Here is a 71,560-nt window from a genome sequence, read left to right as displayed (position 1 = left end):
AAAAAAAAAAAAAAAAAAGAATAAATCTATGGGGTCAGGAGAGAGGCTCCCTGCAGCAGTTTATTCTGTCATCTTGAGTTTAAATCCCAAGAACAATGTTTTTACTTAGAGCTCATGTTTATCTAGGTTGCTTTTCAGAGGACATAAGGGGAACTTAAGAATCTCCTCAAATTACTTTTTAGGGCTGCCGCTGTTGGTAGCTTAGGAGTGAGAACAGATCAGAGAAGGACACAATCAATATGTTATATTAGGCTATTTTTCCTGTTCTCTTTATTATTTTTATAAAAATTGATTTTAGGGGCAAATATACGCTGAAGATATTGTGAAGAAACCCCTCAGAAACTCTGTATTTTATGCTTCTTAAAATGTATCTTAAAGTTTACGTGCTTAATGAACTTTAATTTTATGCTTTCATAACTCCAAGCTTTTAAAAGGAGAACATAGAATAATTTGGTGTTTACAAAGGAAATGACTGGGTGTATATTTTACTAATACAACACAAAGCTAAACTTCCAAACAGAAGAAGAGACAACATGGCTCAGTTATAACAACAATAATTTTTTTTTTTTTTTTTAATGAAGTCTTGCTCAGTTGCCCAGGCTGGAGTGCAGTGGTGCGACCTTGGCTCACTGCAACCTCCCCCACCCGGGTTCAAGCGATTCTCCTGTCTCAGCCTCCCGAGTTGCTGGGACCACAGGTGCGTGCCACCACACCCAGCCAATTTTTTGTATTTTTAGTATAGACAGGGTTTCACCGTGTTAGCCAGGATGGTTTTGATTTCCTGACCTCGTGATCCGCCTACCTCGGCCTCTCAAAGTGCTGGGATTACAGGCATGAGCCTCCGTGCTCAGCCCACAATAATAACTTTTAAAAGATTACAAGAAAAGAAAGGGAAAAGGCTAGAATAAACCCTATGGTGTTGGATTTATGAAGGTATCAGTATGAACTCACACTTTTTAAATATAAATATAAATAGAGGGATGAATATCAATGTGAATATGTATGGATTAGTATACATGCATTTACTTCTAGCTGTGTTTGCTTAAATGGCCTGAAAGCATTGACACCTCTGTAGCAACGAACACATCTAGTGCCCAGATCTTGGTTTCAAAATACCACTCTTCAATAAAAGAACCAAGAATCCATGGAGAAGTGGCTGATTCCAGAGCTGGGGCAGGGAATATACAATAAAAAGTGCCTGGAGTGTCTTGAAATGTCAAAAAATAAGGAAATGCTCAAAAAAGGATGACACTTCTCAAAAGGACACTGGAACTCCTTCAGGGAGCAACCAATGACCAAAGAGGAAACAATTTGAGCAACAAAATTATAACCCACAGAATAAAGTCAATATCCAGGAACCTATACTGATAAATACATAATTAAAGGAATAAATATTAGAGAAAGAAGAGACAGCTCTTCCTTACAGAATTCCAATTAGTCAATTAGAAAGAATAAAGGAAACAGAAAAACACTCTTTGTGTGTTTTCTTTTTTCTTAATTGGTACATTCATTAAAAACCTAGACTAAGCCAGGAGTGGTGGCTCACGCCTGTAATCCCAGCACTTTGGGAGGCCAAGGGGTGTGGATCACAAGTTCTGGAGATTGAGACCATCCTGGCCAACATGATGAAACCCTGTCTCTACTAAAAATACAAAAATTAGCCGGGCGTGGTGGTGCACGCCTGTAGTCCCAGCTACTCAGGAGGCTGAGGTGGAAGAATTGCTTGAACCCAGGAGGCGGAGGTTCCAGTGAGCTGAGATCTGAGAGCACGCCACTGCACTCCAGCCTGGGCAACAGAGTGAGACTCTGTAAAACAAAAACAAAAACAAAAACAAAAACAAAACATAGACTAATAATCCTGTGTTTAAATAGCATTGTGGTTGTGTGCTGACTTCCATAAAACATGACTAATTGTAAGGGACTCCATAAATACACTTTGTACAGAAGTAAAAAGGTAAACAGAAATGACTGACAAAACAGTGCCATTTCAGACATAGTTCCCTTAATTATTAATACATGCTAGAAAATGGAGTTTGACATTATTTACAATTATACCAACATTTACAGAGGCCAAATGTCACAAGCATAATGGCACACCCTGACCACAAGATGTCTTTTCATACCTCTCAAATAGTTTTATATTTTAGCTGTAGTTTTATATTTTGGCTAAGAACAAGCTTAGCTGAGCCAAACTTGTTCTTAACAAGCAGAATTTTTATACCCAACCATTAAAGAGTCTCTTACAGTTTTCTGGGCCTATTTGCTTGCAAAGAGTTGTGGAAACTGTAACCAGGTTCTGCATATTATACATTCACACGTGATACTCAATCTTCATATGCTATGCAATTTCTTTAAGATAAAAGGAATGATTTGCAGTAGGGCCACGTAGATGAGGAAGTTCCGTATGGAGGAGATCACATCCTCACACACCTTCCATTTCATCCCCTCTATATACAGCTTCTGCACAAGGCCCTGGATCTGGAACATTGTGACTCTGACTCACCAGCCTTCAGCTGCCGCTGAAAATCACTCTTAGAACACCACAGTAATTGTTGCAGACATGATCTGCTGATGGATATCAACAAAATTGAGCCAAAGTTTCAGGGTAAATGGGATATTTGCATAGTCTCAAAGTATCTACCCCCGTCCTCGATTATTATTAATTACAAAGAGAAAGATACAAACTTTAGAATGGAGAAGCCCAGCAGACCTGACCTTAACCACGTTGGCAAAGTTAATACCAGTAATGAGGCATATTGATGTCACGTGCCCTTGGATATGATGGACTGAGGAGAGTGCGTTGCTTCTATGATGTTCTTTTCAGAAATGCATAACCTCAAAATAATGAAACCAAAAGATGAACTCAAATTGAGGGGAAAACCTACAATTCTTCAAAATCGCCAAGGTTATAAGAAACAAGGAAAGACTGAAGAGCCATCTGAGGCTGGAGGAGACCAAGGAGGCAAGGCCAAGTGCAAGGTGAAATCTTGGATTGGATCCTGGACCAGAAAAAAAAAGGCATTAGCTGGAAAACTGGGAGAATATGAAAAATAACTATAGTTTAGTATTGTATCAGTGCTAATTTCATAGTTTTGGTCCCTGAACTCTGGGTACAGAGACATTAATGTTAGGGGAGTCTGGGTGAAGGTTGTACAGGAATTCTAAGAAATATTTTTAAAACTTTTATGTAAGTCTAAAATTATTTCAAACTGAAAAGTTTTTTTTTTATGTTGGGAACATTCTAAATCTTGTCTTCTAGCTATTTTGAAATATAGAGTTGGCCCTTGAACAAGTGTTGAGCTGTGAAGGTCCACTTGTAAGTAGATCTTATTCCACCTCAGCCACCCCTGAGACAGCAAGACCCACTCCTCCTTGTCCACCTCCTCCTTATTGTACTCAATGTGAAGACAACAAAGGTCAAGACCTTTCTGATAGTCCATTTCCTCTTAATAAATAGTCAATATATTTTTTCTTCCATACGATTTTCTTTGTTTTAGAAGCAGGGTCTTACTCTGTTGCCCAGGCTCAAGTGCAGTGGTGTGATCATAGCTCACTGCAGCTTCAAACTCCCAGCCTCAAGTGATCCTCTCACCTCAGCCTCTCAGGTAGCTAGAACTACAGGTGCATGCCACCACACCCAGCTAATTTATTTTAATTTTTGTAGAGTTTGGGTCTTGCTATGCTGCCCAGGCTGGCCTTAAACTCTTAGTCTCAAGTGATCCTCCCACCCCAGCTTCCTAAGGTGCTGGGATTAAAGTCATGAGTCACTGTGCCCCACCCTTATCATTTTCTTAATAACATTTTCTTTTTTCTAGCTCACTTTATTGTAAGAATACAGTACATAATACATAGATGAAATATGTGTTAATTGACTATTTACATTATCAGTAGAACTTCTTGTGAATAGTAGGCTATTGGTAGTTAATTTTCAGGGAAGTCAAAAGTTATTCACAGATTTTCAACTGCACGAGGGGGTTGGCCCTCCCACTAGTCCCACGTTGTCCAAAGGTCAACTGTACCATAAATTCTTGTTAACTATAGTCACCCTACTGTGCTATCAAACCCTAGAATCTATTCCTTTTGTCTAACTGTATTTTGTACCCAATGTTCCCAGCACAAACGTGATAAATGTTTGAGGTGATGAATATTCCAATTACCCTGATTTGATCATTACACACTGTATACATGTATCAAAAAAACCTCATGTATCCCATGAATACATGCAACAATTATGCATCAATTTCAAAGTCATTTTTTTAAGGGAGGCAGAGTTTGTGGTTGTGAGGAAACTTCTGGTAGTGTGAAGCTAACCATGGGGGTTTAGGCTGCTGGTGGGAGGATGCACTGTGGCTGTGGGCTCCTCCTGCAGCTAGCTGCCCAGGCAGAGGGACGGCTCCTTCCTCCAGCTGGGGAACAACGGTGAGGAGTTATAAAGGGAAGAGCACTCATTAATACAGGATGAGTGAAAGAGCTATGGGATTGAAAAGACTCATTTGAGGTGTTAAAACTGAACGTGAAAATGGAGATGCATGATGAAGTTTCCGCAAATCCTACAATCTCCAAAAGGCCAGGTGGGGAGTGGGAGAGCAAGGAACCAGGGGAGAAAGAAAAGTGGAGGAGCGCATTTAGGAACACTGAAGGCTAAGTGATTAGAAAGAGCTCTTCCAGCCTGGGGAAAGGAAAAGGGGCCAAAGGATACTTTGAGAAAATGTGATTCAACTCATCAGTCATTACTCAATTATAGATGATCAGATAGAGATTGTAAGGTAACTGTTTCCATTTTAGTGTTCAAATATTTTAAATCTTGCTCTAAATTGAATATTACATTAAAAATTTTTTTTAGTTTTGTATATTTATAGACATTTTAAAAATGCCTATAGATAGTTGGTGCTCCTTCTAACCTCAGCAAAATAGGGACCCTCCCCGCATGATGGAGAGAGGGACCAAAAAGAAAACTCAAACGAAGACCCTCGCTTCACAGAAATGGCGTGTCTTTTTTCTCTGGAATAAAATAAGTAATTTCATGGGCCCATGAAATGCAAACAGGCTTCTGATGATTGTGGAATGGAATCTTATGCAAAAAAGAAAGAAAAAAAAGAGTCTTTCCCTGCAGCCAGCCAGTGTTTAGGCAGCACCTGCCACACACCCAGGACGGGGACAGCTGCCTTGGAGAATACGCAGATGGTGAGTTTTGCTCACCAGAAATAATGAATAAGAATTTCTTGGAGAAGAGCTTTCAGTGCTACTGAAGGCCTGCACATCCCAGGGAGCTTCCGCCACAAAGCCAGCAGCAAAAGCCCTGATGGTCCCCTCCAGTAGGGGAGAGATAGGCGGTGAGATGGAAGGGAAGCAAGAAGGGAATGAGGAGAGCAGGGAGGCAGTGGGAAATCATGGGATGGGGAAGAGGGAGAGATGCAGGGGCTGCCCAAGCCCCGGTATGGAACTTCGGAGGAGAGTAACATCCAGAGGAGGTTCTGAGATGCTTATTTGGTGGCACACTATGCAAACCCCTTGGATGAGGACCTCACTTTTAAAAAAGCCTGCAGCACAGTTCTTCACTATTCCTCTGGGCTTATGTTCCTTTGAATTCCACTTCCTGCAGAGATTGGACCTGAGCGGCACTAGCAATTCAGTGGGATTACAAATAACGGCCTTGAAGTTTCTTCCAAATGGAATATTCTATGATCTTTGATTATTTCTAGACAACAAAGCCAGGGCCACAGAAGCAGATAAAATAAAGAATCAAGACCTGTACTGAACACTTAGAACCCCTACGTTCTGCTCTAGAAAGAGAGGGGAAGTATTGAGTGCTCTGAATTTGTTCCGTCTCCCATTGCCACACAGGATGCAATCATCCTCCCACCTCATGCTTTGCTGTTTTCATGACTAGACATCAGTTTTTTCTTTGACTTGACCATGAGCAGGGGATGATGGAAACATGAACTGAGCCTTTCAGGTGTTAATCAATTTCTTTTAGAGAGCCTGGATTCCTCCCTTCAGAGCCCCTCCTCTTTCCCTTCTCAGGTCTAGTGATGCTCAGTAGGGACTAGGGCTTATATTCCTACTCCCCTATCTACTGGGCACCAGCACTCTAACAAAAAAAATTTTTAAGCACTTCTCAGACTGCTAAACATGAGAGAGACAAATCTTACCACATTTTGTATTTTTGGCCCTTTTCCCTCAACTTAGCACTGAGTTCACACCCCCCCCTCCCCGCCCGACTGCAGTTGAATGTTGAGTCATCCATTCCACTCATGCCCTTTTCCCAGACTTCATAAGACTCATGTTTCAGAGAAGCTTCCATGGAGCCAGAGCAGGCCTGATTCTACAAATCTTCCCAGTGGTGCCTTCCCAGCAGTTACTGAGATGATGTGAGAGACATGCTGGAAACATTTAAGACCATAGAGCATTTAAGGCCTTCTACAATCTGTCCCAATATACCTTTCCAGTCTTTAATTTTCCCCACTGACAGAGCAGGAGCCTCGCCATCTTGGGCAAGCACCACCATTTTAAAGTTGCCCTTGATCAAAAACCACCTAAATCCAAAAGGCATCAGCCTAATGGCTAAGGTCAGCATGACCATAAACCACAAATGACATCTCTGACCAGAAACATTCCAACCCTAAGATAAATCCCTCCCTGACCAGGGACATGCCAGCCCTGAGATAATCTCCCCTCCTGCCGGAGAGATGTCAGCCCCAAGATAACCTCTCCTCCAACCAGAGACATTCCAACCTCACAATAAACTTCTCCACACAGAAACATTCCAAGCCTGTGATAAGCTCTTTCACCCTAAATCCAGCGAATACTCCTAGTCTGTAAGAGAGAGCGCTCCTGACCAAAATCAGCCAGATGCCCCTCTCAGGTTTATTCTCCAAAATAAACCTGTGTTTGACTGTTGAGCTGCTTTTCGTGTTTATTTTCTCTTTCTTTAACTCTTACACCCATTATTCATATATATAACTCTTACACCCATTATTCATATATAGAATATATACAAATCACATCTATCAATCAAAGCAAATACTACTTGCCAAGAATTGAGCTACATGCTAAGGTTACAGTGGAGCAAAAACAACAAAGTCCCTTTCTTCTTGAAGCTTATAGTCTATTGGATAAATACATATTAAATATTTAACTGTAAAAGCAATATATTTCAGATGTGAAAAGTGCTGTAAGAACTGTAATATAATTTAAAAATACATATATAGCCTTTCTCCTCAGTTGGTACACAGCTTCAAAAACCCTTGGAGTTTTCTGAATGGTAGGAATGTCTTTGTGATGCTAATGAGGTGATGCCCAGTGGGCCTCTACATAGCCTCAGTATGGGGGCTGGCCACCAGAAAGACTAACCATGTGATTATAGGGTTGCACTTTCAGCTACCCAACTTCCAGGGAATGGAGGCCTCAAGATCGAGTTCAACTATGTGGCCAATTGTTCAATCTATCATGCTTATATAATGAAACACCAATAAAAACTCTAGACACCAAAGCTCATTGGAACTTTCTGGTTGGTGAAGATGGTATTGAATAAATGGGCTTGCTGCTTGACACACATAGAAGCCAATACTATGGCACTAGCTTTTGAGAGAAGAAAAGCTTTATTGCAAGACCAGCCAGCAAGGAGACAGGAGATGCAGTTCACATCTATCTCACTGATTTGGGATCTGGGGCAAGTTTGAAGGGTTGAGAGGGCAAGAGAAAGGATTTAGGAATGTTGACTTGGCAGAGTCTGATGGGAGAGCTTCAAACAAACCATTTACAGTAAGGATTTTAGCCCCAGATCTTCTGGGCCAACAGATCCCTTTTGAAAGAGTTCCAGCATTCAGGTTCCAGTCATTTCCCAGTCTTTTGATTCCCCAGAGAGGAATCCTTGTACCAGGTGTTGTTAAAGGTCAAACCTTTTTCTATTGCACATCCCTGGCCTACATGACTTGAAGTTTTCATTCCGTTATGCCTACAAGGTGACTTGACGTCCTGTTATCAACAGAATAGGCCTAGTTTGGGCTGGTCCTGTGGTCACAAACACAGTAATGTGCTGGGAGGAAGAAGTACCTGGATTCCATGGGGAGAGGGCTTGGGTGCTCTGTGTCCTCTCCACCCCATCCTATGTATCTTTATTTGGCTGTTCCTCATCAGTATCATTTGTAATAAAACTATAATTATAAGCACAGTGCTTTCCTGATTTCTGTGAGTCACTCTAGTGAATTTTTGAGACTGAGTTGGGGATTGTGGGAACCCCTGAATTTGTAGCCAAGTCAAATAGAAGTGCAATTGGCCTGGGATCTCCAAAGTGCACCTGTCATCTGAAAGAGGTACAGTCTTATTGGGGTTGAGCCCTTTAATTTGGGGGCTCTGCACTAACTTTAGCTGGTATCAGAATTGAACTGAATTGCGGACCACCCAGCTGGTGTCAGAGCATTAGTGCCAGAATGTAAGTGCATATAACAAGGGGGCTGTCTGGACGGAGGCATCAGGAAAGGCTTGAGGAGTGGCATTTAGGCTGAGACCCACTGATGAGCTTGAGAGGTTGGAGAATACATTTCTCTTCCATCCCCTTCATACTTCTTCATTCCTGGTCTTGCACTTGGAATTCCCCTTGCCTCAGTCTACCTAATTTCTACCCATCCCTCCAGATCCAGCTTAAACCCACATCCCTATGCCTTCCCAGCTGAGGTTGAGCCCCAGTGTTCCCATCCTCACTTCTACTACCACGACTTTTTTGTCTGCTTCACCCACTTTGAAACGCATGGATTGTTGTTCTTTTGCTGCATCCATTTCGTCCAAAAAGTAAGCAACTTGGATTCAAAGTCCATGACTTCCACACCGTAATAATAATGAAGTTACAGTCACACACAGAGCTAGCAGCTACTGTGCGGCTTAACTTGCAGCAGGTCCTATCCTACACCCTTCCCATGGGTTGCCTCCTCTAACCCCTGTGATAAATTTATGAGGTGGACATTATTATCCCCATTTCAGAGGTAAGGAAACTGAGACCAGGAGAGGCTAAATAACAGATTTCCATAGCTAGGGGAGAGAAAAGCTTTAATACTAGGGGCCTATTCATATTTTTTATGAGATGAGGGGCTCTACAGTTGTAAGCAGAGCTAACTCCTGTTTTTATCATTTTCGCAGCACTTTTCTGCATGATCAAAGTTGCGTAAAGGCAGTCCATGAAAATCTAAAATTTTGTTTCCAGGTAACAGGTAACAAGAAAAGGAGCTGTGAAATGTCAGCCCTTCTTCTGAGGGGTGAAGCCCCTGGCCCCACACCAGAAACTCTCTGGGCCTTTGCGCAGGTGTGAGTCAGCATGCACTGCACCCAGGGGCAGGGGTGAGGCACCTACACCCAGGTGCTAATGTCTTTCTTCATTGGCCACTCCTCATTCAACAACTAGGCATGAAGTGCCTTCTGGATGCTAGGGACAGGAGGCCCAACCTGAATACAACACGGCCTCTGCTGTTAAGGAGCTAGCAGTCCTTAGAGAGAATGAGGAGTAATGAGAGATTACAAATCCAGTGACAATCCCTTCAAGACAGCATGATGCCCATGCAGTGCCTCTGTGCAAATCAGGAAAAGGCACCCCCTCTGAGTGGACCCAGAGCTTGACAAGTAGGATTCTCGGAGTGAAGAGGTGTCCCCCAACCCCTGCCCCCAGGGGAGCACAGGGCTGACTGTCAGCCTCCTCAGCCCCCTTGGTCCCCACCTGCAGAGCACTGGTTTGGCAGAAGTGAGGGAGGTACCCGCACCCCTAACCCGGATTGGCCAAAATGGTCTGGGAGGGATGAGAGAGTGAGGAAGTTAAGAATGGAGCCCTGGAATCGGAGTCAGACTCAGGCTCAAATCCTCCCACCAACATGATCTCAAGCAAGCAAATTCACCGCTGAGCTCAATTTCTTCATTCAAAAATGAAAAAGTAGAAGAAGGTGATGATGACGTTGATGTTGCCCAACTCAAGGGTTATTCTGAAGATTAAAAGAGGAAATGCGTGTATAGTTCTCGGCACAGAGTATGCTCTTAATAAACATTAGTTCTTGTTGTTTTTAATGAGCTGAGACCTGAAGGATCAATAACACAGGAAGCACGCATGGGGAGAGAGGGGGGCTCGAGTGTAAAGGGAATCTGAGCTGCTAAGGTGGGCCCCCTTCCTGGCCCTGCCATCAACCGCAGCTTTCCCTGACCAACTTCTGCAAGTTCCTCCCGTGTACCCCAGGCCTTCCAGTGTTACAATAGGTAGCTAGCCAGGCACGAGCAAGGCAGGAGAGGGCTCCCCAACACCCGCCCACCAGAAATGTCAGGGGACCATCAGGTGATGGTTTGGCAGCTGCCACACTGCCTCTCTAAAAATGAGACTCGGCAGACAGCACCAGGGAAAGGCAATTTCCTGGTGGCCCACAGCTGTCACACTAAGGTGATAATTGGTTGCAGGCACCAGGGAAAGGCAATTTCCCAGTATATAAAAACACTTGAAATTGGGAGTCAGAAGCTTCCAGTAAAATCTCATGGATCTGGGGAGTGAGCTTGGACATGCGCATTAAGAGACATGACCTTCAGGGGCATTCCACCGGAAAGGCAAGAAAGTCTCAGACGAGCAGGTGTACAACTCTAGTCAACACACGGCACGTGCTCACCTCCCAGGCATAAAGAGGGCACCGCGTGCAGGCAGCCCACACGAAGAGAAAAATGAAGGGAAAGGGTCGCAAGATGCCGGAAAGGGGCTAGCGTATAAAGTCCCAGGATCAAGGTTAAATGGAGCACTTGGCTTCCAAGTCGCCTGCTGGGATCTCTTCCAAGTGTACTTTCCTTTCTTTCCTGCTCTAAAGCTTTTAAATAAACATCCACTCTGCTCTGAAACTTGCCTTGGTCTCTTTTTTCTACCTTATGCCCCTCAGTCAAATTCTTTTTTCTGAGGAGACGAGAGTTGAGGCTGCTGCAGACCCATATGGATTCTTCACCAGTAACTTGGATATTCGCCGCCCCAACACGAGGAAGGGACCTGCTGTCTTGTCTTCCAAGGATTTCTGCAAGGCTGATCCATCTTCCTCCCGATTCCCAGCATAAAGATGTTCCGTGCATTCTTAAGGTCTGCAATGCCCGAGGATTGAACTCAGCCAGCCCCCTTGTGAGAGGTGAGAGGAGCAGTGCCCCGGGGCAGCTGGGCAGAGACAGGTCACTTCTACTTCCTCCCTTCTACTTCTTCCTCTTGGCCACCAGTTTCCTCCTACTTTAGTGCAGTAAGAACTCCTTCCAGGCTCCTTCCAGTGCACTTTTGTGAATTAAAATTCAGAAAAACACTCTGATACATCTGCTGAGTGTGTGTGCTTGTGTGTGTGTGTGTGCGTGTCCGTGTGCACATCTGTGAGTACGTGTTCCTGGGAGTGTGCTTGCGTGTGCCTATCTTGTGTATATATCTGTGTGTCTGTGTGTGTACATCTGTGTCAGTGTGTGTGCATATCTGTGTGTCTTAGTATGTGTGTCTCTGTGTGTCTGAGTGTGTCTCTGTGTGTGTGCATAGAAAGCACAGGGTCAGAAATGAGGCAGGATTCATTTATTTAAACACACACTTTTCTCCATTGATCCCAGGGTTAGTCCCTGGAGAGAGAGCACAGAGGACACAGGGTTTGCAGGCAGGAAGCGGGTGACTGAGTGGACCCAAAATAAACCCTTGCACACACAGCCAAATGATTTGCAACAAGGGTACCAAATCATTCAGTGGAAATAGGGCAGTCTTTTTACCAAATAATGCCGAGAAAACTGGATATTCATACGCTGAAGAATAAATTTGAACCCTTTCCTTACATGATATACAAAAATTAACTCAAAATGGATCAGAAACATAAATATTAAAGCTAAAACTATAAAAAATCTACAGGAAAACATAGGAGAAAAGCTTCACAACACTGGCTTTGGCAATGATTTCTTGGGTATGACAACGAAAGTGCAAGTGACAGAAGAAAAAATGATCACTTGGACTTAAATAAGATTAAAAACTGTTGTCCATCAAAAGACACAGTGAAAGGGCAACCCATGGAATGGGAGAAAAAACTGCCAACCAAAAATATATAGAGCACTCCCACAATGCAACACAAAAAATCCAAGCAACCCAATTCAAAAATGGGCAAAGAACTTGCATAGACATTTCTCCAAAGAAGACACACAAACGGCCAATAAACACATGAAAAGAAGCGCTCGGCATCACTATCATTAGGGAGATGCAAATCAAAATGCAAGTCAAATCCACAATAAGCTATCACTTTATACCCATTAGGGTGGCTATTATTTAAACACAAACAAACAAAATGGAAAATAGCAAGTGCTGGCGAGGATGTGGAGAAATTGGAACCCTGGCGGATTACTAGCGGGAGTGTAAAATGGTGCCCGTTGCTGAGAAAAATAGTTTGGCAATTCCTCAAAAGTTAAACATAGAGTTACCACGTGATCCAGCAATTCCACTTGTGGGTATACACCCAAAAGAATTGAAAGGAGGGGCTCAAATAGATACTTTGTTCATAGCAGCTTTATTCACAACAGCTGAAAAGTGGAAACCCAACGATTCATCAGTGGAGGAGTAGATAAACAAAATGGAGTATATTCACACAATGGAATATGATTCAGCCTTAAAGAGGAAGGAAATCCTGTCACATGCCACAACACGAGGGAAACTTGAGAACGTTATGCTAAACCAGCCAGTCCCTGGAGAGACAAATACCATGTGATTGCACTCATATGACGTACCCAGAGGAGTCGGGCTCACAGAGACAGAAAATAGAAGAGGGATTGCCAGGAGCTGGGGGAGGAGAATTGGGAGTTAGCGTTTAAGGGGTGCAGAGTTTCAGTTTGGGAAGATGGAAAAATTCCAGAGATGGATGGTGGCAATTGTTGCATAACATTATAAATGTACTTAAATGCCACCGGCCTTTAGACTTAAAAATGGTTTAAATGATTAATTTTATCTATATTTTACCAATTATATATACACATGTGTATACATTATACATATATGTGTATTTATACACATATATAGTCTGTATATATATACTACATTATACACATATATATGTCTGTGTATATATGTACTATTTATACACTACATTATACACATGTCTGTGTATGTATACTGTATATATACTATATATGTATATATACTGTATATATACTATATATACTGTACATATACTATATATACTGTATATATACTATATATACACATATATACATGTGTATACATGTAGATATACTTTTGTGTATATATACAAGTGTATGTATATATACAAGTGTATATATACACACATCTGTATATACATATATATATATATATATATATATATATGGTTTGATTTTATTCTTTTATAGGTTGCACAGTTTCATCTCATTAGAATCCAGCTTGTGGCCACGGGAGTGCGTGTCCGAGGCCAGCAGAAGGCAGTGTGTCTGGAGGGCTAGAGCGCGAGGCGCTAAGGTTGCACTGTCAGCATGCCTGCAAGTGAGGAGGCACCATGAGGAACTATGAGGCCCTGGATGATGGAATGGAGGGTGGAGGAGCTGGAGCCTCAGAGACACTGGTGCTTGGGCAGGAGAGAGCTTTTGGTCTGCAAGTGGTAATGCACAGACCTTGGAGGACATGGAAAATTAGCAGCCTCTCCTGGAAGCGGTGAAAGGAAAGTGGGGTCCCCGGAGCAAGCCGGGCTCTGCCAGGGTGAGGGGGTGACGTGGGGCAGCAGAGCGTTCAGAGGCCCCAGAGAGGCTGCTCCCGACATCCAGGTGGGACGTCTCCAAGGACTCCACATGGGTCTGGAGCCTGGGCTCCCTCTGCTTGGCTCTGCCGATTTTCAATTGCATGCACTCCTTGCTGGGATGAGAATGTATGCCAAATATCTGCTTCATGACTACTACCGAACACATTTCACAACGAGCGATCAAGAAGCAAACACAAAAGCAACCTTGGCAGAGCCATCCTCAATTCAAGATCAACATAGCCTGGCCTCGGAGCCCAGCCACACCCCAGGGACAAGCCCTAACAATGCTTCTCCTCCTGGTCCAGAAGGTGTTAGAGAAGTCACACCTGAAACCCAGAGTGCAGCCTAGAAGTCAAGGGTAAGTCAGGACTGAAGAAACCCCTCGCCCAGGCATGCATTAAATTAAATTGGGCAGAGCAGGAGGTCCTGTCTCTGCCAAACTCTGTCCACACGGGCTCTTGTTTTACTGGTGAACCCACGCGCTGCACCCCCTGATTCATCAGCTTGAATAATTAATCTATCTGTATGAACAATTAAGGCTCCGTGGAGACCTATCTCTGAGAAATCCTGTAGTCGTGTGGCTTGTTCTTGCAGTGTGAGGAAGGAACCAGTAATTTTTTGACAAAGGTAGGTACAGTGGAAAACGCACATCCTGGCACCCAATCCCACCAAGAGCTGTTGAGGCAGTAGCCATCTGCCACCTACTCGTTTGCTCAATAACACAATTCCACCTCTTTATCATTCACAGGCCAGTCCTGGGCTACGTGGGGCTTCTGGCTTCCTGGATCCCAACTGCTGCAAAATCATCTAAATTCCACCTTTTTCAAGAAAAGCAAAGTTTGAGAGGGCTTTAATAAGGAGGAGGTGGACACTCAAAGTCCTTGGACAAAAGAGAAGACCTATTATGAGCCAGCCAACGTGGCACTTCACACTCATTGTTTGTTCTTTACAATGCACTCTTTTGTTTTTTCCTTTGACAGGGTCTTACACTGTCACCGAGGTTGGAGTGCAGTGTGCAGTGGTGCAATCATAGGTCTCTGCATCCTTGACCTCCTGGGCTCAAGTAATCCTCCAGCCTCCTGTGTAGCTAGGACTACAATGTGTATCACCGCCCTTGGATACTTTTTAAAAACGTTTTATAGAGATGGGGGTCCCACTATGTTGCCCAGGTTGGTCTCAAACCTCTGGCCTCAAGCCATCCCCCAGCCCTGGCATCCCAAAATGCTGGGATTGCAGGCCTGAGCCACTGTGCCCAGCCTCACTCACTCTTCTTGACCAATATAGGGAAGCAGGTAGTAAACTGAAGTGTCACCATGCTTGGGCCAGATTCCTTCTTGCCTCAGGGCCTTTGCACATGCTCTTCTCTCTCTGGCTGGTCTTCTCTACGTCCCACCCCCTCACTTATCCTCCTTCCACATTTCAGCGCTCAGTTAAGTCACTCACTCATGAAAGCCCCCGTGGACCTGCAGCCACATGGGTTTCTCCATGGTACATGCACTTACCTGGTCACAATCCCTGTTGTAACTAACCACTGCATTGCATGTCATTCCAGCTAGAATGTAAACCCCCTCAGGGTCAGTACCCTCATCTGACTTGTCTATAGCCCCAGAACCCATGCAGAGTATCTGCCCTACACCTGCTTGTGAGACCAGTGATTGAACGCAGGCAGAAGGAGAATTTAAACCCCTGTCTCTCAGACTTAAAGCCCAAATCCTTTTAATTTCCAGCAGAAGGAAGACAGTGGAGGTGGATGGACTTTGAGGTCATGATCACAGCTATCCAGTGGTTTTACAGAAACTAAAATCTCTGCACCTCCTTGAAAACTCCCAAAATCTTCAAGCAGGAGACGGTATGGTAGGCCGGGGGCTTCCCTCACATGCTTGGCTTTCCATCAAGTCCGTTCATAGAGGAAACTGGATTCTAACAAGTCCGCTTGTCATTTCATCACAGCTTTGCTAAGACAATTCAGGGTCCATATTCAACATTTTCAGGGTTGACTTCTGGGTAGGACCAGGCATTTTCCTTTATTGTGACACTGATTCCCCACCCTTCCTCTGCCCACAGGCTGAGTGCTGCAATCCTACCATCAGAGCCTGCTCTCTTGGTTTGAGATTTTGACCCCTAACAATGTTTTTAATACCCAGGGAAGAGACGACTCCTTGTACTACAATCAGGCGTTTGTACCTCAAGGTCAACAAACAGTGCGACAGCAGATTCACTGAGTTAAAGGCAGCGAGGAGCTGGGCTGTGAAGTCATTCTGCGTGTGAGTGCCTATGTCTGGGGGACGAGGGGGCCAGGCGGCATCTCAGCTCCTCCAAGAGGGACAGACAGCAGGGCCAACACCCACCAGGGAGGCTGCAATTCTACAGCAAGCCCCAGGGCCTTTCTTCCACAAGTGTAAACAGTGATGCACAAAAGCTGGTTACTTTCAAAACAAACTGATCTTCAGCTGCTTTCTTCACCCTGTTTCTCTCCGTCCCGGTCCTACGGTACATTCTTCAGATCCGTGCTGAGCGTTTTCATCTGAATTAGCCCTGAAGAGATGAGAAAAGTCTTACTGAGTCTGAGCAATGACCCGTCCAGCTCACCGCACCAGCGAGCACAGGGTGCCCACGGGAGGGCACGGTCTGCTCCAGCCTCAGAAACGAACAGGCCCTGGCTTTCCCTCTGAACCCAGTCACACACACGCGAGCTGTAAATCACGCAAACCCCTCTTACACTCACTTAGAAATATAAATTGGTATACATTAATATGAACAGCTTGCTTCATCTGTAAGGAAACAAATACAAGTTTTTCTAGACCAAACTCTAATATAGATCGCTCCAAAAATAGATCTCTAGTAACAGACTCTATCTTTGGTGGGCCACGTATCCTAGACACTGTGCTAACAGATTTATATCCTTTATCTCATTTAATTCCCATAATGATCCGGACAAGTATTCTCTCTGTCTTCAGTTGAGTAAACTGAGGCTCAGAGAGGTCATGTGACTGGCTCAGAGTTACATGGCTATTTAGTGGTTTAGCCAGGTTTGCACTTGGGTCAGTTTGATCCCAAAGACTGTACAATGACTGTGCTCTAGTGCCGCCTTTGTGACTTACCACAGCAGCTCTGACACTTATTAATGCATAACTATAGGCCAGGTGCAGTGGCTCACACCTGTAATCCCAGCACTTTGGGAGGGTGAGGTGGATCACCTGAGGTCAGGAGTTCAAGACCAGCCTGGCCAACATGATGAAACTCCATCTCTACTAAAAATACAAAAAATTAGCCAGGCACAGTGGCTCACGCTTATAATCGCAGAACTTTGGGAGGCCGAGACGGGCAAATCACCTGAGGTTAGGAGTTCAAGACCAGCCTGGCCAGCACGGTAAAACCTTGTCTCTACTAAAAACACAAAAAAGTTGGGCATGGTGGCGGGCAACTGTAATCCCAGTTACTCAGGAGGCTGAGGCAGGAGAATTGCTTGAACCCAGGAGGTGGCAGTTTCAGTGAGCCGAGATCATGCCACTGCACTCCAGCCTGGGCGACAAGAGCGAAACTTTGTCTCAAAAAATAATAATAATAATAAATAAAAATGAATAAATAAGCACATAACTATAAGGGAATAATTACAGCAATAATTACTTCACTACTGAAGTATAGTAACAATTACTAATAGCAAGCAAATAACAACAGAATGGCACTTGGACCTATCTGGATGAGAGAATCAGGGAAGGGAGTGAACGCAGTCAATCATGGTTGCCAAGAGCAAGCTTGACCACTTTGTGTATGAGAAGGAAAACAGCCAGGCTTGCTAAAGAATTGGAGGTACTCCCGCCAACCTACCAAGGAAACCATAATCTAGGCCCTGCTCAATGTCGGTTTTTCAGATTAATTATCAAGAAGATAATAAAGTCAATGATAAACTCTAATCAAGCCTGTTAGATGCGCATGGTGGCATGTGCCTGTAGTCCCAGCTACTCAGAAGACTGAGGTGGGAAGATCGCTTGAGCCAAGGAGGTTGAGGCTGCAGTGAACTGTGATGGCACCACTGCACTCCAGCCTGGGCTACAGAGAGACACTGTCTCTTAAAAAAAAATTGTGAAAATATAACTTTGTAGAGATGTTCCAGTCAATTCATCTCCAAAACTGGCTTCTAGCTCACTGTAATAGAGCCAGCCACACAGAAAGGGTGGTGTGGGTTCTGAGCTCTGTGTGTGTGTGTGTGTGTGTGTGTGTGTGTGTGTGTGTGTGTGTGTGACAGAGAGACGGGGAGGGGGGAGAGACAGAGAGAGAGAGAGACAGAGAGAGAGAGAGGCGGAGAGAGAGAGAGAGAGAGACAGAGAGAGAGAGAGAAGGGAGGTACAGGTTTGTAAACCCAACATATGAAGTGATGAATCCATCAGGAGCCCCGCTCCTGGTTATGCCACATTGTACTTGATGGATGACGGGGCAACGGTTCTGGGGGCCGTGGGCTTGGAGAGGGCACACACTCCAGCATGAAATATGGGAGCAGGATCCCTGGCAGAAGAAAGGCTGGGCATCAGGGCTCCACACAGAACAAGGTGGGTCCAGGCCAGGCTCTACCCATCAGGTGCCGGGAGCTCCAGCAAAGCCAGTCCGAAGTCCAGCCTCCCCATGGGCACAGGGCAGGGGCAGAGCAGAGCCAGTGCCCCCCAGGCCTGTGTGGCTTCCGGGGATCCAGACCACAGCCCACCTGCTCAGTGGGGGAGCTCCTGCCATCTGGCTGCTGCCCATTGGATGAGCTGGGATCTTCCAAACCTCAACTGCCGCCTTGCTTCTGATGAGCCCAGAAGTTAAACACCCTGTCCTCCACAGTCCCCAGGGGAGCATGGCAGGGCCCCCCCTTATCCTTGGGTGCTGGCCCCAAATGTGTTCCTTGAACAAATAAGCCAGACCCAGAGAACTTGTCATGTACACTTCCTCATTCTTTCTTCTTCTCTTTCTGGCGAGTGGGAGGAGAAATTCCAGTGAAGGAGAGGAGCAAATACCCTCTCACAGCCGCCCGGGACGACTGAAAATCAAGCTGGGAAAGAATTAAGGGGTCATTTCCAGAGAAAATTCAGACTCCCTGGGGTACTCTGGGTGCTTTGGGAAAGGCGTCAGCCTGTTCCAGACACAACGACACACTCGCTTAACGCGTGGTTGTTTCTCGCCTTCTGTGTGCAAAGCGTCTTTTCAGAGTAGGAATGCTGGCACTGAGCAGGACACACCAGGGCTCTGATCTCATTTAATAAGATCCAAGGGCCCCTGAAGGAGTTCCTGGGACTTTAAGCTGCTCAGCTCTTGTCTGGATGCCAATCACATGTCAAAGGAGTTTAGCTTAGAGAAAGAAGTTTCCAGGCCACATAACTCTAACTCTCACATCTTAGTTGGAAGTGTGGAGTAGTCTCAGGGATAAACAGGCTGTGGATCCTGCCCCTGCAGCCAGGAGTGGATTTGAAGCTCAAACTCTCCGTGAGTTGATGCTATCTGCAGGCGAACCAGAGACTGAAATAGTCAGGGCCTCTTTCAACAGTGGTTAAGAAAATCCTCCAATGCCCCATCAGGTAGTTGGTCTTTGACGTACCTTCTCACTACCCTTGTTTTGGTGTAATTCCTTTTGTTTCTTTATTTTTCCTCCTTCCCTATCTGCTCCACCTTCTCCTCTTCCTTCTTGATACCGTGTTTTTGTGGGATTTCTTACATGTTAGCTGATGTCTATTCAGGACTGAGACAGCATCTTATGTGTCTCTGTATACACAGTGCCTTGTGCTGTGCTTGGAATGCAGTAGGTGCTCAGTAAAAGTCACTTCTCTTTCTCCTCCTCTTCCTGCCCCCTTTCAAGGGCTCTCCTTGGTTTCTCAGGCCTGCATGTGGATGACAACATCGCGTCACAGAAACACTCATGCCTCAAGGGTTGCACAGTCACTGTCACCTCTCTGCCCACACTCTCAGAAGACTAATTTCATGGATTTTATTATAGACTTTTCTCCCCAAAATAGCAGGCTCCTGGGCTGACTCAGTCAAGTCAACTCCATTTATGAAATGAAAAATATAAATTAGATGAGAACAAGGGTCAAAAAGACTATTTTCGATGAGTCAAAATTTCTCCTCAGTCACCTGACTGTCCCAGCATGATTCTGAAGGCTGTGGCTTGGATGTGGTCTGTTTCCACTGAAACATGTTAGCAGCTGAAATTAGCAGAGATCAAACCTGTCTTGCTGGGTTGTGTGGAATGCCAGAGGGATACCTGGTCAGTGAAGGAAAGAAGACAGCTTTGGAAAATAAAAATCTGTGTTTAAAGCCAGAAAGCGAGGCCATTCCACATTCCGCATAGTCCTGCACCCAGTCCTCATGGCTCCATCACCATTATGAGTGGTCTCTCTACAGAAGGCAAGAGAAGCTCATATTCCAGAACTGAAACTGTTGTGATCAGCTGCTTCAAGGATCATCGCCACTTCTAGCACAGTCCCTTGCTTTATCAATAAACGGACTAGAGTGGTAACCCAAAATACTTACCACAGAGAATTAAGATTAGGCCTTTGTGGCCCACCATGGATTGGTTGTAGTAATGACCCGGATTTGTTCATGCCTCCCTGTATCCATGCCGTTGGGTAGTGTCTTACCACATGGACACTGGACTTGACTTGCCTCAGCCAATGGGATAGTACAAATGTGATGCAGAGGCTTGAAAAGCACTTGTGCAAGGGCGTTTGGTCTCTGACTGCTCTTGAACCATGAGTTGCCTTGTGAAAAAGCCTAGGCCAGCTAGATGGAGGCTGATTGATCACATGGAGCAGAAAGAAGAAAACCACCCAGCTGAGCACTCCCACCCTAGCTGTTCCTCAACAAGCCCAGCCAAGATCAGCCCAGCCTGGCCCCAAAGAGCAGAACCACCCAGCTAATCCCAATCCATATTGTAGGCCCAAAGAACCAGGAGCTGAATAAACAGCTGTTTAGCCATCCACTTTGGAGCTTGTCTCATACAGTAAAAGCTAACTGATAACAAGGGCTAATTTCTTTCACGTGACAATAGAAAGAACCACTACAAATCAATCAGGATCTCTATTCTGCAAATATATTCTCATGCATAAGAAATTTTTGCATATTCAGGTATCCTTTGCTTCTTATTTTGCAATGGCAAAATATTTGAAGTAATCTCACTTTCCATCAATAGAGACTTAACTGTATTCACACATGTTGCTGATGGGAATGCAAACTGGTATGACTCCTGCGGCAATTTGCAACATCTACCAAATTATAATCTACCCTTGGACCCAGAAATCCACTTTGGAAGAATTGCCCTATAAATATACCCACACATGTATTGTGAAAAGGTCATTCACTGAAGAATTGTTTGTATAATCATCAATAAAACACTGGAGACAGCCCACACGTCTATCAACAGGGAACTAGTCAGGGCATGTCCATAAAGAACCATTGTACAGAAGACAACCAAGAATGAGGAAGCTCTTTAAGAACAGATAGGAAAGAGCCTTAGGATAGCTTAGGAAAATAGCAAGGTATAGAGAAGTATACTTAAAATGCTAACTTTTATGTAAAAAAGTATAGAGTGAGAATATATATTTTCCATGTATACTTATATTTGCATAAAAACTCTTGATGTATAAATAAGAAATTAATAAAAGTGGTTCCCTGGGTGGGGGTAGGGGTTCTGGGAAATGAGCAGATGACTGATAGGAGGGAGAAGGAGAAGTTTTACTATACACCTTTTTATTCCAATCATGTCTTTGCCACCCTCACCACTCCACTAAAAATTGCTGTTGTGAAGGTCGACAGTGACTTCCGCTGGGTTCAAACCTGGCATTCTTTTCCCATCCTCATCGTATGTATAATAACTATCTCTTATGCACTGATCCTTGGCTGTTCCTTGAAACACTTTCTTCATTTGGCTTCCAAGACTCCTCATTCTTCTCACTTTTCTCATATTCCCTGGCCCTTCTCACTCTCCTTTTATTATTATTTTACTTACTGATTCATAGGGGTTATTTGAATAAGAAAGAGGAGTAGGAGCTCCTTGCACAGGAAGGAAATTAGCCCTTGTATCAGTTAGCATTTGCTGCGTAACACAAGCTCACATGTACCTCACTCTGCTCTGCTGGCACCTCTTAATGTTGGGGAGCTCTGGGGCTCAGTCCTCAGAACTCTTTTTCTTTCTATACCTGCTCTTGTGGTGATCAAGTCCATTCTCATGACTTTACGTATTTCCTCTTCTGTTATGATCCTCCCAAATCTCCACCTCCAGATCTGTCCTTTCTTCTCGGACCCAGCATTTTGGGAGGCTGAGGCAGGAGGACTACTTGAGCCCAAGGGTTCTAGACTGTCATGGACAACATAGCAAGACCCTGTCTTTATTAAAATTTTTTAAAAATTAGCTGAGTATTGTGACACACACCTGTAGTCCCAGCTACTTGACAGGCTGAGGTGGGAGGACCACTTGGGTCCAGGAGGTCGAGGCTGCAGTGAGCCATGATCACGCCATTGCACTCCAGCCTAGGCGACAGAGGGAAATCCTGTCATTAAAAAAATAAAATAAAATCATAATAAAAGATTGCTATTTGTATGTTATGTTCCAAAATTGACACTTTATTGATTAGAATAAATGATACATTCAAATTCTTTTTGAATAGAAAGAATAGATCTTGAATTTTGGCTGTAAGACCTGTCTAAATGTACTGAAGTGTCTAAGGAAGAATGTGTTAGAGGAAGGGCAGTTAGCCGCAGTAGCATTGCCAAAGCAAACTTGTTCATTGCCCATCAAGCACCATCTGGTGGAGAGGAAATCTAGACCATCCCAACCAACTTTGAGTGTCTAATCCAGCAGTCAACCATAATAGTTCCATCCAAGAGGACACAGTTAGAGCATGGAAATATAAGTGCCCTGTCTTCCCACCATCACACTTTTCCTGGAGAAATGTTTCCCTGGTGAGCTGGGACTCTTGAAGACTAGGAAGAGGGTCCTCCCTCCTAACCCACATCTGAACATTTCAGTCACACTATTGGCAAGGCACTCTGACATGAGAGATACTATGGCTTAGACTTCCATGGGTGAATTCGTTCCCGTTGTCTCTTCATTCAACTCAGAGATTTCCAATACACTCATTGCCTATGTCAAGTTTTCACTTGTTCACAGGGTGAAAGAAAAAGCATGGTATAGTCACTTTTAAAAATTGCTTATTTATTGTTTTTTGGGTTTTTTTTTTTTTTTTTTTTTGGTGTGAAAATGCCTTCTGGGAAAACTCCAAAGTCTTGGTACAATAATATTTCTAGTGGCATTAATGTAATTAATTCCCTCTATTACATTTTCTATATTAGCAGAGCCAGATTTAGATCATTATTTGACTTTTCCCACTTGTAGGGAGTAAATACTCTGACAGGACATGATTTCTAAGTATTCTGATTTTGGGGTCAGTTATTTCTATTGTAAATATATACATGGGCAGCTATTTTGGTGTTTAGACATCTACCTCAAGACTGTTTAATATGAGTGTGCCCGCAGGAGACAAGTTTGCTTTCAAGGTTACTCTCTGTAAGATCAAGAGCATCCCCTTGGCCTGTGGCAAATTCACTGTCCTTGGCCACCTCCCCACCACCCCTATCCTCACCTCCACCCCCAAAACAGACAGGAGTGAATAACAGAAAGTGTAATGCTTTGCCCAGAATAATAATAAAATTACACTTAATATATGATGTACTGCACATCAGCCAAGCCCTTTAGAAGCAAAACTCATCAAGTTTGAGCAGATCATCTATTTCCAAAGTGCTTCAGGTAGACAAGATAGATAAACAGACGAAGATACAGATATAGCTTCAAGACACGTTATTATTGACCATAAATGTTAAATTATATAGACTCCAGAGGAATTCTTTTAGCTATTGTCTAAAAAGTGTATGCTTACATTTGTTTGGCATTTGCATGAAGAAATATTGGCAGGATATACCAGAAACTAATCCATTTTGAGGGGTAGAATAAGGACAGGAAGCAGAGTGATACTTTCTACAAAACCTTTCAAAGCTTTTTAATTTTTGGACTGCAGAAATATATCACCCACTCAAATTTTTAAAAGGAACATTTACATCTACACATAGCCTTGTTCATGTTGGAAGGCCTTTGGCATGAAGCATATGGGCATGCCACGTTTGGTTTTCTCTGTGTTCCCGCAAAAGATAAAATCAAACCTCTCCATCAACCAGGGGTCCACAGGGATTGGTGTGTGTCATCACCGTGGTTTCTGGTTTCTGTATTTGATGCTTTGACATCATGGGGTCTTGCTGACCCTGGACTGCCCCTCCAGGAATTAGCCAGTTCCTAGAGATGATAAAGGACTCATCTGCTAGTTTGCTTGGCACAGGCACACCAATCCATCCAGAGCCCACATCCAACCACCCTTACTGGCTTCCACACTCTGGGCCACCATCCATCTGCCCTAATCACCCCAGGACCAGATACAAGATGACTAGGTACAGCCCCTATTCCCCAGAGTCTGCTGAAATTATCAAACTGGCCAATCTTGAAGACTGCTTAGTCTGCCTGCCTATCTCCTCCCCACAGAAACCACAGTAAAGACTCTTGCTATGCCTTCCCCTGCTCCTTCTGCCTCCTGACCTACCCTGGTGCTTCTCACATGGTTCCCCAGGGCATATGTGGCCCCTTGACTTGGGATCTGCCTATATAGCAAACTGTCTTTTCAATGGCAGCTGCCTCCTCATCTGTTGGCTTTGCCATCCTGAAAAATAATAGTGTCTGCATTTTAAGTCCTTGGGCCTAGAGAAGAATACTGGTCTGCAGAAGGCACAGAGGACACGGGACAGAAATTTTAGTTGCAGTAAAAAGGCTTATAATTTGACAGAATGCTTCTAAAATGAAAGCCAAGAATGTGTTCTATCCCCAACAGGAGAAACTAGTGAAGGTTAGCACACATTTCTCAGGGCAGTTTGGCTGCCAACACCCCCGAGTATACTTCCATTAATAAATGTTACAGCCATGAGAATTGTATGCTTACGAATGAGCCCACAGTCGACTCCGTTACCAGGTAGCTTATGCTCGTGTGCCTCCCCGTGACGAGGGAAGTGCTGGAGAGTGTCAATTCTGGAGAAATCATCACAAGCGGGCCTAGGCAATGTTTACATTGTGCATTTTTCACTTTAGGCAGGCCTCACACATGAAAATGAGCATTTATTACAAAACAGACAAAGAAGGGATGATTCCTCAGCCCATGAACAGTGTATGCTGAAAGCGCTTTTCAGATGGGAAACAGGTGGCAACGGGAATTTGTTTGAATCGCCCACTACTTCACAGGAGCCTCAGGTAGTAAGTGGAGGTTATGACAGCAGCCTTCACACAATTGTCAGTGACTAAGGGCAGTGTCCAAGCCACTGCAGCCAAGGGTGTCTTAGTTGCCAGAGCAGCACAAAGAGCCTGAGAGTGAATTAGGAGAGAAGCCGGTCCCCAGAGGAATGTGTGGGCAAGAATGAAAATTCACACATGAACCTCAAATGCTCTGGTATCGATTTTCTGAAATGACAGTTTAGAGGCTGAAAATTCACAATTCTTTCGCTTGGTCAAGTTCCTAATCTATTTTTGTTTATTTTTACGTATTTATGTATTTTTTGCCAACACCTCAAAATTGGGATATTTCACAAAGAAGAGTCAGATTTCTAGCTTTTACTGAAAAACTAGGAGATCTGGCCATACTGGGCCCATACTTGCAGGCAAAACCACCAGCTAAACTGAGCAGTGATAGCTGACCTCATTGCGCACAGACTGGGAACGGTAAAACTTCTTCAGTGAAGGCTGAACAGGGGATGGGGTTGGGGAGCCAAATTGGAGTCTTGACAGAGGAACACAGCCTGAGCAAGGAGGTGGCCAAAGAAGCTGCATCAGTGACCAAATGGCTGGAGAGAAGCAGCTCTGTGAAACGGATGAGACGAGCCCGTGAATCAATCCTTGAAAGTCAGATGGCATTGACTGAACACGCTGATCAATTCTAACCTTAGCTACCAAACAGGAAGCCTCATCCTTGCACAGAACCAAATTTGACGCATCAAGAAAAACAAGGCAAATGGTCAACCCCAGAGTGAGCCACCTACTAGCCTATTTGAAATGGAGATGGTTTAAACAACACAGCTGGAAGGCAGAGGGGAATGCAAAACCAAAGGAAAGTCCGTGAGCTTTGCAGCTGGGCCATCAAAGGGATTTCCTGTGGCTGCCAAAAAGAAAAATGGAGGAAAAGAAACAAACCCTAGGTCAACCCCCTTCTCCTTCCAAAATAAAACAAGCTGTGTGTCCATTTTTCAATCTGGGCAGATCGTTTCCCTGGGGTAAGAACACAGCACACTTTCTCACTCACGGAATGTGACAGGAAGAGGGGGAGGGGCCGGGCCCGAGGAGTCAGTATTTGGTTTCCACCCTGTCCCAAGGCAGGGGACAGAAAGAACCATGCCGTTATACACAAACATCTTGGACAGACCAAAGTAGAGTCATAGATTTTATTTAATTAAAATAGATTAAAAACAGACTGTGTAAAAGAATTAGAATTCTCAATAATTTACTATTATTTACATTAGCAAATGTCGGTCGTTAGTAGACACTGAGCAGAGAAGCCTGAAGAACGGGGATCCTCTCCTGTGGGCAGGGGAGCCCCAGCTTCCCTCTTGAGTCCCGTCCTTTCAAGTTCATTATGGCAACTCCGTCAACAAGCACTCCGGGGTGGTGTGGCTGCAGCACCGGGACCTGCGCTGAAGGCCCAGAGACCTAGCAGGTGGGGAAGAAATTTCTTTCCTCTGGGAAGAACCACCAGTGCTCAGTCCAAGCTCACATGGGCATCTGGTCAGCAATGCCTTCCCCGCCCTGCGGCTAATACCCCCCACTGTGCTGGGCCTTCTGCAAACACTCCTGGGGTTGACCCAAAGCCAGTTTCCAGATAGAAGATAAAAAGCAAAAAAAAAAAAAAAAAAAAAGCCACACATCCCAGTTCTCAGAGAAATCCTGGATTACTAAACATCCCCTGCCTGTGGCATCTGGAACGGGCGACTTGCCAAAATCTCCCTCTAGACGATTTTGTGTGTTTGCCGTGGGAGGGAACGGTAGGGAGTCAGGGTGGCCGGGGGGGCGCTGGGCCACTTGACCAGGAGGGATGCACCTCCCAGGAAGCAGTAACAGTGAGAGCGAGCCCTGCAGGAACTGTCCCCGCCCCAGCAGTGTGCAGCCCTGTGGGCACCAAGCGGGGAGTGAGGACCCTCAGAACACAGGCCCTGTGGCCTCCGGCCATGACCTCAGCTTGCTGGAGATTCTGTGGTCAGCCTGGCCCACTAGGAGCCCCTGCTGCCCCACCTGCAGGACAGCCAGGCCTCCTGGCATCCGTGGGGCCTGGGACATCTGGGAGGTCCAGGGTTGGGGCAGCAGCTGTGACCATGGGGGCCAGCACAGTGGACAGCATCAGAGCTGGCAGTGAACAGCTGAGGTGGGGGAGGCCTGATAGAGAGGTTCAGTCCAAAATGTCTGTCTCGAAGGGCACCAGGTGGTAATACGACAGGTTGGTGACGTAGGCTGCTGGGTCATCCCCGTCCTCCAGCTCTGAGGGAAACTCACTGCCATTCTCAAATCTGAAATTAGAGAAAACAGAAGTGAGGGCTGGTTCATTGTTGGGATCAACACCAAATACCCGCCAGGCCTGTGAGCATGGCTTTCAATGCCCATAAGTAAGTGTGCAAAAAATCACAGCTACAAATTAACTGGTGAGCTGGCTCCTACTCTGAGACTGCCAGAGCTTCGGGTTTCCACTGCCTTGGAGACTGCTGTCTGTATTTGCTTAGACAACCCTTAGCGAGGCCTTCATCCATTCCTTCATTCACGGAGTGCTGATTTGCACCTCTTGTTCTGTGCCCAGCACCGCGGCAGGCTACAGGATCAGCAGTGAACAAGGCAGGCGGGGTCCGTCCTCAGGGAAGAGGTGCCTGCCTGGTGCTGGGCCCTGGGGACAGCTCAGAAAGGAGTGGTCACGGGCTCACAGCCTGACCACAGCCAAGTTGGCACATGGTGGCACAGGAGGCTGCGGAGGGAACAGGAGGCTGGAGAAGAGCCAGCGAGGCGTGTGGAGGTCGCAGGGAGGGATACGTTCTAGAGGGGAAGCCTGCATGCGGGTACGTGTTTCATTCGGGCTCTGGCAGATGAGAAGCATCCGAATGGGGGGGACTTACATGGGGTGTGGAGAACCAAGGGAAGAATACAAACCCCAAACATAAGGGGACGAAAAGCCCGCAATACTGACTCCCCACACACTGGAACTGTTTCTACTCCCTCCGCAGCCAGCCCAGGCATGACCTCCTACATTACAAAAAGAGACTCCAAGTCTTAAAAAACGCATAACAAAGAGAAAAGCACAAGAAGGACATTCTCCCCAGGAAGGGGGACAGAGCCGTGCTGCTTGTGGGATCTCCCTCAACCTATGAATCAGCCCAAACCCAGCAGGCTGCGTGGGAGTGTGGACAGAGGCAAGGGGCCGCCTTGCCCTCCTGGGAGTCACCTCAGGGCTGCCTCCTGTGCCGCCCCTAGTGCCTGAAGGTGGCCCTGGCCAGTGACAACTGTGGGAACTCAGCCATATCTGCAAAGCTTTGCCATGGCCAAGATTACCGCACAGTCCAGGCCCCTGGCCGGACACACAACAAGGCAGGGTGAGCACATGTTCCCCCAAACCTAGTACGTTGTGCGTATCCCGCTGACCTCAAGGGACAGGGCTGTGAAGACAGCTTTAAGGTGTGTGGATAAGAAGGCTGAGGTTGCAGAGGAGGCCTCCCCTCTGACTCCACGGCCAGGCCTGGGGTGTGTTGTCAGCCCCTGCCTCGGCTTCCCTGTGCTCACGGTCCTGGCAACATGAGGCTGGAACAGAGGCCGTGGCACAAAGAGCCCTAGCTGTGGGTGGGAAAGCTACGGGGGCTCACGGAGACAGAGCAGCTCTCTAACTTCATCCCAGGGAATGAAATCTCTTCCCCAGACCAGGGCTGGATGGAAACCCAACGGGGAGCCTTGGGTGTGCTGAAAGGCTCAAGCCAGGCGAGGGGCAGAGCCACAGCCCACCTCAAACAGTGTCCCACAACCTGCCCATCCTCCCCGCCCAGATCACAGGATGACCCTGAGGACATGAGGAAGGAGGGGCACTGGGATGCTCAGGGAAAAGAGAGTCACGGGGCTGAAGCTCCCTGAGGTCCCCACACAACCGCCCAGTGCCTCGGCCCTAGATGACTTCCCAGAAGCTGGGCAATCCCTTCACCAGCTGAGACTGTCACCGGCAGAGTCCCAGAAGCCCCCACTGGCCCCATCTCTATCAGATACAACCATTTTCTGAGTGAAGGGGGGTCTCTGGGCCCCGGCACTGGTGCCCACTTGCCCCTGGGGCCAGACTGGGGGCAGCCTGCCAAGACTCTGCTGAGGGGGCCCTGCCATGGGCCCAGCAGCACTGAGCTCACAGACTCGGGCCAGATGGTCAGCCTCGGGTGCCAGGGAGGACAGCCGCGCAGGGAGGTGAAGGCTCCAGTTCACAAACGGCATCTCTCTGCGCCCTTGGTTGCTGTCAACTCCCCACCCGACAGCGGAGGCCGTATAGTAACAGATCGTCCCTGCAGACACTGGAGCTGGACCATTGTCAACTCCACTGCACTGCCCGAGATTGAGCAGCCAGAGAGAGGCCCGGCAAGCACGAGTCAGACCTCCCTCCAAATGCTCCCGAGCCCCAGGCGTTTCTTTGTTAGGCTTTCCTGGGATCGTGGAGATTTTCTCGGCCCTCTCTCCCTGTGAACCAGGAGTCCCGGAGCAGGTGGCCGCCTATTCAAGACCTGTCATTCCTGTCCACACACAGCCCGGAGCTGCCGCTAGAGCCACACCCCTGGCCCGGCTTTCTTCTCTCGTGTTTCTCCTCAGCTCCAGCCCGCTCACAGTTGAACCTGCCTCCTCAATCTGGCCTCATTCCAGGGTGCCGAGGGCCTCTTGCAGATAGAAAGGGGTCCCCTTAGAAGCACTGGAGACTCAGAGCCTGCACAACTGGTGATGAGAAAGGGTCTCCATCTGTCTTCTCCCCCAAGACAGTGCCTGGCCAGTAACTACCCCTGCCAAGCTAACAGGCCTCTTTCTTTAATCCGTGATTACACCCCAGCCTTGTACCTCCACGGTGCCAGCCTGTTGGCATGGGGGACCCACAGGGAATGAGTGAATGAGCTATGTACAGTGGGGTCAGGGCAAGGGACACAAAGGGGCAAAGCAGGTCAGGAAAGCTGTGGCCTTGGCCCCACCGGGACAGCCTCTGCCACCAGCAGTTCATGACCCTGGGAAGGATTCTCGCACCGTCTACCTGAGAGACACACTGGTCAAGGTGGGAGTCTGTTAGCAGGAGCCAGTCCCACAAGCCTGACAGGGACCCCCTCACCCCCGCCATGCTCAGTCATGGAGCAGGGATTCAGCAGAGGAGGCCCAGGCCACCGGCTGGAGCCCAGGTTCATGCTAGGGTCACAGCCCTGCAGCCCACAGGCCCGGATGTGGGTCTCGGCACATGTGGCCCACCTAGTTCTAGTTTCAATCTGCTGCTGTGGAGGGCTAGCAAATGGGTGGGGCAAGACCCGGGCCATCCCCAGGCTATCTCATTCCTGGGCCCACAGGGAGACTCTGCAGCCAGAGCTGCCTCTGTGGGGCTCTCAAGCGGGATGTTTTACACTCATCATCTGTGGTCTTCAACACAGCCCATGCTGAGACAGCAGAATGGCCCCGCGAAGGTAAGAGAAGTCAGGAAAGTTTAAATAACTTTCTGAGCTCAGTAGCAGCCTGGATTTGGCTATGTCAGGAAACAGAGGCCAGGCTGTCTGGGGACCTGGTGTCCCTGTAATTCACCATGAAGATGCCTGGCGAAGAGCCAAGGCTAAGGTGCTGCGCCTCACAGTGCCCCCAGTGTCGGGCTCTCTGGAGCATGTGTTACAGTCAAACCAGAGACAGAAAGAGCGGAGAAGACAGTGGTGGCTTTGGCTGTCCAGCCTCAGTAATCCAACACATCCTACACCTTCAGCACAGGGCCAGGCGGCCAAGAGGCAAACATGTCCCCATCCCAGGGAATCAGGACCACTGAGTGTGAGGCATGTGGCCCTCCTGGCCCTGGAGACAGCATCACACCCTTTAGGGCCCCACACAAACCAGGCCCCTAGCCCTGCAATGTCTCCTAAATGCCCCTCAGAGCCAGCAACTCCGTCCTCCACAGATTCACTAATCAAGATCTCACCAGACTCTAGGAAAGGCAAACTTTTAAAATCAGTGTCCAAATGCAGGCAGGAACTGCTGGGTGGCTCTGGGTACCCACTTCCTTCCAATAAGAACAGTGAGCCGCCATCCCACAAGGCAAACAGCTCAGGACAGTCTATGAAACAATATTCCAATCAGCGTACTTACAAATGCTCTGTTGGGTCCATGCCCAGGTGCTGGTCTCTTCCATTTGGTATACTGTGGTCAATAACTATTGTTTCGGTATTTGCTAAACAAAATCCATTGGACCTCATGATTTCTGAAAATCAAAGCAACAAGGTGAGTTCTCAGGAGGGTTCGGTGCTTGAGGTTTTGGAGCTTGGGGCTTACCCCCATCCCCCTACTTTCTCCTCCACCTGTTGCCCGTGCCTCGCTTCCACACTGTAAGAGAATGCTGTGCACCCAAGACCCATTCAGAGCTCTGCCCCACAAAGTCAGGGAAGAGGTCAACCCCTCAGAAGCCAGGCCTGCTGTGGGTCTCTCCCCTTACAAAGATGCTCTGGCTGCCTGAGCTCTCTCTCCACATGCCCTTCGCTGTGGGCTTAAAGCTAGAGTACAAAGAAGGAGTACTGGGCTCGAATCTGTGAGTCTGCACTTGAGAGCAGATCCATGGCACAGTGACGCGTGGCTCTGCCCAGGGTACCTCGCCTTGCTGAGCTCTCACTGTGGCTGAGACAGGAGTAACAATATTGACGGCCTGGGTGGTTGTTCTGATTGCGTGAAATAGGTCTGCGTTTTATTTTATTTTTATTTCAATAGTTTTGGGGGCACAGGTGGGTCTTGGTTACATGGGTAAGTTCTTTAGTGGTGATTTCTGAGATTTGGTGGCTCCATCTTTTATCCCTCACCCCACGTCCCCAAACTCCATGATATCATTCCCATGCCTTGGCATCCTCATAGCTTAGCTCCCACTTCTAAGTGAGAATATACAGTATTGGTTGCCCATTCCTGAGTTACTTCTCAGTGTGCATTTTAAATCAAAGGGTGACTTTCACTGTTTTGCTGCATATAAATGTAATGATTTATGTAAATGATTTTTTTTTCCAAATAAGCACAGATTTGGGTAATTTAGAAAAGCCAACAAAGAAAAACGACTTTCTACGTCCACACTGGCTGCATGGCGTGAGCTAGAGAGGGTGGGAGTCTGCGCTCGTCCTCGGCTGGAGGGGCTGGAACGGAGGATGAGGAGCCAGGACAATGAGCTCCATGGCCTTGGGACTCAGTTTCCTCCAATGGAAAATTTCAAAGTTGTATTAATCTCTGAGGATCCTTCTCACTCTGAAATCCCAGGAACTCCTGGATCGCATCATGCCATCTGGTCCACCCAGGCATAAAAAGCACGAGTGGTGGACTGTCTGCTGTAGCATTCGTTCGTATTTTCTGAGGGACCGCGTTTCCGTCCCCTCGCTCGGCAGATGAGACCTGGTAGCCATGGCCAGTTCTTGGCACCAAAGTCCTCCAGCTGCCCGTGAGGCTGCTCATCTCCGAACCTCAGTTCTAAGACCTGGACCACAGTCATCTGTTCTTTTGCATCAGAACCTCTATGCACCCCATCATGAAAGCCCTACCTAAAATATACTCCAAATTCCTGGTGCCTTCCCAAATCCAAGGGATTATCTTATTCCCATTCGGGGCACAGCTCCCAACAGCCCTCCCCTCCCCCGGCACGCCACACCCAACAGGAACATCGCTCACTGCCCGATCGGACGCCTTAGTTGCTTGGGGGACTGTTTTCCTTTATTTTTTCTTACACGTTACCACAATTTAGACTGGTTTATTCCTGCGTATGGATTTGCTTTTTTTGTGTGACTGAAATAAGTCACTTGCTGTTTAATCTTTCTAGGTATTTGGTTCTCAGTTCTTTGAACTGTTTTCCAAATGAAGAGAATTAGGGAAATTACACAAAAATGAGGAAAGAAAAACATATTTCCTCCTCACCCCCCATAGGATCAAGATGTCGATTCATCAGTCAGATTCATCAAGTCATTGCTAAAATTCTGCCTGCCTCTCTGGAGAAGGGGCCACTGGTGTTTCATGGGGACATCAGTCCTCAGCTCTTCCCTGCCCTCCTCCCTGTACCACTGCTAGGGCTGCAGGTCCTGAGAAGGAGCTCTACGAAGCAAAGAGGAATCAGTGCCCAAACTCTGGGATCAGCCACACTTCCAGGTGCCAAAGGGGCGAACGAGGATGCTTACCAAAGCCTCACTGAACAGGCGGACTGTGGAAACTGCTACATCCTAACAAGATAAACTAAGAGTCCCTCGCCTCTCTATCTAAAATGGGTGGCAGCACAGAACCACTCCCTTTATTGTTTTTATTAACTCTGACCCAAATCTGTCTTTCATGGGAAGCACATAAAACCTCAGAGCAACCTCCATACAGCCAGCTGACAGCCCCTCCCCTTTCTCCCACCCCTTTTGCAAAGGGAATTTGGTTGGGTGGTGGCCTACGAGTTAAAACAAATGTCACTGCTGCAAATCACTTCTGAATAAAATTCTGAAGAGGTATTTTACATGCCTAATCTTTCCTAAATGTGAAGTTTGGAGCTCTATAAAATGGGAGTCTTTACCAGTCTCCCAAAAAATAAATTTGTAAGAAATCATTCCTTAATTGCCTGTGACAAGGAGCCTCGTGCACATACACGTGGTTTAATTATTTGCAAGGCTGGCTGGGCCCTGGAGAACACCAAGGTATGTCTGGTGCCTCCTGCATGGACCTTGCTGTCTCAGGCCCGGCCCCGAGAGGGACTTCGCTTAGACTCTCATATTTCACTAAAGATGGTCCCTGAGAAGCTCCGGTTCCCTCCTGGATCCCGCCTCTGCTCTCAGCCCCAGAACCTCAGAAAACCTTGGGGTAAGCCAGGCTACACAGCTGGCAGGTGTGCAGCAACCTTTGCAACATTTATTTACAACTCGGGTTCAGAAAGGGATGGTTTATTGAAAAGCAAATTGTCTTAAAACCTAGGGAATGTACCCAGTTTTCATATGCCTGCGCTAGTTGAAAACGGAGCACAGATTCTATAACAGTTTACATTTTTATTTATTTGGTCACTTTAACAAAACAGTCCTAAGAAAAGCTGTACAAATTAGAACAGGTCCACAGTTTAAAAAAAGAAGGAAACGTGTTTAGCTCTAGCAAGCCTCTAATTGTAGGGACCACTGGTTCAAGGAGATCATCTTGCTAAGCCTGTAGTCTGTGCCCCGTTTCAACCACGGACAGCAGATGTTTAAATGGGAGTTGACCTCCTGGGTCAGTTTTCACGAGAGGATGGTGTAGACCATGACTTTGTTCCTTCAAGCAAAAGGCTTCATTGAGATTCATTCCTACGGGACCAGGGAGCCTGACGTGTAACAAAGTCCACTGGTAATTTGCCATGTGCCTTCGACCAGAGCACTAGCAAGGATGGTGTGTCTGCAGTGTGGACAGAGCACTAGCAAGTTTGGCGTGTCTGCAGTGTGCACAGAGCACTAGCAAGTATGGCGTGTCTGCAGTGTGGACAGAGCACTAGCAAGTATGGCGTGTCTGCAGTGTGGAATGCTGGCTCCTCCGGAGGCATAAGCAGGTAGGAAAGCACACAGACGGTGCAGCTGGGGAAGGCTCTGCTGCTTACGCCTGCAGAGCAGGTGACTTCTTGCTCAGTTTCCTCATCTGTACGATGGAAATAAAGGTATCCACTCCAAAGGCCATTATGCAGACTGACTGAGATGATGTATGTCAAGAATCTAGCAAATGCTGAGGGCTCGGTGAAGAGTCCTGAGTAGTCTATCATGATCATTCAGTCCCCTTTTATGAACTGGCTAACGGGGCTACCCCATACAGTAAAAATAAGGTTGACGTTATACAGAAGCCAGATTAATGAGAAACAGTGTTCTATTTCCAGGCCCCCTAAACCTAAATAATCAGATTTTGTGGCTGAAATTGATGAGTCCAAGTAGCCGTATCAAGGCTGAGGCCCGCATTTCCTCACAGCTATTATGATCATCGTGAGTAATGTCCTCACATCCATTATGATGTAAATAAAAAAGAACGGAAGAAAATGTTGTAATTCCAGAAAAATTGTAGCATCTGAGCCGCTCTTCACACATACAATGTGAATGTCTTAGGAGTCAGCTTAGTATCTACAGCAAGAATCTTTGACCGATGTAGCCATTTTAACCACATACATGAGTGATTCCATGAAATAGTTCACTTTCAAGCTATTTTTTTACACTCGTATTTTTCCAAATGAAAACAGCCCTGCCCTTCCATGGAAATTGACATTGGCACAACACCGTTAACTAAAGGAAAGACCTCCTTCACTCGAATTTCAACAGTTTTTCCACCAATGCTCCTCTTTTCCGTGCGGGCCCCAATCCAGGATCTCTTGTTGCAATGTGTTGCTCTGTCTTGGTCTTCTACGACCTCTGACGGTTCCTCCATCTTTCCTTGTCTCTCATGACCATAACACTTTAAGAGAGGACTGAGCTATTTTAGCAAATGTCCCTCGATTTGGGTTTGTTGGCAGTTTCAGAGTGATTCGATCGAGGTGATGCATTTTTGGCAGGAATCCCACTCAGTGACGCTGCATGAGACCTGGAGTGGCATATGGGCGTGGGGGTGATGCCGACAGGTCCTGCTGCTGGTGAGGCTGCTGTGGAGTGCCTGGTGAGGAGGCTTCTGCCAGCTGTTTCCACAGTGAAGTTACCACCTTTCCCTTTGTAGTTAATAATTGAGGGAGGATGCCTCGAGGCTATGCAAATCCTGTTTCTCCTCAAAGTTTCACTCATGAATCTTTGCATCTGTCAGTCAATGGATCTTCTTTGCACCAATGACCAGTGTGTCTATTTGCCTGATGGCAATTTTTCTGTTTTTTAGATGCAGCTATGTTTTCATAGCCCCACAAATGTGTCGCGACCCCTCACTTCAATAACTCTATTCCTTTTCTCAGCAGACACGCAGTCTCAGCCATGAAAGCATTCACACTATAGCCTTCCTCCCTTTCACCTCCTCTCTCCCACTGTATTTCCAATGCACTCCAGCAACGGAACAAAACCCAAAGCAGTGTCCCTTTATTAACTGGCTAACTGGGCTACCCCTACACAGTAACACTAAGGTTGAGATTGGCCAGAAGCCAGATTAATGAAAAATAAAATTGTGATGCATTTCCAGGCCTCTTAAACCTGAATGGTCAGATTTTTGTGGCTGAGATTGACGAGCCCAAGTTGCCAGATCGAAGCTGAGGTTTGCATTTCCTTTTACATTGCACAGCTGCAGCCACGGGGCAGAACGCTCTAGATTCCTGCTTTCTTACATTTGATAAGCCTTGGGACAAAGCATGATTAAGGCTGCACTGGTTGGAAGGATTGCCAAGGGCTGCAGTCCATGCTGACTGTCCTCACCGTGGCCCCAGGATGTGCAAACGGTCGCCGCGACTGCTAGCACCAGGCGCCATCTAGTGGAACTCCTAACAACTAAACTGTCCTAGAAAAGGCACTTGGCGCCTGCAGGTCCCCATCGCCAGCCTAAATCGAGAGCAGAGACGGTCACAGGGCCTGTCCCCCATGGCACCGCCTCCCTACACGTATGTCAGTGGCATAAGAAATGGAGGAGGAAGGTGGATGCGGGCTCTCGGCTGGGAATGAATGAAATTCACCAGGACAGCAGTGGACAGGCGGGTTTGCACGAAGGACCCTGCAGGGCCACAGTTCATGCAACAGCTGGCCAGTCCACCCGCAGGAGGCTGAGGCTCTGGAGTGGAGGCGACAAAATCAAAAGGCTAGCATGGGCTAGGCTCTGAATGCCCAGAATGACCAAGGACTTGGGCTTGATTGTGAGAGTGAGCTTTTAAGACAGTTAATGAGCCAGATGCAGTGACTCATGTTTGTAATCCCAGCACTCTGGGAGGCTGAGGCGGGCAGATCACAAGGTCGGGAGATCAAGACCATCCTGGCGAACACGGTGAAACCCCGTCTCTACTAAAAATACAAAAAAAATTAGCCGGGCGTGGTGGCGGGCGCCTGTAGTCCCAGCTACTCAGGAGGTTGAGGCAGGAGAATAGTGTGAACCCGGGAGGCGGAGCTTGCAGTGAACTGAGATCGCGTCACTGCACTCCAGCCTGGGCGACAGAACAAGACACTGTCTCAAAAAAAAAAAAAAAAGAAAGAAAAAACAAAAAGACAGTTAATGAGCCTTAGAGGTCAGAGCTTTGGGATGACTGGCTCAGTCCTCGGGTTCATGTCCTGGAGAAAGGTGGAGGCATGAGAGAAAGCCATGTGGACGGTCTCAGGTGATGCCAGGGCTCTCTGGACCTCGTGCCTCAGCCTGGGGACCCACAGATCCAGAAACATGCCAAATATGGGACGAAGACTGAGAACATGATGTGCCTATGTGTGAGCCATTTTCTCAAAGGGATGTTGGGGCTATTTATTGTCAATAGTAATTTCATTAAAAAGCATTCCTGAAGGGAGGTATCTGCCATGGTGTGGGTGGGCGTGTCACCTCACCACTGGCAGGTTAAGCAGCTCTAGATTAAGAAGCTCCCTTAGACACAGTGAGGGGCTGGCTAGACTGGGAACAGAGATCGGAGGGTCTGGGGGGTTCAGAGAGGGAACATCAGACTCGGTGACCGGCAGAGCAAAGGAAGAGGAGGAAACACCCAGGGCACTTGAGGCCTCAGGTCTGCAAGGTGCAAGAGGCCGAGCTGCCTGCCGCCTCCTGCAGCAGCACCTCCGGGCCCCAGACTTTGCACTGAGACTGTCAGCCACAGGCTGGTGCAGACTCCACGGTTAGGCAGCCCCAGATGTTCGAACGTATTCTGTGCTGAGCCAAAGTCATCCACAGTTACTTCTACCCACAGGCCCAGTGCCAGCCCCCACGTGACCCCTTCCTGTGGCTGCCCGCCAACACCTGAGGGTGGCATCCCCTGCCTCCTAGCTGCCCTTCCACATTTCCTTCCATTCTTTTGACCCCTGTCCAGCAGACACTCTTCTCTGGATACAATAATTCGTCTTGCCGCATCCCAGGGATAGTCTTGACTTGCATAAGGAGGCCAGGACCCCTGCCTTCCTAGACCTGGACACTGCACCCCCATCACACACGGAAGGCCACAAACAGCAGTGGCTGAAACCTGTCCTCAGCCCTTGCAAAAAGGCAAACAAAACATACTTTCAACTGCAACATGAGACTCTACGTTTCTCCCTGTTATATTTTGTCTCACTATGCTCGTCCCTTAGGGTACACGTGGGCCGTGTGTTCATCCACATCACTAATAGAAACAGGAGGCCAGGGCGGGCTGCAGCACGTGCCAGGCACTGTGCCTCAGGAGCTTCTGCATCAGAGGTGGCTCCAGGGAGCTCTAATCTGTCCCTCTCACTTGGGGGCCAGCACCTCCCACAAGGCAAGGCACTAGGAGGACTCTGTCGCTCCTCGATCTCTGGGTTGCCCAAACAGAGCAAAACAAACCAAAACAGAGACATTGGTGCTAGGACTCTCCCCACTCAGACTAAAGAACCAGGTTTCCCCATGCTCCATAATACAAAATGCAAAACCCAGAGCAATAGACAATTAGGACTCCAGAGCCCTCTGTGAGCCCTCTGAGATGAGGCTCCACAGACACCCAGCCAGGATAAAGGACTCAGCCATCCTCAGTCTCCCATAAAGGTTCTGGAGACCCACTGCCAGCTAAAACCGGGCTCCTGTACTCACTGCTCTTGTCTAAGGGCACATAGGAAGCTATTTTAGGGAGATATCAAAAACAGTATACCACCGAAAGCGATCTACAAATTCAACGCAATCCCCATCAAAATGCAAATGACATTCTTCACAGGAATAGAAAAAAATCAATCCTAGCCAGGCATGGTGGCTAACACCTAATAATCCCAGCACTTTGGGAGGCCAAGACAGATGAATAACTTGAGCTCAGGAGTTTGAAACCAGCTTGGAAAACATGGCAAAACCTCATCTCTACAAAAAATACAAAAATTAGCCTGGCATGGTGGGGCACCCCTATAGTCCCAGCTACTTGGGAGGCTGAGGCAGGAGGATCACTTGAGCTGTAACTGCACCACTGCACTCCAGCCTGGGCAACGGGGAGAACCTGTCTCAAAACAAAACAAAACCAACAAACAAAACAACAACAACAAAAATGAGCAAAACAATCCTAAAATGCATATGGAACCACAAAAGATCCCAAATAGCCAAAGCAATCTTTTTTTTTTTTTTTTTAAGACAGAGTCTCACTCTGTCACCCAGGCTGGAGTGCAGTGGCGCAATCTTGGCTCACTGCAAGCTCTGCCTTCTGAGTTTATGCCATTCTACTGCCTCAGCCTCCTGAGTAGCTGGGACTACAGGCGCCCACCAGCACACCCAACTAATTTTTTGTATTTTTAGTAGAGATGGGGTTTCACCGTGTTTAGCCAGGATACTCTCGATCTCCTGACCTCATGATCCACCCGCCTTGGCCTCCCAAAGTGCTGGGATTACAGAAGTGAGCCACTGCACCTGGCCAGCCAAAGCAATCTTGAGCAAAGCCAGAGGCATTACACTACACAACTTCAAAATATATGACAGAGCTACAATAACCAAAACAGCATGGTACTGGCATAAAAAAAACACATAGATCAATGGAACAGAATAGAGAACACAGAAATAAATCGATATACTTGCAGCCAAATGATTTTTGACAAAGGTGCCAAGAACACACAATGGAAACCACCGAAGTGTCTATCAACCAATGAATGAGTAAAGGAAATGTGGTACATATGCACAATGGAATACTATTCTGCCATTAAAAAGAATGAAATGCTGTCATTTGTGGCAACATGAACCAGCCTGTAGGCATTATATTAAGTGAAATAAGCTAGGCACAGAAAGACAAATGTCACAAGATCTCACCCATATGTGGAATCTAGAGAAGGGGAGATCATAGAAGCAGCAAGTAGAACAGTGGTTACCAGAAGAGGGAGGGGCCAGGGGCAGACAGGGAGATACTGGTCAGTGAGCACAAAGTGACAGTGGGAGGAATAAGCTGTGCTGTGCTACTACTGTACAGTAGGGTGACTGGGGTTAACAGTACTGCTTTGTGTATTTCAAAATAGCTAGAAGAGAGGATTTTGCATGTTCTCACCACAAAGAAAAGATGAATGTTTGAGATAATGGAAATGCTAAATACTCTGACTTGATTTTTATAGATATACACATGTATCGAAACATCACACTTTACACCATAAATATGTACAATAATTATGTGTCAGTAAAAACAAACAAAAAAGTAAAAAACAAAACAAAGCAGCAGCCAGACAGGGTCAGGCATGCCACCACCCTGCACACACACAATCCTATTAATATCTACAAACCCATCTTCCACTCCAGGTTCCAGAACCTGCCACCCCACCCAGTTCTCCCAAACACACGATTCGGAATCCCACCTGTGCTGTGGTCAGTATCAGCAAGGTCACATTCACAGCCAACAGCATCAATCACCTATCCCCATTGTCCTCTGGTGTCCCCAATTCCTTCTGAGTCAGCTCTGGGCTCAGACCCCCTCTCATCCACTCTTCTCCCTTGACATCCTTCTGAGTCCTCCATCCCTCCATCTCCCCTGCTTCCTCCACCATTCAGAAATGGAATGATGGACAAAGGCCCCCTGCTCTCCTTCCTGCAGACCACAGCGTCATGGAGGTGCTCTCCTTTGGCTGAGCCATGTCCCCTCTCATGAGTCCCCCCTTCCCTCCCTGTCCACCAGGCAGACCATGGCAAGACCACACGCAACTGTCACCTCTTATGTCACAAGGTGACTGCCACTTGCTTGGGAAAATCCAGTCCTAGAGACTCCCAGGACAGAGCTCTTATCCCTACAAAATCCTCCTCAGCAGCCTTTGCCGAAATATGCTGCAAAAAACAAATCTAGTGTTCTCATGACACCTGCAACCCAGATCTTAGTAAGTCACCAAACTTGGACTGGCCAAGAGGTCCCAGATTCCCCTTCCTTCCTTCCTGCGCCAGGAGCCACAATCCCACATCCACACTAAGGACACCTAAAGCCTGTGCGTCCCTTTGGTTACGGATGCCCCTAAAAGCAAGAATCAAATTCAACGCCACGTGACACGGGCTGTCTCGCTTCAGCAGGCTGAACAGTGGATTCCAGTAGTTTGCTTCAAACTCTATCATCAATGTGTCTGTTCATCGTTATACCGTTTCTGAAGTGAGCTCCAATTTACACGCCAAACAAACCCCTGAGGACGCAGCAGGAGTAGAAACCAAAGGAGGAAACACACTGCTTAGGGGGATCAGGCAACAGCCTCTCCCTGTGCGTTCCCATTTCTCTCCGATTGTCTTTCTGGAAAAGCGTGGCCCAGCCGCAGAGACAGCCAACCGTGAGGGTTTCTGTGAAGCCTCAGCCTCAACAGCAGCCCCTCCCCCCACACCTCCCTTGCGGCTCTTACCTGATATTTTGACTGGACTTTGAAAGCTGGGTTGAATTTTATGTACATTATCATTTTTTAACACCTGATCCAGAGGAGATCTTTCGAAGAAAGTGAGCACAACTTCTGATCTAGAATACTGGGGAGAAATACAGGGATTACTAAACATGAACAACCTCCATATGTTGGCCCTGTCTGTCTACCAAGAGAGGGGCCCTGCTTGTCCGCAGAGGTGGCCCGTGTGATGCAAACGCCCCGGGAATGTCCAGATGCTCCCATGGCTGGCCGCAGGGGCGGGGCTGCCATCACTGCACAGCCCTCATGTGCTCATGACCCAGGCAGCGGGAAGGCAAGGCCTCAGCGACCGAGGTAGTGGAGGGAATCATGGCTCCAATGTGCCAGTTTCACTCATGCCTCCCTCCATCTATAGGCCACTGTAGGCTGTGTCCATTCTCCCCATTTGCCAGAAAGAAACGGAAGCTGCCAGGAGCTAAGGAGGTCTGCCTGGCGCTCGAGTCCAGGTTTTTAACCACCACTCACGACAAAGCCCACAGGCTTACGTGGAAAGGGAGCTGATGGTCAAATCCGTGTGCAACGTGCCTCACTGTGCTGACACCAACATTCCGCTTGGTTTCCACATGTCTGTTCTAAAATCCCCTGAGCGAGACGGGGGATTCTGAGCAGAGGCAGAAAGCAACGTCCCCTGCAGCCAGAGAGGCCCCACGCCCGCCTACTCATGCCTCCTCGCATCCCTCATTTTCACTCTTTCCCCAGGGAGGAAATACCGGGGCCACTGGAGCCCACAAAAGCCTTCCTTCTCCTGATTACACCTGCACACCTCCATCCCCGTCCCCATCGCCTGGTACTTCCGGGGTGGGAACAACACGGCTAAGTGAGATGGAGCAAGCAAGTCAACTCTCTGGAGGGACGGCCAGCGCCTCCCACCTCCCTGCCCAGCCCGGGTCCTGGCCGCACTCACTTTACAGGGCATGCTTATGATCGTCTTCAGCAACTTCTCCACCTCGTTAAGCCTGGTCTCTATGTCGTGGGCTTCCTTTATGGCAACCAGTCCTAGAATTGAGACAGAAATGCTCAAAGTCAGAAAAGCACACCAGGAAATAGCTTCCCAATTCAATACACAACAGGTGCCCACGAACCACCGGGGTCGTCCTCTGTGATGAGACGTCGGGAACGTTCATTCAGCCTTATGCACCTATAGCCCCATCCTGGAAGTCCTGCTCTAAGCCTCATGCAATGTTTCACCTACCCAGTGATCCGTTAAGTCTGTGCTAGAGTCGGTACTGTCAATCTGAAAAGGGGATGGGAGGTGTAATACCCCTCCAAGTGGGGCAGCCTGGTAAACTCCATAATCACCCCGGTCACAGCCAGAGCTCAGCCCAGGGCGAATCAGGCCCCACTGCATGGTGGCTACAGCCAGGGGTGCTGGCCCAGGACCGCCCCACCCCCAATGACACAAGGAAGACTCACTCTGCCGGCCCCGGCTGCTAAGATCGCAGACCCCTGGAAATGGAGCCCTTGTTTAGACCAGTTATTTACATGCCACGTTCACAAGGAAAAAAGTCAGATCTCTGCCTGGAGAAAACCAAAGTGGACATGACTCATGCCACTTTCCAGGAATCTAAGCCTCTGCGATTCTCACAGTCACCACATGCCCGAGTGGCTGTGAAGCAGTACAATATTTTATTTTTAAAATACCATAGCTGGAGGCATGAAGACGCAGGTGCTTTTCTATCTCCCCATGAGAAGCGCAGAGCAGAAGCCTTCCCATCACAGGTTCTATCCCTCAGCTTTGCAGGGATGGGGAAGTAGGTGCCCAAGGACACTGGCGTCTCCCCCACACTTGTGTGACTGAGGCTGATGCAAATGTGCCTGTGAGCGGCGATTAAACCACAAAGGCTTAAGTCCCAGAACTATTAATGGCAAAAACCGTGATTACTGCAATTACTTTTGCACCAACCTAGTATTACTGGTCATGGAGACTAGGTTTTTCAGAAGTTCTGGTCTGATTTTGTTTTACGGGGAAAAGCCTGCTCAGTTTTCAAGCAATTCATTGGATAGGTCTATAAAAGAGATAAAAATAATTTCTTTAACTTTCTGACTGAAATTAAGAGGTCCCAGAGCATAGAGTCCATGGAAACTCCCACCAGGGCTCCCCAGACATAGGTCAAAGGCACTTCTGAAAGAGTGGGCTACCGCAGGGGCACCCCCGTAACCGGGGTCAGTGGAGACCAGGAACCTTCTCCCCACTTCCTCAAGCACGTGCCAGGTGCCTCTTCGCCTGGCTCACCTGGAATCCCTGCTCGGCAGTGGGGCTGTCTGATCCTGCTCCCTCCACTGACCTCAGCCACACTGGCCCAGGCGGCCAGCTGTGCAGGGCACAAGGGTCCAAGAGGGGCAGGGGCCGTGGTCTGTGACTCAGCCACTGGAGAACCCTGGAGCCTCTGTCCATGTGGCCTGTGCCTATGCCCAAAGGAAGGGACTAGATAACCCTCTGCCGTCTTCCCCAGCCTCACCCCACCTCCCCACGTGCCGGGGCAAGCAGAGTGGAGAAAGAAGAAAAAGAGAAAACAACAAAAGTACCAGACTCTCTGGATGCCTCCACCCCAAGCCCTGCATTCCCTGCATAGAATTTCAAATATTTATATACCGCAATTTACCTAGAATTTCAAATATTTATATACTACAAGAAGTATATATGCACCACTCTTTCAACCAAAATGCTTTGATCCCCTGCTTGCTAAGGGAAGTGTACCAAGGAAAAGACAGCCAGTTCAAAATTCTTAAAAAGTTGTTTTTAAAGAGAAGACAATTATATAACTCATTCCCACAAAGTGCTTCTTTATTCTAAGACAAGTAAAACTGCTGTTATATTTCAACTTTTATTACAGCTACAATACTAGTTTTCGGTTGATCAAATGAATGACACAGTAGTTGTGTTCACTTTACAAGATTGGCTTCTTGCATAGTCAATGTATCCAGCATATGTATACCCATTTCATAGGACAGAAAGCATGATCTAACAATTTACAGGTATTACAGAGGTTTATAATGCTTGTATCTTTGCTTTGCTGACATATCTTTGGCTACATCTTTGATTTAATTAATGTGCAGCTCTTGGTTGGGTTGATAACCTCCAAGGGTAACATTAGGGAGATAAATATATTTTGCAGTACACTGATCTCCTTTTAGTATGGCCAAACTTAGCAAATAAGAACATGATGCCTAATTAAATATGAATTTCAGATAAACAATGGATAATGCAATAGCAGGGACAGACTTACACTAAAAACATATTTGCTGTTTATTTGACATTCAAACTTAACTTTGAGTCTGGTATTTTATCTGTCTACGCTATCTTCTTTATGACCCATCTTCCAGACTAAACTACAGAAAGGCAAGTGTACCTGGTCAGGCCTCTGGAAACTATGTTAGGATTTCAGCTGGGCATGCAGACCCTTCATGACCTGATCCTAGCCCACCTATCTCAGCAGCTCTGTGCCCTGTGAAACACACCCTTAAGCCAACCCCGAGAAACAGGGCCTCGCTGCGCAACAGCCTCTGGGCGAGCTGTCCGCCAGCCTCCTCCACCTCCAGGCTCACGATGGGGCAAAGCCCACTTAGGCAAAAGCCACCTGCTCTGTGACGATGGGACTGGGTCCTGCCTGTGGGCTCAGAAGGTCCATCCCACCTTCTACAGCCTCTTGCTCCTCTGCAATGACTGTGCCTTCACCTGGGGGTCTCTCCAGAGACTAGTGGGAGCCATAGGGCAGGAGGTACCTCAGGCTCATCTCCCTATGACCAGCAACCAGCACAGTGTCTGGCCCACGCAAGGGATGCGATGTTCGTTGGCTGTGCTGGCAGAATACACTTGCGTCAGATGAGGCAGAAGTGGACAGGTGTTAGTCAGTCTTCTGTGTGTGCTCCAGCTGCCCTGGGGCAGCCCCCAGTCTCAGTCTTCAGCCTGACCCCAGGCAGAACCGACCAGCAGGCTCTTCGGTCACCAGCCTTGAAGGAGAGTCTCGAGGGCCAAGTGGCACTAAAACTGCTGAGCCACGCTGGTTTGATTTTATTTGTGGAAATGTGCAGAACCACATTGCTTCCCTTCACCTGTTTTTATGTTTCTGAATGGAAGCCAAGTTGTCTTCCTTGGCTATGTAAACATGCTTAACAGCCAAACAAAAGGAGTCTGATAAAATTTAGATGGAGAAAGTGAAGAGCTGGAATCCCTCCCTACAAGCACAGAAATGATGGCTGCTTATTTTTTAAGCTCTAGGCTTTTAGTTAGGGGCACATCCATTATTTAATTCCCCATTCCAGCTCCCGGTGGCAACCAAGCTGGCAATGTGGATCACCTTTCTCAGGACACTGTGGTCCTTTCTCCACGGAGACAGTTCACCTGAATGACAAGCAGCACTGGTCCTTTCCCCAGGAGGGGCCGCAGCTGATTCAAGAAGTGATGAATTCTGCTGCACTGACTGAAACCCAGCTGACTGACAGCAGCACAGCTGGGCTGCGGCTGCTCCAGCTGCTGCCACCAGAGCTCCAGAGCACAGCAGCAAGAATGCAGAACAGGGCGCCTTGAACAGCAAGGGCCTCCCCGCCCCCAGTGAAGACGTGGCACCAGCAAGAGACCACAGACAGCCTGGCCTTCTTAAAATGCCACAGCTCCCATTTCCCAACTCCCCTTCGATTGTTTTTAAAATGTTTTAAATACACTAAACGGATGGGTGTATTTAATGTGGAAGGAATACACTTTTTTAAAAAAAAACTGTACAACTGTCCAGCGCAAAAATGAAAGAAATCTTCATCTTGCAATTCCTGATTGTTTCATACTCACTAAGGTCTCTCAGTTTCACAGCTGGAAACCTCAGACTCCTGCTGCCAGCATGCCAAATTACGAACACTCAAATGTATAAAGAAAAAGCTCTGAGCAGAATCCATGTTGAAAGACACTGCCTGATTCTCCAGGGACAGATGAGAAGAACTATGCGTTTAAGAAGTACTGCTTCCCCCGAAGCAAACTATTGTGTGCATCTGCGCTTCTTTCTATCCTACCTGTTGTACTCTTCCTTTGTTACTCAAGTGCTTTGGCTTCCAATGGCTAGTGGAACTTCTCCAAATGTTGTCACCTGTTTACCATAAGCAACGATTTGAAAACTGGTTTTCAAAACTACACTTAATACAATAACAAGATTATCTAAAACTTTTGGTTTTTATATTCCAAATATTGTTGATGGCATGACAATTCTGTGGGGTTCCCGTCCGACTTAGCTTTACTGTCTGAGACCGCACGAATGAATACCGCAGGCAGGTTGAGAGGGTTGCCTATTCTCCCAAGTGAGCCTTAAAACGGAAGCAGAGCCTCTTGATTCGGCTCTTTCAGGACTGGCCAGCAGGGGGCACGCGCACTCTGCGGAAAAACCACGATGGCCTTCACTGCAACGCACGCTTAAGGAAGTCAGCCTCAGAGCTCACAGCCCCGGAAACTATTCTAATTTCTGATAAAGAATCACTAACACAACTTTAACTTTTAAAATTTCATCCTACCCAATTTGTGACATCGGAATTTCATCTAGATGTAGCCAAACAATTAAGAATTTGAAACCAAAAAATTGGTAGCACGGTAAGTGGGCCAACTGGACACACATTTGGGGGCCAAGTATCAGCAGGTGTCTGCCAGCGTCACTTTTCTTCCTAAAGGAGTTTGGCCTCGAAAGTTGGAAACACAGCGTTGTATCTGTCAATTTGGGGATTAGCTGCTTTGTGCAAACACAAACACCTGATTTGTTCTTGGAATCAGAACGGAACGCACTGGAGTCAGCACAAAGATCTGACAGTGAGAGCCAACATTAACAAACACGGCTTCTGAATCGCACAAACCTGGGTCCAGAGTCCTACTTTTTTGGGAAGTGGAGGCTTCGGGCTCAGCACTTGTGGTAACTGACCCAGCTTCCTCCAGGGAGGACCTTGGCCATCTGACCCTGGCGGGAGAGCTTCCTGCTGCTGCAATTCTGAAACTAAAGGCAGGACGCTGCTCGGGTGCGCGGGGAGGTCGAGCATTAAAGAGTGTCCACTACCCAAAGAACAAGCCTCTCTGAGTACTCAGAGGACACGTTCCCATACGCACAGAACAGACAGCCCCGGGGAAATGCTCTGCAAAGTGAACTTTCAAACTGAGTCAAACCATAAATTACATTTATATTGTTTCTTTTCCATTTAACAAATGTGCCCATCAGCACACTACACAGAAGCAGGGGTGAGGGGGGGCGCAGCCTCATCTTGCGTGCTGCACAGGAGACACATTCTTTAAAGGTTGAGTATAACATACATTTTGGAAACTAAATATCTCAAATGTTTTAGGAAAACCTTTAAAACTTCCTAAGTACCTGTTTTCTAAATAGGCAGTCAATACTGAAGAAGCAGCGAGCTAAGAACTGACTAGCGGGTTATTCGATGCATAACTAAGCATCCCAAGGAAGTTCTAACTGTCTGGGAACCTGAGGCTGCTCTTCACTCTCCGAGACTCACGCTTCCACCTGCGCAGTGTCATGCGGTGTAACTGTACAAGGAGAGCCAGCCTGCAGCTGTGCGGACACGAGGACAGAAGGCCTCCCTGCGCACCTCCACCCTGCGATGCACCAGGGGCGCCCAGCGGCTGGTCCAGTCACCTCTCCTCTACATCTTTCCAGGAGTGAAAAGCTGAGCTGAGAACGCAGGAGGAAGAGATGGAAGTGGCTGAGGAAAAACAGAACACCTGGAGGACCCAAGCTGGGGGCTAGGGGAAGCCTCTCTCCCTCCCTCTGCAGCAGCAGCTGCCTCCTGTACCTTCGGGGTGACTCCTAGAGTGAACGGGAAGGAAGTGTTTGACTTAACCTTACTGAGCTCTGCTCTGCTCTTCCCATAATCCTGCCTTCTCTAGGCCTTTTCATGATTCTCCCCACCAAAAGCCAAATCCCCTTCCTAAATTTTAGACTCAACATTCTCCAACAGCCATCCACTTAGCCAGTCCATCCTGCAGCATCACAGGTACCCAGCGGGGGCAGTCCACTCAGGCAGGAAAGACGCACTTTGTTCGCTCTTCCCAAAGCACCCACGGCTCCTCTTCCACCAGGCTGGGGATACCATGGCTAACAAGATGGGATCCCGGCCTCCCAGCACGTCATGCTAGCCAGGAGAGCCAACAGGAGGCAAACACAGACCACAAAGTGTCCCCTACCTGGCAAATCCGGGTGCTAGGAGGATGCACAGCAGGGGCAGGAGGCGACCTGAAGGGTGAGGAGATATAAGGGTGAAAGGGGTTGTGGAAAGCGGGAGTGAGATGGGGAAGGTGAAGGGCAGGGGTGGGGAGAGCTGAGACCAGAAAAGGACAAGCAGGGCCTCACAAATCCTGTGAAAGGGTTTGCCCATGAGGGGCAAGGAGGCAATGGCTTCCCATAGAGGTTCTGGCCACAAGAACTCTGTGCACCTGGCAATTCTTATTTATTTATTTATATTTATTTATTTAATTAATTTTATTTTATTTTACTTTTTTGAGACAAAGTCTCACTCTTGTTGCCCAGGCTGGAGTGCAGTGGTGCGATCTCAGCTCACTGCAACCTCCGCTTCCAGGGTTCAAGCGATTCTCCTGCCTTAGCCTCCTGAGTAGCTGGGACTACAGGCATGCGCGCTACCATGCCTGGCTAATTTTTCTATCTTTAGTAGAAACGGGGTATCACCATGTTGGCCAGGCTGGTCTCAAATTCCTGACCTCAAGTGATCTACCTGCCTCGGCCTCCCAAAATGCTGGGATTACAGGCATGAGCCACCACAGCCAGCAATTCTTTCTTAGGATCAAGCCTGGATCTTAGGATCTTTCTTAGGCAATCCAAGCTTGGTCCACACCCAGCACCAATTCTAGTTTCTGGACCAGCAAGGCCACAGGCCCAGTCCGTAGGGATCCCACTGAAGTTCGGTGGTGAGCCCCGCTTTGTGGGCTCTCTCTTTAGCCAGGGCAGGGGTATTCTCCCAGAGGGAATGGGGGGCCACACCCAGAAGAGGGTGGGCACATGAGTGGGCCGCTACTCTCAGGAGCCAGCCTCCAGCACTCTCCCGCAGACCACTGTCATCAAGGGGACACGGCAAGTGCTGGGGCAAAGAGCAGAGGGTCCCAAAGCCAGCAGCCCATATGTGTCCGGCTTGGTGCCGGGCACTCTACAGATACTACTGCTTTCGGTACTCACAACCACCCTGCGTGCAGATATTATTACTGCTATAGCATCAACAGTGCACCCAAGGCTTGAGGAACCGAGCCACTTGCCTGGAGTGACATGCAGGTGGCAAAGCCAGCATCCAATCCCCTAACCCCACCTGTCTGGGTCTAAAGCCAGTGCTTTCAGCCTGAGCCTGACCTCTCCTATTAAGGCCTGGCCATGTTCCCAGGTGGGGGATCCCTGAGCCTCACCCTTCTCACTGTAATTGAGCAGTGTCCCAGGTGGCTAACCCCTCCTACCATGACCCAGCTGTGTCTCAGGTGGGTGATCCAGCAATCTGGCAGGGCCTTGATCTTCTATGATGAGACTGAGAGCTGCCACCTGTCAAAGTCTGAACTGCAAGCTCTTCCCTCCCCCTGCATCCCCTATCCACCATGTGTTTTCTGCTGAGTCTACATTGCACATCAGCAAAGTTTCCTAAAAATGGGAAGAAACCCTTGCAGGTGTAAGTTGGTAAAAGAGCTATGTGGTCTGTCTCATGTCCCCACTCCCTGTGGGACGGGGCAAGAGGGGGCACGGCTAAAGGTGTCTGTCTGCAGAAGAATGTCACCACACGTGGTGTACGCTCAGCTCCTCTCGCCACCAAGCAGGGAGCTCAGATCAAGGTGCTCCTGAGCTGAGTCCCTGGCCTGTTCTGTGAGGAAGCTGCGCTTTTCAGTGCCAAATGCCACCGTGAAAGGCAGTAGCCCTGGAAGCAGGTCTGTCTGTGGAACTGTCCAGTCTCCAGCTGGGAAGTGATCTCAGGTGTCGCCTGGGGCCCAGGGGCTCAGTCTGAGATCTGTCGGGGGCAGCAAACCAAACGCAGCCCAGTGGCCATTTACGGAAAAGAGGATCCCAGGTACAGCAGGACGGGGGAAGCAGAGGGGGCGGCGGGGTTTGGGCTTGGGAAAGAAAAGCAAAGCAGAAGGAAGAAAGAGGAAGAGGAGGCTGCGTGAAGGTGGGTGGCCCCACGGGAGTCCTGGCAGGGCACCCCCAGTGCAGGGTGACTTGGTCAGGTCAAGAGAGTCAAAAATAGGTCTGTGAGTCAGAAAAGAAGATCCAAGTCCCCTGAGAAGTGGAACTGCCCCTCTGGGTGGGCAGAACGGCGCAGGTGAATTCTGCATGGGGTGGAGCTGTGGCTGAAGGCAAAGCGCAGGCCCACCCAGCACCCCACTTGCAAGGGTCCACTGGGTGGGGCAGAGATGGTGCCTCTGTGACCCTGCTCTGCTGCCCGGGACTGGTGTGGCCCATGATCATTTTTTAGCCACTGTCACTAAGAAAGTAAACCCTGTGGCTTTGCAGTTGGCCATCGGGTAACACGGGATCCTCCCTTATCTTTCAGGGTAACACAGGGCTTCTCCCCTCACTGTCTACCTGAGAACAGCAAGAGCAGGTTCAGGCCATGGGATCAAAGCACGCATCTTCCTAGAGCTGTCAGGGATGTGGGAGTCTGGTGGTCGCATCTGTGTCCAGCCCTTTTCTGGTAACGTCCCAGATGCCAGTCCCCTGGTACTCAGATCTCAAGTCTAAGAAGACAGTCTCCTAGCATGCAGGTAAGATGAACGTCTTTGGTGACAAAGGTGAGCACAGGGAGGTACATTAGTACCCCATGGGCTCGTGGGCTCGTGATCATGGCCTTACTAAAAGAAAATGCTAAAATGCCACCTCCCAAGCTGCCCTCCTGAGCCACCTCCTCCCCCATGCCAGTTCCTCCTGTCGACTCCCCCATGGCAGCAAATGGCAATCCTGCCAGTCCAGCACCTCAGGCTGAAAACTCTGGGGTCATCCGCACACTCCTCCGCACCCCACGTCTGGCCTTGCAGTGCCCCTGTGACTCCCCCTCAATACAAATCAGCGTTTGCTCACTTCTCCCACCTGTTCTGCTGCACCACGCCCCAGCACCTGCCTCCCCGCCTCCCCTACTCTTTCTCAGGACAGCAGCCCGAGTTGGAGTCAGGCCAAATCACGTCTCTGCTCAGAGCCCTCTCTGAATAACAGCCCAAATGTGACCACGACCTGCCTCTCTCCCTTCTTGACCAACACTCTCCACACCAGCCACTACACCTCCTCACATCCCAAATCCACCAGGCACACGCCGGCCTCAGTGCCTTTGCACCTGCTCTTCCACTGCCTAGAATCGACTTCCCCAGGCACCCAATGGCTTGATCCCCACTTTCCTTCAGTTCTCTATTCAAAGGTCACTTGTCCTTGATCACCCTGTCTAAATGCAAAACCCCTCCACTGCTCCTGCAAGTCGGAGCCCCTTTCTTTGCTTACTTATTTTTTCTTTTGAACATGTATCACTCTCTAATATATTTTGCTGCTTGTTTATCTTGTTTACTATTGGATTTCTCCCAACCAGAATATAAGAATCATGAGGACAGGTATGTTCTCGGTCTCTTGTTCACTGTTGTGCCACCATCAGCTACACATGTGGTAGGCACTATGCAGATATTTGATGGAATAAATGTAAAACCAAAATGTTGATAGTACAGCCACTAAGCATCAAAGATCACCTGACTACTCAGGAACACAATCTGCTGCTGCAGTGGCGACCTGGTTGACTCAGACATCACAAAGCCTGAAACTATAGAAACAATGATCAAAAAAGTCCAGGAGCCTCAAACTGCCAATAAGGAAATTCAACATGCTTATGTTTTAAAGCATAAACCTTCCTAGGTGTGAGAGATGTAAATAAAGGGTGACCCTGAACCATGTTAGGTATCACACAGAGAGGATTTAAATGAAAGACGGGCGCACCGGAAAACAGAAGAACGGAACACCTTGGTAACCTGGCGACAATACCCCCAGGAAACAGCCAGCTCCCTCCCCTAGGGCCGGGGTACAAGAAAGGGAGAGGGGGCATCTCCAATCCAGATGGAGAAGAAGGTCGGGTGGGAGAGCGGGAGTGCGAGGAAAGGGGCTAGAGGACAGAAGCTGGGCAAGTCCTGAGGTCAGCCTGGTCCGACCTCACCCAAACAGAAGGCCAGGAGAGTGCACTAGTAAGCACTTTGCCTCCACCCCAGGCAGGGTTGACACATCCCTGCAGATGTGGCACTGTGACACATACAAGGCCCAGGGATGGCCTCCAAGCACCACTCCACAGTGTGTGTGCAGAGAGAGAAAAAGCACATTCACCCCCACCGCAATAGTCAAGGGACAAAGAAAAGGGTTCAGCATCCCTTTAATTGCTAGCAGATTCAAAGCTGCAAGCGGGGCCAAGGCTCCCGCACCCTCCAAGGGCGTGCAGTCAGACACTTCCAAGAGTCACCAGCCCACTGCCAACAGAAGCTCAGAAATCCAGATTTCCTCACAAATCTCTTAAATGGAACTAGAGAATGCAAATCTAACTCATCCCAGAAACAGTTCAATACATGTAAACTGGGGAATCTGATAGGGAATTATGCAGAGAAGAGCTGGCATTGCAGCACAGCAGAGCACACACACCTGGCTGCCTTTTGTGTTGATAGTTTGTATATCCAGACAATCTTTTTATGCAAATAATAAATCTGCATGGAAATAAGGTGCAATCTGCTCTTACATTACTGGGATATATTTTACTTGGTGAACAATTTCCCTGGACTTAAAAGGATCAAAGAAAGGGAAAGGACTTTCCTGGCACTGCACAACAAAACCTAGGTGTGCTGGGCAGGGACCGGCTAACTGTCCCTCAGAAAACCAAGGACTAGAATGGAGGCAGGGCTTACGGTCCTGGCTCTGGTCCCAGGCTCCCCTCTTCACCCTCTCAAGGGGGAGCCAGACTGTCCCCAGCAGAGGCAGCAGCTCCAACAGTTCCATGGTGTGCTGTTAGAATGCCCTTTACACCCAGCCGCTGGGCCTCACACTCACCACCCACCAGCCCTGCCACCATCACTCTGACCCCTATTTCTGATCTGTGTTCCCCTTGAGGTACTTGGAGGTAGCTATCATATCCCTTCTGAGTCTTTTCTCCGCGGTAATCTCTCGCGTCTTTAACCTTTCTTCACTCTTTGGACACACTGTTGCGTGTCCACACACCTTGTGACCGCATAACGGACCCAGCACAACTCAGGTGAGAGCAAAAGAGGCGGAGTCAGCGTGTGTGCGGCGCAAGTGGAGTTCCTCACACGCCCCTCCCTCCTGCTCCAGGTGAGCTATTTCCACCCGCGTGGATGCGAAACCACACCCTCTTTCCACCGTCTGGCCCAACCCCTGCCAGAAGCGGCTGATGCGATGGTAAGGATGACAACTGGCATTTATGGAGAACCTGCTCTTGTTAGACCCTCTACCATGCCTTTCAGTCCTCACAAACGTCAGAGACCACAGGTAGAAAGCTATAGGTGGGGAGTCCCACGGGGAGCCCGCTGCAACCAGCCTGCCTGGGGTCACGGAGCTCAGACGCCTGACCACAGTGAGGCTCAAGGACTCCAGTGTGTTTAAGCCTCGTTCCAGGAAAGGTCATTGAATAAACCGCTGTTCCTTCACGATGCTTTCCTGATTTGGGCATTCATTTGTTAAATTTAAAATATCATAACAAACAGCAAATCCAAAGAAAACTGCTTCGATGCTTGAAATAACACCCAACTGTCTGGAGAACAGCTATGAATGTGAGGCTCTGGGGAGCAGAGGGAAGCCTGAAGGGCGGGCCTTCTCGCTCAGGGCCCCAACTGGCTGGCTGTGGGAGCCCTTCCAAAGGATGTGTCATGAGAACCGAGCTAATTATCCACGTAATTCACACACTGGGGTTGGGGCCATCACCAGGGAAAAGCAGAGGTTATCTCAAGACCGCAGCCAGACAGCAGGCTGGGGAGACTCCGACGGGCCACCCTCTGCTTCAGTAACTTGGCCCCAGGCTTTCAGGAGGTCTCCGCTTAGAGAAGGATTGAAGGAAGGCTGCTGGGCCACTGTCCCCATGCTCGGAGCTACAGGTGGTCACACGTGTCCGGCGGGGGGGACAGGGGTGCTGCTCGGAAGTCCTCCAGTCTTCCCGCCCCTTCTACTCTCCTGGCCCTCCCAGGCGGCCCCCCTCCCCGGCCTGCTCCCTCCACCCCGCATTCTTCCCGTCTCAACTCCAGCCCCTCTCTCTTGCGTCCTCCCCGCTTCCACCCCCTCAGCTTGGCCTCCAAAAGAAAGCTCGGGCAGAGCCGTAGGAAAAGGGAAGCCACCGCGGTTTCTGAAAACAAGAATTCCTGCGAGCCAGGACGGTCACAAGGCCGGGGAGGAGGCGGCGCAGCTGATCAAACTCGAATGGGGACCAGCCCTGGTCGCGGTGCGGGGGGGCCCTGGCTGTCCGCGGCAGCCGCGGGCGGGGCGGCCCCTCCGAGGAGGGACGGAAGGGCTGCGTGGCACCTCGTGCTCGAAGACCAGGGGTGCGCCCTCCGCGGGGAGAACTCAGGGGCGGCTGCCAGACCCGACGCGACCCCCGGCTAGGACCCTGCAGTTAACTGCTCCCAGACGCCTTCCCAGTGCGCCCGCCCGCCCGCCGGCCCTCGGGAGGTACTGGGCAGGGGCTAGGGCCGGGCTGACCCTGGGGGCCGCTCAGCCCCTGGCGCCCCCGCCCTCCTCGGAAGTGACTCGTCCTCGGGGAGAGTCCGGCGCCCGCCCTGCCGGCCTCGGCCCCTTTCCCGCCCCATTTGGCTCCTCCGCCGGGGGCGCCCCCAGGCCGGGCAGGCCGGCTCCCCGTCCCCCTAACCACGCCGCCCGGGCACCCCTCGTCTGCGGGCGCGGGGTCCAAGTGTGCCCTGTCCAGCGTGGGCAGGAGGGAGAAGTCGCAATCTCGGTTGAAGTCTCTCCCCGCCTCCTTCGTGCACTTCAAGGTAGCCTCGGCCCCGCGCCCCTCCCGCGTCCCCGGCCCCGCACCTTGCCGCAGCGGCCCCCGCGCCAGCTCCGACCGGTCCTCGGGGAAGGCGTCGCGCAGGCGCTGCCACAGGCGACCCAGGTCCGCGAGGCTGCGATGCAGGTAGAGCACGCTGCGGTCCGACCACTCCGTGCGGATCTCGAAGAACTCCTCCTCGTCGCCGCGCCGGCTGACGATGAGCCTGCGGATGCCGTTCACCCAGCAGCCACGCACGAACATGTTCACGAGCGACGTGCCCTCAAACACCGCCGAGGCCATGTCGCACGCATGCCCCCTCCAAGGGCGCCCCGGCCCCGCCGCCCGCCCGGCCGCAGGAGGCGCGCCCTGGCCGGGGTCGTCCCGGGTACGTCCGTGGCCGGGGTAGTCCGGGGCGCGTCCGGGGCAGGAGTCGTCCGCGGTGCGTCCGGGCCCGGGGTCGTCCGGGGTCGGCCCGGCACTCCAGGAGGCTGCGTGCGGCCCGCGTTCGGGGCGGCGCGGCGGCGAGTGGCTCGGGCCGGCCGGGCGCGGCTTTATAAGGCGCTTCCCATCGCGGGCGGCGCGGTAGTCGACGTCGAGGCCAGGCCGCGTCCGCCTCCCGCCCGCCTCCCGCGGAACGGGCGCCGCGGGCCGCCCTGGAAAGGAAGAGGTCTGGCTGGCCGCGCCCCCGCCGCCTCCGCAGAGACCGCGCTGCTGCGGCCACGGGAACCCCCGGAGCCGAGAGCGGGGCCGAGCCCCGAGCGCCCGCCCCCGCCTCGCGCCCCCCGCGCCTCCTCCCTCGCGGCCCCGGAGCCGCAGGTCGGTGACTGGACCAGCCGGGAAGGGAGGCGGGGCGGGCCCTGCCTGCCAGGCGCTCGGCGCCGACTTTTTTCTCTTTCCGTTTCGCGATCCTCGGGACCTCCCAGGGCTGGGAGCTGCGCGCCCCACCCGGCCCGCAAGGGGATGGCAACTACCGGGGGTCCGGAGGCGGGGCTGCGAGTGTCGGGGCGGGGGGCGCGGGCTGGGCCGAGCGCCGCCCCGACCAGGGCCCAGGCCAGGCCGGCCCGCCCCGGGTCCCCTCCGTGCCCCGCGTCCCCTCCATGCCCCGCGTCCTTGCCCTCGCGTCCCCGCCCCGCGTCCTCCCGCGCATTCCGGTCATGCCTCAGCCGCCCCAAGGCCCGGGACGCGGCCGGACAGACCGCGGGGCAGCCCTCGGAGAAGTCGGAAGAGGGGAGAAAACAGGGATGAGAAGGTCTCCTGGGAAAGAGCGCCCTGGGAAGCCGGACGCCGTGGGTGCGCTTGAGGGGCCTCAGGAGTGGACTTGGGGAAACCACCCGCCCTGAAAACTGACTCAGCGGCGCGTTACTGAGGCGGTTCCTGTTGGAAGAGAATTAATAGCACTTGAGAATTACAAGTTAGTTCCAGAAATGAATCCAGTGACCTTACAGCGTGTAGGCAGGGGTGGGAGAGCCAGGGCGAGCCCCTCACCTCACCCCACCCCCGCCCCAGCAGCGCTCTGGAAAGCCTCTTAAAGCCCAGCCCTGTGCAGAAACGTTGGAGGCCCAAGGCAGGTGGCCTGCCTGGACTCAGTCCCGACCCAGATGTCCACCCAGGTCCCTACCATTCGGTCCCACCTGTCTTGACTCAGTCCCGACCCGGATGACCCTCACCACCACGACCAGCTTTTATTCCGACTGTGCCGGTGACTTGCAGATAGCATAGCTTCAAAGTTCTTCACCTGGTCCGGGACGCTGAACAGGTCAAGATGGAGAGTGTCAAGAGACTTTTGCTTTGTCTATGATGTTCTTATATACATTTGTTAATTAAATGAACGCATATGTTTCCTGTGTAATTTTGTATAGGGGAATAGGGGCCGTGGGAACTGGAAGTAAACAGTGTGTCAGCAGCGCTTGATTCTAGGTGGTGGGAATAAGTGCCGTTGCAGCCACAGGACCAGCCCAAACGAGGCTTACTCTGTTTATAACAAAATGTTGAGTTACCTTGCAGGTGTAACAGAGCCAAAAACTCTTAAGTCACAAAGCCCAGGCATGCACCCTAGAAAAAGGTTTGATCTCTAACAAACATCCAGAACCGACTGTTCCTCTCCTCGGAACGAAGAAGACTGGGACATGACTGGAACCCGAACATTTGAACTCTCAGAAGGGAAGGGTCTCTTAGCCCAGAAGATAGGGGCTAAAATCCAACTCAACATACCTTGCCATAAATGGCCAAAGTTGAAGGCCTTCAAACAGATCCTGCCAAGCCAACATTTCTAAGTCCTTTCCTTTGCCCTCTGCTTCCTTAAAACTTGTCCCAGACCCCAAATCAGGGAGGAAGATTTGAACCTGCCTCCTGTCTCCTTGCTGGCTGGTCTTGCAATAAAACCTTTCTTTTCTCAAAAGCCAGTACCCTGGTATTGGCTTCTGTGTACATTGATTGAGCAGTGAGCCTGAGGTAGGAAAATAGGGTCATGAGGCAGGGAATATAAGGCCAATTCACACTTCAGCTATAACAGGAAATATCCACTCCATAGGGCGTATGCTGTAAATGACTTGGTAACTTTACTTCATCCTCTCCATTTACAGAGCGTAAGCAAAGTAACCAATGGAATCATCTAGGGGGTATTTAAACTTCCAAAACTTCTGTAACGGGGCCTCTGAGCCCCTATGTTCCAGTCGCTCCCATGCTGTGGAATGTACTTTCATTTTCAATAAATCTCTTCATTCCTTCCTTGCTTTGTGCGTTTTGTCCACTTCTTTGTTCAAGATGCCAAGAACCTGGACATCCTCCACCAGTGACAAGCCCATTTGCTTAATAAGATTATTATTTTCTTCTCAGTATTTTTTATTACTTATTTTCTGAAAGTGCCAGGAAGAGGAGAGCAGGCAGGGACCACCCCAAAAGAGGCCACCTGTGGTATCATGGTGACCTCTAACCCCAGCCCCCAAAAATATGAAAGTGATGACGACTCTTATGAAGTGTTGGATTTAACTGAGTATGCAAGAAGACATCAGCGGTGGAATCGAGTGTTTGGCCGCAGTTGGAGACCTATGGTGTTATAGAAAAATACTCAGTAGCTCCCCAGATCGGAATGTGTGGTGTGACAGGCTGGTATGCAGGATTTTTGCTCCCGAAAGTTGGGAAGCTTGCAGCAACTGCGGTGACTTCCAGATTGACTGGAAGAGAATTGAAAGAGATGTACGCAAAGCAAAAAGACATACTAAAGACTGGGCGTGGTGGCTTATGTCTGTAATCCCAGCACTTTGGGAGGCCGAGGCGTGTGGATCACGAGGTCAGGAGATCGAGACCATCCTGGCCAGCATGGTGAAACTCTGTCTCTATTAAAAATACAAAAATTAGCCGGGCATGGTGGTGGGCGCCTGTAATCCCAGCTACTTGGGAGGCTGAGGCAGGAGAGTCACTTGAACCCGGGAGGCAGAAGTTCCAATGAGCCAAGATCGCGCCACTGCACTCCAGCCTAGTGACAAAGCGAGACTCCATCTCAAAAAAAAAAAAAAAAAAGACAGACTAAGAAATGAGCAAGTAAAGCAGCACCTGAAATCAACAATACAATTGAAGAAGCAACTGAATTTATCAAACAGAACTTTGTGACATCCAGTGGATTTGTGGGAGGCTTTTTGCTAAGACTTGCATTTTAAGGACATGGATGGTCTACCATAGTAGACTCAGCTGTGAGAAGTGGCGGCAACACGGTGTCCTCTCTCAACGGTACGTGCTGCCGAATCTCAGACGAACAACTAGCTGGACGATACTGAACTCGCAACTTAGCATTTTGCCATCTGGAGCCTGGCAAATGGGTATTTGCTGTAAAACAACTTACATGGTATGTGAACAGCAGTAGTTCTGAGCAAAACGTGGCTTTTATCATTTTTAAAAAATTGCTTCTCTTTAGAATTAGCCTGTAAAATAACACCATTGGTTGTAGATATGGAGAGAAAAGAAACAGCTACGTTTATTGCCTGGTGAAATATTAATCCCTTTTTGTTTAAATAAGACGTTCTGGCTTGGCACGGTGGCTAAAACCTGTAATCCCAACACTTTGGTAGGCCAAGGAGGGAGAATCACCTGAGGTCAGGAGTTTGAGACCAGCCTGGCCAACATAGTGAAACCCTGTCTCTACTGAAAATACAAAACAATGAGCTGAGTGTGGTGGAGGGTGCCTGTAATCCCAGCTACTCAGGAGGCTCAGGCACAAGACTCGCTTGAACCCAGGAGTCAGAGGTTGCAATGAGCCAAGGTTGCACCACTGCACTCCAGCCTGGGTGGCAGAATGAGACCATGTCTCAAAAAATAAATAAATAAATAAATAAGATGTTCTTCATTGTGGTTTACGGTATAATGACAATAATTTTAAAATTTGTATTACAGCTTCAATATTAGGACTGACATTTTTTTAAAGATATGTTTGCAATAAATTCAAGAACTGCAATGGCCCTTTGTGGAAAGCTTTAGAAATGATATAATTATTAAAGATATTAAATAGACAAAAGTAATTTTCTTTTTTTTTTTTTTTTTTTTTTTTGAGACGGAGTCTCACTCTGTCACCCAGGCTAGAGTGCAGTGGCCGGATCTCAGCTCACTGCAAGCTCCACCTCCCCGGTTCCCGCCATTCTCCTGCCTCAGCCTCCGGAGTAGCTGAGACTCCAGGCGCCGCCACCTCACCCGGCTAGTTTTTTTGTATTTTTTAGTAGAGACGGGGTTTCACCGTGTTAGCCAGGATGGTCTTGATCTCCTGACCTCGTGATCCGCCCGTCTCGGCCTCCCAAAGTGCTGGGATTACAGGCGTCAGCCACCGCGCCCGGCCAAAAGATAATTTTCTAATAACGATGGTGCTGAAAGAAGCTCTGAAGGGAGTGTTAGAACTTCTGACTACTTCTAACTATTGGTCCTGCCCAGCTGCTGATTAACTCCAATCGTATAGTCGCAAACTGCTCACTTGACATTTCTTTGCCTCCATTTGCCTTTCTATGAAATGGGAATTTAAAACAAAAATTTAAAAGCCCACGACTGTTGTGAGGACAAATAAAATGGTACATGGCAGAAAGTGTGCAGTAAACAACCTTTGAGGACTTGTGTTATATAAATGTCGGTAACAGATACAGAGTGGTTTCGGGTTGTAAATCCAGCTGATGCGCTAGTTCATTGCAGGAGGCTACAAAATAGAATGTGCAAATGGAGAACAAAGAGGAGCTCTCTGGGTCACCTGCCCATCTTCCAAGCCTGGTTTAGAATTACAAAGGTGTAGCCAAGAAGGAGCCCTGTTGTAGGTAAGAGCTTTGGAAACCAGATACTTCAATCTGATTAATAAGAGTAAATAATGAGAACAAAAGACTTCATGAAACCCAAGGCCTTTTTTTCCCAGGCGGTGTTGGGGTGTCCTGTTTATTTTTCTTCGGAGGTGGTTTTGTTTGGATTTAGATTTTTTTTTAGGTTCGCTGTATTCTCCCTGGCCCTCAAAGTGAACAGCAAGACAATGCAAAAGCCCGGAGGCATCCCTCCAGGTCTCCCTCTGTGACCTACTCATCTGGCATCTTGACAGCACAATAGGGAACTTGGTGCTGCTATAGTCTGAAAAATGAGATTAACTTCTAGAGCCAGGAGGTGAGCAGTGAGCGTGGGGTGGGAGAGGAGGTGCTGGCCCCAGGGCTCCCTAACCCCACAGGTTCCACTATTTGCAACCCCCACTCCTACCCCACCTACTTTACCTCCCCCGGCCCCTAAAGGGAGAGCTAAAGAGGGTTTGTTTGTTTTTTTAAATCACTATCTGTGCTTGCAAAGAGTATGGAGCCTCATGTGATTGACAAGCTGTTCACAGGAGCACCATGATTTGCATGTTGAGTTCTGCCTCACCAGTTGTTCTAGACACGGTTAGATAGTTCATAGAGCATCCTGCAAAACTGCAGCTCTTGGCCGGGCGCCGTGGCTCAAGCCTGTAATCCCAGCACTTTGGGAGGCCGAGGCAGGCAGATCACGAGGTCAAGAGATCAAGACCATCCTGGCCAACATGGTGAGACCCCCGTCTCTACTAAAAATACAAAAATTAGCTGGGTGTGGTGATGCGCGCCTGTAGTCCCAGCTACTTGAGAGGCTGAGGCAGGTGAATCGCTTGAACCTGGGAGGCAGAGGTTGCGGTGAGCAGAGATCACACCACTGCACTCCAGTCTGGCGACAGAGCAAGACTCAAGTCTCAAAAACAAAACAAAACAAAACAAAAAACCCTGCAGCTCTTCTCTGTTTCTCTTCAAAACAAAAGGGATGGGACCTCAGAGTTCTGAATGTTTTCAGATACAGTCACTGATTTGATCCCCACAATAGCCCAAGGGGACAGGGAGGAGATCCTTGTTTCTTAGCAGATTCAAGAAACAAGGCTCCAAGAGGGTCTGGAGAGGCCCGGGTGGAGGGCTAGTCCCACACCAAGGCCCTGCTTGGCCAGGCCCCTGCACATCCACTCACTGGTCTGGCCCGGGTTCCAGCACACTGGTGTTCACGGTTTCCAGCGGTCCTGTGCCTTCCCTGGAGACCTGCTCACAGGACCTTGGTGGGGAATGCCTGCCACTCCTGCCCTGGACTGCTCATTCCCATTCTTCCTTTAGACCGTGCTTTTCAAACCCTCCGGTGCCTGTGAATTTCCTGGGAACTTGTTACAAAGTAAATTATGATTCAGGAGGCCTGGGTAGAGCCTGAGATTCTGCATTTCTGAAGGGCTGTCAGAGCTCATGACCGCTGCCGGCCACTCTGAGCAGCAAGGCTGATCCTAGCGCAAGCCTCGCTTGGTCTGGGATGTGTCAGGAGATACTATTATACCGTCTCCTGGTGCCCTGCATTGGTTCATAATTATAATGAGTGTTTGTTATGTTTTCCTGGCTGGGGTGTAATCTCCACAAGGGTAGGGACTAGAGAACTGTCTCATTCCTATTTGTATTCCCAGTGCCTAGCACAGTGCCTGACACATGATAAATGCTCACTAAATACTTATCAAATGGATAACTGAGTGAAAGATGAGAGCCAACACTGGTCTTCCCACGGGAACAATGCTGTCCCTTGATCTTGTGAAGGGACAGTAATGGGACATTGGGGAAAATTTCACAACCCATCATCAAATCCAGATTTTACTGGAGGCTCATATCCTAGGCCGAAACCATCTTAAAAGGGGTCAAACTAAAACGTTCATGGTGATTATCTCTCAAGAATGGGATTACTGACTTTTCTTTTTCTTTGTGCACTTTTTGTGTTTTCCAAATTCAATGCAATGAACAAGCACTAGTGCAATAATTTGGAAATTCATCTAAGCAAATTCTTCTCTGAATTATCTCCATGGTCACTTCTCTTTTGTCACTGCAGATGAACTATCTGTGTGGCCACGGCCCATCACTTGTACTCACTCTGTCTCTGTTTCCTCAACTACAAGGAAAGGGGGACTGCAGATGACCACCGAGACTGTCAACAATGTGAATTCTCTATGAATGTTTTTATCTGTGTATTCCTTCTCAACCTAGCTACTCCAAAGCAATCCCAGCCTCATTCTTCACTATCTCATTTCTGCAAGTTCTTGCCAATGTGAATTAGGTTTCATGCTGCCGGCTTTCTAAGGATGGAATTTGTGACTCAAGGCCTGAGCTGCCACTGAGCTATTTGCTAAATTTAAGTTGCCATTTTTGAACACCCAGACTCCTAAGAATCAATGTGAAAACCCAAGCTGATCAGCGTTAGTCACAGCACCAAATAATCCTATGGATTGGGGGGTGGAGGGCGGGTCACTGGAGTTGTATGCTTTTCACATACTGGCATTCCAGTAAACATTCTTATAAACATATAAGCTGTGAGGTTATTCAGCAAACAGCCTATGGACAGTCACAGCATTTGTACCTCCTCCACAACCCACTGTATTTTCCCTAATGGTATGAATGCATAAATACATAAAGTGATTTAACATTATTTTAGGAGCTGAAGTTAAACATTTTTTTTTACATTTGTTAGCACATTGAGACATTCACTCAGCCTACTTTCTGTAGGCTATCATGGGCAGAGTTAGTGAGCTTGTTTGTGGAAACTATGTAGGAAAAATAAGGAAAGTTTGGAGTTCAAATCTGAAATATTTTGAGATCAACATTGACTTGAGACGTAGTGACATAATGCTTGCCCATAATATTTATACTGCAGCTCTCTCTTACGTTACGACAAACATGGGATTCCTTTGTATGGTTAGATGAAATAAGAGATCATTATTACACTTTGATTCAGCATTGTGTTATACTCTGAATAGAAATAAAATTTCTGTGCATGAACTTTGTTCTGACATGTTTTGAGCAGACATCAGTCTTTATATTCACCAGTAATATAAACCCCCAACAAGTAATATAACTTTAAAAATTTTACCACATGGATAGAGACATAGCTATTAATATGTAGATACAGATGTGTCTTATTTAATTCCACAAAATAGTTAAGATGACTTGCCAAAATATATATACAATAAAAAATGCATGAATTAGAATTTAAAGCCTGGGAAAATGTGGAAGACAAAAAGGAGCTGAGGAAAATTGGTCCACGGATAAGCACGACATTGAAGTGCGTTGTTACTAAATGTGGGTGGCGAATGGCTCCCCTCCAACGCTTCCTGACTGAGAGTTAAACTCCAAAAACTTCACTTGACCTGCAAGGCTTCTACATAGCCTCCGCCTCACGCTGTCCCCCCAATCTTCCGTCTCATCCCTCACACCCCTACATTCTCTAGTCCACTCCTCCTAGATATGCCAGGTGGGTCCTAAGGTCAGGAGTTCAAGACCAGCCTGACCAATATGGTGAAACCCTGTCTTTACTAAAAATACAAGCAGTAGCTGGGTATGGTGGCGGGCACCTATAGTCCCAGCTACTCAGGAGGCTGAGACAGGAGAATCGCTTGAACCTGGAGGGGGCAGAGGTTGCAGTGAGCCAAGATCATGCCACTGCACTCCAGCATGGGTGACAGAGCCAGCCCAAAACTTTGCCCTGCGTCCTCCCAAATGACTCCCTCCCTGATCTCTGCTGGAATCCACCACCTCCTCAGAGAGGCCGATCTTGGCCACCTACCTGAAAGCTCACTCCCACCCCTGCCCATCATCTCTTTCTCCATGCGTTTTGTGTTTCTTCAGAGTGCGCGCCGTGATACGTGTACTATGACCTGTCTCCTCACTAGCATGTAACATGCGTTTTGTGTTTCTTCAGAGTGCGCGCCGTGATACGTGTACTACGACCTGTCTCCTCACTAGCATGTAACATGCGTTTTGTGTTTCTTCAGAGTTTGCGCCATGATACGTGTACTAAGACCTGTCTCCTCACTAGCATGTAAATCCTGTGAGAGGAGGGCCTGCTTCTGTTCTGTAGACTGCTGTGTCCTGAGAGCAGCAAATGGTGAAGTTCCTGTTCTCTGGCCAGGGGAAGTGCAGGTATCTTGTTGGTTGAGGGCGTATCCACGTGGTGTTTTTTTTTTCTTTTTTTGAAACGGAGTCTGGCTCTGTTGCCCAGGCTGGAGTGCAGTGGTGTGATCTCGGCTCACTGCAACCTCCGCCTCCCGAGTTGAAGGAAGTCTCCTGTCTCAGTCTCCCAAGTAGCTGGGACTATAGGTGCCCACCACCATGCCCAGCTAATTTTTGTATTGTTCAGGCTGGTCTCGAACTCCTGGCCTCAGGCGATCTGCCTGCCTCAGCCTCCCAAAGTGCTGGGATTACAGGTGTAAGCCACCGCATCTGGCCTCCAGGTGCTTTTAAAAGTAGCAACTGAGCACTCGGATTGTAGGATGGACATCCTTTCACGTAAAAATTCTTGTCTGAGTCTGATAATCCTCACAACATCTGAGCAACATCTTACGTCTATTTGGTGATGGGATGAGGAGAATCTGCAACTGAAATTTCCGGTAGACTGGGAGCTGTTCCAATGCATGAACAGTAGAACATGAAGACTCCAACATCATCGGCCGTAAAGTTGCTCCACCGTGATCCGGGCTGGGAAAACTTCCAGGTAACATTTGCTAATTGTTGGCTATATGCCTATACATATAGACAGTTCACCAACATGGATTTCTAGTGATCCTGCCAGGTAAACTTTGTTCTCAAATTAAAATGCCTCCAAGTAACTGATTTTAGAAGTGCATTTACCAGCACGATACTTTCAGTATTAGAATAACCTCTCAAGTCCTGCTTTCTGACAACAGAGTGAAGCAAAGTGTCAGTGAAGTCACTCCTAGCACATAAAAATGAAGCTATATAATAAGCGGAGAGAATAATTCTTAGACCGCTGGGAAAACTTAAATATAAACAGGATACAAATGATATTTCAGAAGTTTTGTTTATTTTCTTAAGTGCAATAATGGTATTTTGTAATGGAAATGTTCTTGTTTTTAGGCTTTGTATGCTGAAGTTCTCAGTCATGAAGTGTTGTGATGTTAAAAACTGTCTTTCAACTGGCTTCGCAATAAATAAGTAAATAAGTAGGTAAATATAGGAAGCATATATAGCAAAACATGAATAATTATTGTATCTAAGAAAAAGGATTTAGGACTTTATTATACTATTCTGTCAACTTTTCTGAATATTTGAAAAATTTCCCGAGAAAAAGTTGGAGAAGGAGAATAATATTTATATTTCTACTCCTTTTAATAAGCAGATAATCTAAACATTGTTTCAAGAACCTGTTGTCTGCCTTGAGAAACCATTTATTTCTTTGTTTTATTTTATTTATTTATTTAGTTTTTTTTTTTTTTTGAAACGGAGTCTCGCTCTGTCACCCAGGCTGGAGTGCAGTGGTGCAATCTCGGCTCACTGCAAGCTCCGCCTCCTGGGTTCACGCCGGTCTCCTGCCTCAGCCTCCCGAGTAGCTGGGACTACAGGTGCCCACCACCACGCCCAGCTAATTTTTTGTATTTTTAGTAGAGATGGGGTTTCACCGTGTTAGCCAGGATGGTCTCCATCTCCTGACCTCGTGATCCGCCCGTCTCGGCCTCTCAAAGTGCTGGGATTACAGGCGTGAGCCACCACACCCAGCCGAGAAACCATTTATTTCTACTGACATTCTCACAATGATATTAAGGCTCAGATACTATTTAAGCATTAGTGGCTATGATTTTTTTTTATCAAGCACATTAAAATTAGCCCCAAACTAGTTATTATTCACTGAGTCAAAGGGCAAGAAAAAGAACCAAAATTAATCAACACTGTGTCTTTTATGTAATACAAGTTCATAGAGCCGTGAACTTGTAATATAACCTTATGGAAGTATCCACAGGGTGATGATGAGTGTGGCAGCAACTGTTTCTAAAGCCTCCTTATTCCTGAGATGCCCTGGCTTGTTGTACGCCCCTCACCAAAACACGCAACAGCCGCTCAGCAAATTAAGTCCAGAATATTGCATTTGACACCCAAATGCCCCAAGATAGATATTCAACTAAACTTTAATAGAATCACTTAACATTCAAGCTGAAAAGGACTTTAGTGATCTTTTAACTATAGTGAATGTTGGTTGTAAAATCATGAATGCCCTGTAGGGCATGGCTGTTGTCCTGACTGTATTTGCATGAGTAGTATCACATAACACAGAGACTTTCTAGACTGGTACCCAGTTGTGATTTTATTCTATGGAGTGAGTGAAAAAGGGATTGAGGTCCTTCAGTATCATTCAAGGAGTTGTGAAGGGTGTTTTGGGTTGATGTCTACCTCATTTGGTATCCACTCATATCTGCGTGTCCAGCATCTTGTTCAGTTTTTGCAGCCTCAATCTGATCACATATTGAGCCACTCAGGACTAGGTGAGCAAGAGCTCTTGGTTCAGAAAACTAAGGCTGAATTCCATTGTCCCTTACCTGATGGAGCAGACAGGCTCCTGGAAAAATATGGTTTGACTAAATTTCTATACATTTATTTGAATGGACATGAATTTGTAGCAGGTGACATATTTCACCACTTAGCCTCACCCACATAAAGGGGCTTGGATTTGTCCCCAACAGCATTTCTGAATAGCAAGGACCAATGCTGTTTTGGAGGGAATTGTACGGTTTGAGCCATTCAAGGCAAGTAACATGAAGCCATTGTGAGGCAGCTCATCCAGGTGTTTGGGCAGAGATGGGCAATATCATCTATAGTCAGTGGGCAGCTGGGTGCTCTTGGAGGTCCTGGCCCAACGAGGACAGGACAAGCAGCTTCTCACTGCCTGCAATACACGATCCACAGACATGGTTTGGCTTCCATGAGGTGGTGGTTGGTGTATGCTGGCTGCCAGTCGGCCTTCTCCATTCCCAAGTCCCTCCCCACCCATGTCCAATGCCACCCCTGCCACCATGTTCCCTTCCACACCCTCCTGGGGACTTTAGGCTTTTCATTTCCTCTCTTTCCAGGGCAAACTTCTTGTTTCCTTCCTCTGGTGGCCTTTCTGTTAGAATCTCAAGAGCATTATTGGAGGGTGGGAAACCCTGGCTTATCTCTCTTTGTATCACTGACATAATTTTAATTCTTCTTGAAGGTTAGGCTAAGGAATTGGGGGAAAATTTACGTCGAGATGATGTTTGAAGATATCTTACTACAAGTCAAGAGAACATTAGAGTCCCACGTCACCCTCCTTTCTAAAACAAATAATCGCGTCCTGATTCCCTTTTGGCTTTTGTGTGTATTTATATTTTCACCCAGGTTTGCTTAGTACAGGTAAGGGCATTTCAGTGAAAGCCTCTATTTTACCCTTCTCTCCTTCTCTCCTTCTCTCCTCCTCTCCTTCTCTCCCCTCCTTCTCTCCTCCTCTCCTCCTCTCCTCCTCTCCTCCTCTCCTCCTCTCCTCCTCTCCTCCTCTCCTCCTCTCCTCCTCTCCTCCTCTCCTTCTCTCCTTCTCTCCTCCTGTCCTCCTCTCCTCCTCTCCTTCTCTCCTTCTCTCCTTCTCTCTAGTTGGCCAGAATATTTGCTTCCAAGTGCAGCCCAAATTACTTACCTTGGTTGTCTGTACCTCCCAAGTATTTCAGCTAATTGTGGAATTGCTGCTACTCATTGTCTTGTGACTGTATATACCTCAGCCACGGGGCTTAAATTCTGCCCAAGCAAAAAGGGTTTGGTGAACTGAAACCAGAAAAAAAGCTCAAGGCAATGGAACAAATGCCAATGTCTTGGTTCAAGGAGGGACTTTTACAGAATTACGTGCATTCGTACCCGTTGTTATGATGAATTGTTCTGACACTCATCCAGACAGAAGAATAATTGAAGTTCTTTTCCCAGAGGTTCTCTAACTCAAACACTCAAAATGACCTGACCTCAGCCCAGAGCAGAAGTCACAAGGCCAAGATTCAAAAAATAAGTAAATACATTAATAAGGAGATACAAACTGCTTTCCGAAAACATCCAATTTGGGTCAATGATTGATGAAGAACTAAGAATAACTGGAACATTTGCTTTTTCTTATTTTAAAAATAATTAAAGTTACTTATAATGTTTATATAGACCTCTGAGCAAGGAGAGAGTGTGTGTGTGTGTGTGTGTGTGTGTGTGTGTGTGTGTGTGTAAGTTTATGCTTGAAGATCTTTGTTGCTCCTCCTACCTCCATCCTCCTGTGTATACTCTAGAAACCAGTGCTAGTTCTGATGACCAACTTTGGGCTAAACCACAGCTATACTTTAGAAGCTATGCAATTGCAGACTACTCTGCAGATTTTGCTTTTTGTTAATAACCTATTTTAAAGTTCAGCAGACTGGCATCTCTTTTGATGCTGATTATACTCCTTCTAAAACTCCACTCCAAGTTCAGCGTCAGCAAATCCCATTCTGACAGTAAGTAAGACTGTTCTCTCAGTTTGCCAGTGCGCTGCATTTCAGAGACAGGCTCAACCCCAAAGTCACTGCTGTGGCAGAGCCCATGCCACGCCCTTCGGACCACAGTGACAGATGGTTTTGCTTAAAGACAATCCCTCTGAGATAGCTCGTCTACCCAGGCGGCTGTGTGGGCGTGCTTCGGGCTTGGAGCCAGCGCTCACATGCTCTCCACGGAGTTCACATCCATAACTACGCCCGCATGGAGTTTAAGTACTGTCTGGTCTTCAGAGGCCTTTATGTAACTTTGCATTCAGTGAAAACAGCTCTTGGTGATTAATTTTGCTGCTTTTGGCCCCTTTCAGGGAAACAGGTTTGACACATAGTCTGTATTTTTCAAAGTGAGAGAAAATGGAATTGAAAAGAGTGTTTTCTAATGAATTAATTCCAGTGATGTTGAGTCCAACATTAGAAGAAATGTAATTCCTCCCAGAATGCAACTGCACACATACTGCTGAATGATGTATAATAACTATTTTATTCCAAAAAGACTTTGAAGTGGCTTCCAAAAAACGAATGACATTAATAGCTAAGGATATTGGGGAGAAACTGGGCATAGCCGATGGATTTCACCTGCCTGTGGTTGTGGTGGTTCATTTTCCTGCATGAGGTGTAAGAAATGAGGAAGGATGACTGCCCAGGGGAAAATGACACTGAATCTGGGAATACCCCTCCTTCAAACCAGAGACTAACAGGAAAACAGACAGGCCGGCACACATTATTCAGACCATTCTCAAATGTTTAATAACTGTTTCATATAAATATCAAGTTAAACACATTTTAGTAAGGTGGGTGAACATATTTTATCCCAAATTATCCCAAATCAGACTCTCCACTGTACAAGAAGCGGGCAGTGTCTTCCACCGCCGCCTGCTTCATAAGGTTTATTCCTTAATAGCCAGACTTGTCCACTGTTCTCAGCTCTGAGCTGTGAGACACAGTCTTTTCAAACAAAAGGCATTTCCAGGAACTCTTCTGTCTGAGGAAGGACGAACACACAGTTCTCTTAGTTGGGGAGCGTGGGAAGGAGGGAAGCAAAGGTGTGGGGGACTTTGGTATTCTCTCTTCTTAACCAGTACTTGGTGGGCATTCTCCCAGCCGTTCAGTGGAACAACAAAATGGCAGGAAAACAACACTTAAAAAAAGTTTCTGCTTGGGTGCGGTGGCTCATGCCTGTAATCCCAGCACTTTGGGAGAATGAAGTGGGTGGATCATGAGGTCAGGAGTTTGAGACCAGCCTAGCTAACATGATGAGACACCCCCCCCCCACCCACCCCACTAAAAATACAAAAGTTAGCCAGACGTGGTGGTGCACGCCTGTAATCCTAGCTACTCAGGAGGCTGAGGCAGGAAAATTGCTTGAACCAGGGAGGCAGAGGTTGCAGTGAGCCGAGATCGCACCACTGCACTCCAGCCTGGGCAACACAGCGAGACTCTGTCTCAGAAAAAAAAAAAAAAAAAGTTTCTATGAAAACATGTTATGAATAAGCACACTTCCTAAGGAAATGAAACTTCTAAATACATCGGTAATTTTATTGGTGATCCGGAAGTTGTCTTTTTTTTTCGGTTTGCTAATTATAAATCCAGATGCAAAACCTATGACTATTTACCCAATTAAGCAGTTTTTTTACATGTATTTTTTTATTTTTTTAAATATATAGATCCAACTGTAATAAAAACATATTCTGTAACTGTAAACAAAAATATATTATCTCCCTGCAAACGTTCCTCTTTATCCACATTTTTCCATCCGTTCACCACTCATTCCTTCAACATATTTTTATTACCAGGTAGCAAACAGAGTAAGAACAGCATCAATATGAGCAGAGAATACTTCTGTACTCTGACTGTTTCTTACATAAAGATAAACAAAGGCCAGGCGCTGTGGCTCACGCCTATAATCCCAGCACTTTGGGAAGCCAAGGTGGGCGGATCGCCTGAGGTCAGGAGCTCCAGACCAGCCTGGCCAACATGGTGAAACCTGGTCTCTACTAAAAATACAAAAATTAGCGGAGCGTGGTGACAGGCACCTGTAATCCCAGTTACTCGGGAGGCTGAGGCAGGAGAATTGCTTGAACCTGGGAGGTGGAGGTTGCAGTGAGCCGAGATCGCACCACTGCACTCCAGCCTGGGCAACAGAGGGAGATTCCATCTATTTAAAAAAAAAAAAAAAAAGATAAATAAGTACTCTGTGCCTTGGGAAGTAACTAAGTGGTCAGGGTTTCTATTATCTTTTTGAAATTTAGATTTGTTAGCCTGAGAGATC

At 48.0% G+C, this 71,560-nt stretch overlaps 2 protein-coding genes across 2 annotated transcripts; both read right to left on the bottom strand.

Moving 5' to 3' along the window:
- Positions 1-2,331: 2,331 nt before the first annotated feature.
- Positions 2,332-2,487, bottom strand: LOC123572872 (mitochondrial import receptor subunit TOM5 homolog). The gene has a single exon (XM_065543098.1). It carries the CDS (start codon positions 2,485-2,487, stop codon positions 2,332-2,334), a length of 156 nt encoding a protein of 51 aa, XP_065399170.1.
- Positions 2,488-26,217: 23,730 nt separating this feature from the next.
- Positions 26,218-55,990, bottom strand: PXDC1 (PX domain containing 1). The gene is made up of 5 exons (XM_005554149.4): positions 55,508-55,990; positions 42,400-42,491; positions 41,442-41,559; positions 31,168-31,279; positions 26,218-27,347 (listed from the first exon to the last, which is right to left on the bottom strand). Exons 1-5 carry the CDS (start codon positions 55,761-55,763, stop codon positions 27,230-27,232), a joined length of 696 nt encoding a protein of 231 aa, XP_005554206.1. The 5' UTR covers positions 55,764-55,990; the 3' UTR covers positions 26,218-27,229.
- Positions 55,991-71,560: the final 15,570 nt, after the last annotated feature.

The sequence above is a fragment of the Macaca fascicularis genome, chromosome 4 (genome assembly GCF_037993035.2).
Source record: "Macaca fascicularis isolate 582-1 chromosome 4, T2T-MFA8v1.1".
Lineage (NCBI taxonomy): Eukaryota > Metazoa > Chordata > Mammalia > Primates > Cercopithecidae > Macaca > Macaca fascicularis.
This window is presented reverse-complemented; position numbering and strand designations above follow the sequence as displayed.

Coding starts and splice junctions, on each gene's coding strand:
- PXDC1 (XM_005554149.4), bottom strand. CDS start 55,763: ATGGCCTCGGCGGTGTTTGAGGGCACGTCGCTCGTGAACATGTTCGTG. Junction 42,492..55,507: donor GCGGGGGCCGCTGCGGCAAG/GTGCGGGGCCGG, acceptor TCTCAATTCTAG/GACTGGTTGCCATAAAGGAA. Junction 31,280..41,441: donor AAGTCCAGTCAAAATATCAG/GTAAGAGCCGCA, acceptor TTTGATTTTCAG/AAATCATGAGGTCCAATGGA.
- LOC123572872 (XM_065543098.1), bottom strand. CDS start 2,487: ATGTTCCAGATCCAGGGCCTTGTGCAGAAGCTGTATATAGAGGGGATG.